At 39.4% G+C, this 72,089-nt stretch overlaps 3 protein-coding genes across 13 annotated transcripts; 1 reads left to right on the forward strand and 2 right to left on the reverse strand.

Moving 5' to 3' along the window:
* Positions 1-482: 482 nt before the first annotated feature.
* Positions 483-29,801, reverse strand: taf7.L (TATA-box binding protein associated factor 7 L homeolog). 6 transcript variants are annotated; one of them, XM_018228975.2, is made up of 15 exons: positions 29,661-29,801; positions 29,135-29,358; positions 28,225-28,267; positions 27,719-27,784; positions 27,152-27,225; positions 15,391-15,469; positions 14,526-14,659; positions 14,168-14,294; positions 13,998-14,056; positions 13,743-13,815; positions 13,485-13,589; positions 12,536-12,697; positions 12,302-12,414; positions 4,864-4,923; positions 490-1,092 (listed from the first exon to the last, which is right to left on the reverse strand). In XM_018228975.2, exons 4-15 carry the CDS (start codon positions 27,729-27,731, stop codon positions 1,048-1,050), a joined length of 1,044 nt encoding a protein of 347 aa, XP_018084464.1. In that variant the 5' UTR covers positions 27,732-27,784; positions 28,225-28,267; positions 29,135-29,358; positions 29,661-29,801; the 3' UTR covers positions 490-1,047. The 6 variants fall into 6 exon arrangements, with proteins under 6 accessions (NP_001086631.1, XP_018084464.1, XP_018084465.1 ...); XM_018228976.2 differs by lacking the exon at positions 28,225-28,267 and having other exon boundaries at positions 12,536-12,694; XM_018228973.2 differs by lacking the exon at positions 28,225-28,267.
* MGC108429.L (MGC108429 protein L homeolog) lies at positions 29,314-38,019 on the forward strand. Of its 6 annotated transcripts, none has more exon segments than NM_001089198.1 (8): positions 29,831-29,931; positions 31,090-31,427; positions 32,828-32,972; positions 33,538-33,594; positions 33,672-33,762; positions 35,326-35,486; positions 37,090-37,354; positions 37,605-38,019. In NM_001089198.1, coding segments are annotated over 6 exon segments (1,008 nt in total). In that variant the 5' UTR covers positions 29,831-29,931; positions 31,090-31,427; positions 32,828-32,833; the 3' UTR covers positions 37,900-38,019.
* A 1,959-nt stretch (positions 38,020-39,978) lies between these two features.
* timm8a.L (translocase of inner mitochondrial membrane 8A L homeolog) lies at positions 39,979-44,041 on the reverse strand. The gene is made up of 2 exons (XM_018229639.2): positions 43,817-44,041; positions 39,979-41,335 (listed from the first exon to the last, which is right to left on the reverse strand). Exons 1-2 carry the CDS (start codon positions 44,030-44,032, stop codon positions 41,174-41,176), a joined length of 378 nt encoding a protein of 125 aa, XP_018085128.1. The 5' UTR covers positions 44,033-44,041; the 3' UTR covers positions 39,979-41,173.
* Between the last annotated feature and the right edge of the window lie 28,048 nt (positions 44,042-72,089).

The following is a 72,089-nucleotide window of genomic DNA, read 5'->3' on the forward strand; positions in this document are numbered from 1 at the left end:
CACACACGGTCCGAAAATTGTAGGAATCCTCAATTCGTATGATCAGATCTTTGCGTCTATGGCCAGCTTTAGGGGTCGTCTGTAATGTAAGCTTATGCTACAAGGCGGATTATTAAATTCTGATGCTAGTTGTACTGGTTTCTGTGCTGCCATGTAGTAATTATATGAATTCCTAATCAGCCTTATAGTGTAACATTTATATTCTATGTGTACTGTATATTTTGTGGCAGTTCCTAAGCTCCGTGATAGCAGAACAGAGCATATGCAGTGAATCAACAGAAAAGAAGATGGGGAGCTACTGGGGCATCTTTGGAGACACAGATATTTACTGCTAAAAGGCTGTGGTTGCTTTGGGCTTCTACAGAAGTTATGACAACTACACAGTTTCCCTGCAAATTAAACCCATGAGACCTGCCCATCGTTTCATTAGCAAGTAGGCGGATGACAAAAGGGGTATCACCAGAAAGAAGCCAGTCACAAAATGAAGGGTAACAATCAAAAGATTTTATTTGGATGGAATAGTAGGTGGGGTGACACATTTAAAAGTGTTAAAAAATCATTTAGAGTTCATCTGTAGCTGTCAATATTCTTCTTAACACTAATGCTGTTAACAAGCCATTCATCAGTGTTTTGGGCTCACTCTGTTCTCTTAATTTGAGCATCTGAGTTCAGAATCTGAAATATTGTACTGGAAATGAACAGCAGGCAAGATTCTAAATAAGTTAAACTGTAAATGCTGGGGTCATAATGCTTGCCCCATGAACATTACAGTAAGAAATCATACATGTAACATTTTTATGCTTATCTGGCCTATTTCTGTAATGTACAGCAACCATTTAGTCACAGCACACACAATTGCAGCGTAACATCCTCATGCAGTTACCTTCGAATGGCCCGAAGTCAACAATCGTCCTGTGTATATATACTTTTCAGCACAAAAACTGATATTTTAGACAGACTTATTAAAAGGCAGAATCCCCCTCTATGCTGTACATCTAGAGCATGGTGGGCAAGTTACAAATTCCATGGAAACCACATGAAAACTTCTCACTTCTCTATCAGAGCCTCGAGCTGCTCCTGTAGTGATGTCAGCTGGTAAGGAAAGAAATAGATTATCCTGGGTGTACAGAAAAGTGACAGAAATAAAAACAGCCTCAAATCCCTTTGCAGTAGTCCCAAAATTCATAATCTTTTATCGGTGGTGTGATTTTGCATGTGCTTTATTACTGCACAGAGCCATACTGCAAAACCATAAACAATGGAAAAAAGGATTTTATACTCACGGAAAATAATTTTCTAGTAGGCCTAAACGGTCAGTGCAGACTTATGGGTTATGTCCAGGTTCACCTCTGGAGGCAAGACAGAAGAATTGGCCCCTTGGCCCTTCCCTCAGGATATATAGGCTGGCTCCACCTCAGTTTCCCAGTTCTGTTGCAAAGCTTGGTGAGGTGGTTAGGAGACAGCAAGTAGGAAGGAAGGTCAAGAGACAAAAGTATGGAACATAGTATATAGAAGAAAGAAAGAGTCCTTTCACCCATAATAAAATTACATACTAATGTTCCAGCACTGAAGAAAATTGAGTTGTAGTGGTTTCACGTGAAATCTGAAGAAGGGAATCGCCTCTTAAGCTACTACCATAAACCCAAGAAGTTGTAGATCGTCCTTTGCCGTTACTTGGGTTTTCCCCGAGGATGCACATTGTACAGAGAAATATTGTCTTGATCTTGTCCTCCGTTAGATGTACTGTCTGGAGTCTGGAGTTGACCAGTAACCCAAAAAAGCATATCTGCTGAGAAGGGTGCAGGGAGCTAATGTTGTTGTGGTGGCTCTGGTTGCTTGTTGCAGTGAAGTCGATTTGAGTAGGTGGTCGTCCAGGTACGGCATTGGTGCCAAGATCTTTGTGAACACTTGTGGTGCCGTGCAAAGTCTAAAGGGCACAGCCACTGAGTGCAAACCTTAGGAATGCCTGTGAGCTTGGATGTATAGGAATGTGGAGGTATGCATCCTGGAGGTGGCTGTCATGAAGCATTCAGGTTCCAGTAATGCTATTGCTGACCTGATTGACTCCATCTTTAACTAGTTGCAGATAAATTTGCTTAGCAATTTTAGGATTAACACTGGTCGAAACATACCTCTTTCTTTGATACAAGGAAAATGTTGGAGTAGAACCAACTTTTGATGTTCTGGGACCGGGGTAATTAGCCCCGCTTACCACAGAGATGATACTGCTTGTTGTAGGGCATTTTATCTGTGTGGAGGTACTGATGATGGAACAAAACATCTTGGTGGAAGTGTGAAGTGCATTCTGTAGCCGTGTCAAATTATTTTAAGAATCCAATTGTCCATAATGTGTGCGTCCCCGCAGGAAAAGGATTTTGATAGTCGACCTCCCACTTTGGGCTAATTGTGTTGAGGGTTGTCATGCTAAGTGGGTTTTGCAGTGGTTGCTGCCACTGTTGTCTATTGTGCATTGAACTCTGCGCTGTACTGGTGTTACAAAAAGTGGTTCAGTGAAAGGAACGGACATAGCAGTTCGGTGTGGACCATGTCAGTCCCTTTTTTCCTGGTGGAAGGATGGTACTCTTTCCTCCGGTGACATCAGAGATAATCTGTTTAAGATCTGGCCCTCCTGTGTAGCATAGTCCTAACAGTCTATTCTTTGATGCTGTGTTACCTGACCAGTTTCGTAGCTAGAGTGCTCGTCTGGCTACCACTGAATTGGCTGTAGCCTTTGCATTAGAGAGAGTTTGACTGGCAGCAGAGTCTGCTAGGAAAGAGAGAGCAGTATTTAATATATTGATATCTCCAGCCAGTTCTTGTGCTGAGGTTGGTGGGTTGTCACCCATTTCCTGTGCCCAGCATTTTGCTGTGTGGGCTAAGCTTACCACTGCCAGACGTAGAATTGCTGCCGTTTGTGTGTACATTCTTTTTAGTGATGACTAACTTTTTAACCGATAGGGTCCCTGAAAGCTGCTTCTTCTGTTGGCAGCATAGTTTATTTTTGAAAGCCTAGCAGTAACGGAGTCCACCCTAGGTGGCTTATCCCATACGTTACTCTATTCCTCAGGCACTAGATCATAAAATCGTTTGGTCAATATACACCAGCGATCTGGCTGTAGCCATTCTGTGCCAATAGTCTTAGTGACTGAGCTAAACATTGGAAATGACCTAGCCTTCTTTTGATGTACTCCTAGCACCTTGTCTACTTTAGACTACAACGGTCTCATCCATTAACTCTAATGTCTCCATCATCTTTTTGAGGAGTTTCCTATAGATGTCTGGTTTTGCAAATGTGGCTTGTTCATTGAGTCACTGGGGGTCATTTATCAACAATGGGAAAATTTTCCTATGGGCAGTAACCCATGGCAAATTACTGCATTCATTGTTCTGCTTGCAGCTGGCCTTAAAAAAGCTAATCACTGATTGGTTGCTATAGGTAACTGCCCATGGGCAAATTTGCCCAGTGTTGATAAATGAGCCCTACTGTGTGTTTCTGAGGCACTTTCAACTGAAACCTGAAGTTCTGAATCATGGACTGAATTAATCTCATTGTTAAATGATGGCTCTTCCTCAATCAAGTGGAGACTCCTGTGCCTTGTGCTTATGGCTGAGGGTTGGAGTTTGAAATGTGGTTTGTATCCACTAAGAAATCCCCTAGTTGAGGTGGTATTTGTGGCGGGAGCGTTGTGTCTATAGCATTACCTCGTGTAGGAGTAGAATAGAAGTTCCTCGCTGTCCCTTGGCTCTAGCAGCACAGAATTAGTGTCAGCTCTATTATCCTGAGGAGATAGTATTGGTGGTTCTATATTTTTTGCACTCAGAACAGTATGTGGATTCTGACTTTATTAATGAATGTTTACACTTCTTACATTTCTGCCCCTTCTCAGGTCTTTTTACGGATTTCTTTACAGATCTAGTTGCCGGAATGTCCTCCTGTAATTCTCTTAGAGAATCAGATCTCTCCATTATGATATATAATGACCAATGGCTGCACCCCAGTATGGCCTGTTGGCATGGAAATAAAGTTGCTCCTTACTGTAGCCGCTCTGTTAGAGTTGAGCGTTGAAAACCACACATTTTTCGCGCCCAGTCACACACCGACTAGAAAATAGCTCTCTCTATGTACCCGGTCCGTAGTGGAATGGAATTTACGTTGCAAAGTGACGTCATTACGCAATGCACAGACGCGCCAAACTATTTGCGCAAAAATGCGAACGGCAGGAACATGTAGCATCGCCCTTTTCCAAAATGTTGCAGCATACTTGCCCACTTTAAGCCTCTTAAGCCTGTCGTATTATGGCAGCACTGCATGCCTGTCTTGATATTGTGGCCTTTTGTGCGAGTATAGGTAGCACAGCATACCTCTTCCCTGTTAAGACAGCGTTTATACAAGTGTTGGGCTATAGGTAGTTCAGCATACCTGGCCCAAAATTCTTTAACCCCTTTTAAGTTCATCATGCTTGTCAGCTGAAACTGGGTTAATAAATTAGATTTTTGGATTTGCATTCAGGGTTAATGGCTGCCACTCCACTTACTACAATCTGCCAGCAAGGAGGGAGTGTTAATTTTTGTTGGGAGACAGCACTGTATGCCTCCATTTGTGTCATCCAGTATTTGATGAATCTTTAAAAAAAGATAAAAATGGAAGAAATAAAACAGAAGAGAGGTTTCTCTCCTTCACTGGCAAACAGAGGTGGAGCCAGCCTATATATCTAGAGTGAGGGGACAAGAGACCAATTCTTCTGTCCTGCCTCCAGAGGTGAACCAGAACATAACCCATACGTCTGCACTGACAGGAGGGCCGACTAGAGAAAAGTGTTTTAACTGTCATGGCATTCACAGAATGGGTCACAGAATACTCACCTGCTGCTTTTCTCTCTCCTCCTGCTGCCTAAACTCATCCAGTACAGCTTGCAAGCGAGTCTAAAATTTAAAAAAAAATTGTGAGATACTGCATAGCCAGCTCCTTAACTGAACAGCTTCAGTGTACCACACACACGTAAATGTGCTTTTCTTCAGTACATAGAGAGAGCATGCCTAAACCTACCCATCCATAATAACCAAGAAAAGGCATATAAGCAGTAACTTTACCCACCATGTTTTGAACAGAGAGAGAGTGTACCTAGACCTGTAGATTCTTAAATCCATGGACATTGTTTTGTTTCCATCTATATACCTCACAACCTTATATATATATATATATACACAATATATTTAGATATATTTTTTTAATTAAATTTTTTTATATGTTATTATATAGAGTAGTAAGAAAATAGAAGAAGGAGGGAGAAGATGGGGGATAGAGTAGGGGTTTTGGGAAAGACTAGCTAGTCTGAGAATGTTTGTGGTTTCCTGTTACCTGTCCGTTTTGGTCTTCTCTTGGGTTTGTTTCTTTCATTTGAGATTTGTGAAAATACTCTCATATAGCTGTATCCGGTGTATCTCTTCCAAGATTTCTTTTTTATTGGGTAGGATAGAGTTCTTCCAATTCCTTGCTAGTAGCGATCTGCTAGCAATTAGCACTTGAAAAATAATTTGCCTAAGATTTTTCTTGTTGTATGGTTAGCACTCCAAGCAATGCCAGTACTGGATTAAGCTGGATCTTTAGGTTTGTAAGGGATTCAATGATTAGTTGTGCTTGCGACCAAAAGTTCTGTGCTAGTGGACATGACCACCAAATATGAACTGGAGAACCATTTCTTCCTTGGCATTGTCCAGTGTCATATACCATCTGTAAAGCAGTTTTATTGCTAGTTATGGATGATTCAGGGAGTGGGAGTACCTTGGTGTTTGCTGGAACGGTTGGATCAGTAAGAAAAAGTGCTACATCGTCTGCAAATAATATTTTATGTTCCTGGTATCCCACCTCTAAACCTTTAATGAGCATGGATTGCTGTATCATCTGGGCTAATGGTTCTATGCTAAGGATGTAGATAAGGGATGACATCGGACAACCCTGTCTCGTCCCATTTGTTAGGTTGAATGGTTGAGATAAGAAGCCTTTACATTTACTTGGGCCGTTGGAATTGAGTAAAGGGCTAGTTTCGCAGATATAAAGGGGGGGGGGGTTAGCAAATTTTTCCAATGTCATTTTTAGATAGGACCAATTTACTCGGTCAAATGCCTTCTCTGTGTCAGATGCCAAAAGAGGCTTTCTGGCGTTGAAGTATATGGATAAGAGTAATACGTTTCCTGGTGTTATACAGTTGGCGGACCCTGTTTGGTCGTTATTTATTAGTATTGGTAGGAGAGGTTTTAGTCGTTTAGCTAATATAGTTGCGTAGATTTTTAGATCTCCATTAAGGAGAGATATGGAGCGGTAATTGGGGCATTTGGTTCGATCTTTTCCGGGTTTTGGAATTGTTGTTGTTATGTATGACAGTAACATTTCCTTCAGAAATACTCCAGTGACCGCTGCATAATTTAAAGCTTTGGTCAGATGTGGAATGAGCTGGGAGCTAAAAATGTTGTAATATTTGTTTGTGTACCGGTCTGGCCCGGGAGCTTTGTTGAGGGGTAAGGATCTGATTGTGGTTTGGACTTCTTCATCCATTATTGGGGCCTGAGATTTGGCATTTCTACTTTATCTAGAAAAGATTCTATTACCTCTGTATGCAAGCAGATGGGTCATCTTTCAAATTATACAGTTCACTATAAAATTAGGCAAATGTATTGTCTTGTGGATTTATTTTTGCTTCCCCAGTGTGTGTTTGAATCTTGTCTATACGTCGAGTTAAATTCACAACCAGAAAAAACGAACACTCACTCCTGGAGCCAGCCGATGAAGTAAAAAACTAAGTTTATTCCATACTGCTAAAAGTTATACATCCTAACGCGTTATAATAATATATAAACCAATTGTTCTGTCTCTCTCAATACCTATATTAGGCTACATGGTTCCGTAACACCGTAAACCTAGAAGGGTGACAAGTCACTGTAGTTGACCGTTTATAGAACTATAAGATCATTTAGGCTCCATCATTCATTTTAAGTTAGCTTTTAAATGGTGGGCACAACCTCTGCATTGCAGAAATAATCAATGGTTATGATCTAGAGTATTAATACTCCAACCCACAGTTAAGGGAAAAACATTTCATTAATTACAAATGGATTAAATTATAAATGTAATTTAATTTTAATTGATTAATTAATTTGGATTTAATATATTTACAATTGCATAAATACATTTTGTAGTTTAGCACTTGGTGCACATTCAGTTGTTTATGAATTATTTAAAGTTTCAAGTAATTTTCATTTATTTAACTATTATGTATAAACACTGTATGTTGAGATACATCTTTATAAGTACACACTGTTGGTATTTTGTAAAATTGTTGCGGGTTTTAAAATCGATACCTAAATAATATTATAACAGATTTGAACTTAAATTTAAAGCTTAATTGAATTTATATTTATATCGATTATTGTTTCTTCTTAAGCTCCTCAAATGCATTGCAGGTGATGTTCCACAACTGCTAAAAGGGTTTTTTATAGGAAACTTATGGTTAAACCCTACGTAGGGCTAACCCTAACGTCATATCCTTTTAACCTGTTTAAATACTTGTAACGGTTTTTTCACATTTGTACCTATGATTATGTATCGTTGGATAAGAAATGCGTTAGGATGTGTAACTTTTAGCAGTATGGAATAAACTTTGTTTTTTTACCTCATCGGCTGGCTCCAGGAGTGCATGTTTATTTTTTCTGGTTGTGAATTCACCTCAAGCTACGGGTTCGGGACACGGCACCCGAGCCATTCACCGAACTTGGTGAGCGCGATACAAAGCTGATTTTATCTACATTACATATTTTGCACGGATTGTGTCCGAAGGTTTCACCCAGGTCATTACCCCCATTAGGTGAGCTGCAGTTCTACTTTATTTTGCAGCTTAAATCGTAATGCTCGGGGATTTATGGTTCCGAGCGAATACTTAATGAGTTTTACGTAGTTTGGGGATTAGAGCGGGCTACACATATTCGTTATATTCGTTGAGTTAGCTTTTGTTGGACTAGTTGTTTTTTCAGTGCTGCTGTTGCCTTATTTCCTATGGCATAAGTAATACCTTTTAATTTACTCAATTGGTTTTGACATCTTTGTAGAATTAATAGATTTATTTCCTCTTTGAGTATGTTTTTGTATGGTGGGTGAAGGTGCGATATGGTTTCCTTCTCTAATGTATTAATTTGTAGTAGTAGCTGTTTCTGTTTTGATTTTGCTAGTTTTCCTTTATGGGTGGCTATACTAATGAAGTGGCCCCTTATGACTGCTTTGTGTGCACACCAGAGAGTAGTCTCCGATGTGTCTAGCGTGTCATTGACCGAGAAGAATTTCTCAATTTCTGAGGTAATCTGGTCTACAGTCGTAGGATTATGGAGAAGAGAATTGTTCAGTCACAAGGGGGACGCGTTGAAAATTGGTGTGTTTCTTGTAATGATCTGTCCAGGTAGTGGTTGTAATTGCACTATGATTGATGGAATGTAATGTCTGTGTGTATAAATTATACTGTGCAAGCAATTTAGTAAATTGTTTTGAGTTCTAAATTACCTTTTTACTACATGTTTGGATAGGGAAGAGGCTCATGGTGTTCCACCTGCTTCTGGGTCTAGGATGTTGTTAAAGTCACCCCCTATGATGACAACACCTTTTTTGGAGAGTTGTTCGTTAAACTAGTACTTGTCTGAGAAATTTATACACTCCGGATACTAACCAGGTTAAATTTATCATAAATTCATATGTATTGCTTCTGGTTAATTGCACATATTACAATCAGGCACATGCCTTTTGGATCAGCCAGATGTTGTACGCTTGTAACATTTAAGTTTTGTTTTGCAATTATTGCTACCCTTTTTTTTGTGGCAGCTGCTACCCTTTTATAATGCTTATTCTTTAGTTGCATTTGGTCCCAGAAATTACTTTCTTGTACCATACAAGGTCAGCATTATGGCATTTACATTCCACTAAAGCTAACAATCTTTTGCGTGGGGTATTCAGTCGCTTAGCATTTATTGACATACATTTTAGTACCATTTTACCCGTTTTGTTTGTGCTGCGTACATCTGGGTGGTCCCTGCGGAAGGCATCAAGATATAACCGTATAAAACATTCATTGCTAGTCTCATTTGGGTGGGTGGCGGTAGGGAGGGGGGAAGCAAGAAAAGTAGTAGAAAAAATAAATAAATACAAAAGAGAAATGCAACATATATACAGTAAAACCTTACATTCAGGTTTTTCCCGTTCCCCATGTTGGTGGGGGAGACAGGTGGGGTGCACGGGGGGGGGGTGTGGTGTGTGAAAACAGATTGCTTAGGTAACATTCATCCTGCTCCAGCACCAGAAGCAATGTAACTTTTTAAACCAGGCACAGTGCAGATCATTAAAATAGACAGTTCAGGTTGTTGTAGTATTCCATTCCTGGGTAATGTGCATTTTTTTGTAGTTTCTAGTGGGATATTCCATTCAGCTAAAGCTTTTTTGCCTTCTGTTACTGATGTAATAATTTTTGTGGAGCCTTCACTTTGGACTATTAGTTATGTTGGGTACCCCCACTTGTACAGTATGTTGCATGACCGCAATGCCTGGGTTATTGTTGCTAATTCACGACTTTTTGCCAACATCGATGCGATGCATATACTTGGACTTTCTCAAATGGCTGCGCGAGAGCTTTATTTTGTCTCATATGATCTTCCTTAATGTGGAAAAAGTGTATTCTGAGGATTACATCTCTTGGTGCATTGCTTGGAGCTGTTTTTGGGATTCTGTGGATTCTATCAATAATAAGTTGGTCAGCCGGAGTTTCCAGTAAGGCCATCAGTATAAGCTCTTGCACATACTGGGTTAACTGTGGTTGCAAGATTTCCTCCGGTATCTCCCTTAGTCTTATATTGTTTCCTCTAGAGCGATCCTCTAAGTAAGCAATTTTGTGTCGTAAGGCATCGATAAGTACCTCTTGGGAGTTTACCTTGTCCGACATTGTATTATGTTCAGAGACTACCTCCTCCATTTTGTTTCTAAGTGATCAGTATGATCTGCGATTGCATGTAGCTCCGACCTTAGATCTTTTAGAGAGTTCTTAGTGTCTGCTTAGTGTTATATCTTCTCTTAATTGTGAAAGAAGAAGTTTGATGTTAGCTTCTGTTATAGCTTTCCCCACTTTAGTGTACTTATCTGCCTGTCGTTCCACGTCTGTGTCACTGCGCGCTGGAGCGGATTCTCTGGATGGAGATCAGGGCGCCATCTTGGGTGCCGTCCAGGAGCTGTGCTTTCGGTTGGGATCCGTAGAAGGCTGTAAGTTGGAGCGGCTGCTGCTTCACTCTGCGCTGTGTCATACCCAGCGAGTCTTCATATAGTTTCTTTTTCATCTTAAGGGTCTCTGGTTCTCCTTTCTTTGGCTGGCACTGGAGCAGGGGCTACTGTTAGACGCATCTGGTCACATACACGCGTAGGCCACGCCCCCTGGATCTAATATTTTTAATTCAGAACATCCTTTATGAGGATGAGGGAGAGAGGGATCTCTATGGGTATTATTAAATAAAAGTATATTCCTAACCAGTTCTCTCTCTAGCTTGATTAAGCTAGAGAGAGAACTGGTTGGGAGTATACTTTTATTTATAATAATATAATATTATAATAAAATGTCATTAAACAAATTGGTAATGAAAGGGCAATTATTTTCTTTTAAGATCTTATAGAAAGTTGGGGGAAGACCATCTGGACCACTAGCTTTTTTCTTTTTCAGGTTGTTAATGGTGGAAGAAACTTCCTCTATAGAGACTGTTCTGCACAAAGTTGGGGTGTATTTATTGTTTTTAAAAAAAGCTATACTTTCCATGGGGGTTGACTTTGATGAAGAGTATAACAACTCATAAAAATCCTTAAAAATTTGAACCAGCTTAGATGGGTTATTAGTTAGGGAACCTTGTTTGTCCTTAACCTTAATCAATGAGGACTTCTTATTCTAACACCTAGTAAGATTCACAAATACATTATTAGCTTTATTGCTAAAATTAGACAGTTTGGCCTTAGAACATTGAGCAAGGATAGAGTCTCTTAAAGTTATCCAATTCTTTAAGGATTTAGATACTTCTTTATATTTCTGACTGTTTGCTGGAGAGGGAAGATGTTTTAGTTTTATGTAGCAATCTCTTTGTTGAGTGCTCATCTTGATTTTACAAATTAATACCATCTCTCTAGAAGCATCTTTGAAAACTAAGGTTGATCTGTTAACGTAATCTGGAAAGACCATGACACATAATCCCTGAAATCTTTAGAGGTGCAATTTTAGCAATCACAGCTGTGTGATCAATAGGACCAATATCAACAGAGATTGTTTTATCCACAATATTATTTGAAACCAAGGTATAATCAATTCTGGTCCCCACCATATGTTGGGGGGGGGGAGAAATGTGTAAGATCCTTTTCAGTTGGGTGTAATAGTCTTCAGATGTCAGTCAGACCAGAGGAGTTAAGTAACTCATTAATCCAATTGGATTTTTTCCCTGCGTTGGCCCTATTAGAATCTGATCTGTCCAAAGACCACAAATGAGTCTCATTGAAGTGGTCTCCTAAAATAATTTTGATTGAGGGATTGTAGAGATTCTATGTCTAAGGTCAACAAAAACAATTCTTTAGTGTGATTGGGAGCATAAACCAAAATAAAATGCCTCTTCTTTATAGTCTGATAAAATTTGGGCATTTAAATTCCGATGGAATAAAATTGCTACCCCACCTTTTTTATTTATAGCCAGGGAAAAAGCCACAACTCCAGCCCATTCTCTAAGCAGGGTATTGTTATCAGATTCATTAAGATGAGTTTCTTGCAATATGGCAACATCACATTTACCTTTTTTAAGCTGTTGTAATTTTTTTTCCTTTTTATATAATGATTACTACCATTAATATTCTAAGAGACTATGTTCAGCGACATTTGACTGTATATGGTATATCAGAATAAAGATGAGCAAACTTTCATAAACACAAATTAAAATATCATTGTAAAGAGCCAATGAGTGAGAGAACCTATTTCCTTCTATTTCGCATGTACCTGAACAGTGACTGTGCCCATATCTCCTGCACATGGAGCAAACCTTTATGCCCTGGTTCCCATATGGTGGGGAGAGTGATTTTCACAACATAATTCTTACATGAATAGAAACCCCCGAACCTGCTCTATCTGACATGCCTACAATATGTCACACAAACACATACATATTGCTAAACACAAAATTATCTTAGCCAAGCATTTATGAGATGTGTACTGAATCAAATGCAGCTTAAAAGGCAAGTACTGCAATCATGCATTACCTTCAATGCTAGATTTTCAACCTTCATTATAAGCTCTTCTTGTCGCTTTCTTCGTTCTTGTGTCTCCCTCAGTTTCTTCTGTAAATTTTCCAACTGTTTCTGCATCTCCAGAACTGATAAAGAAATTGGATATCAATAATAGAAGGGATTACCATTTCCCCATAAGTTCTGGATTCTTCCTCGGCTAAAATATTTCATTAACTATATAAAACTTGTGCTCAGGTGGACTCTTACCAATCTGGTTAGTGCCTCCTTTTTGACCATCCTGTCCTGCCCTCTGCTCCTCCTCAGTCTCCATGATATTAAGATCTTCTTCTTCCTGGCGTTCTCCCTCTTCTCCATCACTGCTACTACTAATATCATTAAATATCTGACGCAATTCTTCCCTCTCCACTGCTGGAAAGAGAGAGACATGTTGTGGAAGGGAAGGGACATGTGTAAACAAGTTAAGAGTTTTACATTTTTAATGGAATTAAATGGAACGAATAAAAATATTTTTTTTTTAGTTTGCTAAATACAAAGGAATAGGTTATACAATATCTTATTTAATGCATGTCTGCAGAAGAATGTGGAGCAAAACAGAAAAAGGCAAGAGAAAAAGAGCTATGGAATGTTAAAGGTGAAGGACCATGTCAAGGCTACGTTTAACACAAGAAAATCAAGGTGCATGCAGAAAGTGAGATAAAACCAGCACTGCATAGCAGTGTGAATTAGAGATGGAGTAAGGCAGGAGGAGCTTTGAGACACCACAGAAAGGAAAGAGTATCAGAGCTGTTACAGGGAGATAGATGGTAGAAAGAGACACAAACCAGTAATGGCGGAAAATAGAGGAAAATAAGAACTAAAAGGCACAACTGTAAAGCATCTGTACTGAATTATGCATAGAAAAGGGGAATACCTGTGTTTGATACAGATATTACAAACATGTAATTTCTTTCTTGGAAACTAAGACTGGGGGGGCGATAGATGGATGGAGATAATGCAGCCTGCAAACACTAAACAAGCTTGGAACATCATCTGTGTAATGCTGAAATGTGTACTTACATAGTCAGTATCATATGTATCATATCAAGGGCAGCTTGCACCCCACATACATTAAGTATCTACAGTTTCTCATTATTAGTTTGAACGAGACATAAAAGATCTACATTTATAAACTGAAAGAGAATGTTATTTTTGGTACCTGAAGAACCACGGCCCTGTTTGATTCCAGACATCCCTGGGGATCCATCCAACCCAGACAGATTCTCGACTTCTTTTGATTCATCTTCAGCAATCACTTCCCATCCTAATGGTGGCCAGTCAAGGAAAGAGAATATTTTCAATATTCAGGTACGTCTCCTCGCTAAAGTCTTTCAATCCAGCACAAAAATGTTTATTTCATCACAAAGCAGTCACCACGTTTCCTGCCGAGTGGCAACAAGCTTTTAGAAAAGGATACGCACACTAACTGCCTCAGCATCTGTGCTCAAAAGCCGTTTCACCTCCTTCTCCACGTCTGGGGATTCAATATACTAAAAAGGATAAACAAAGATCGGGGATAATTAAGAAATATCTAGCAAAATGGAAATGGTAGGAAAAGTAAAGACGAAAGTCTAAAGGGTAGAGAAGGGTGAAGAAACGGCACATTACAATCTGCAACTCAAAGAAAAGAGAGGGTTTCCCTCTATGCACCATGATAGAAATACAGAAGCACCTTCTTCTTTGCAGTTTTCCTGAAGCGTCTTTTTCGCACATTCTTCAGAGGTGGCGTGACTGAAATAACATGAGAGGAAAACATTGTTTGCGCGCTGCGTGCAGAGGGAGTGTGGGAGGAACAAACCCCCCTAAACTAAGGAAAAAAAAAAAAAAAACAGACAGACTTACTTCCATGGTTCCAAATAAATTTTTTCTCTCTGTCCCTGTCCTTCTTCTTGCTGGCTTTTGGGTCAGTAGTCCCAGTTGGCTCCTCAAGAGGTGGATAGAGGTCTCCATCAAGAGTACATACCAACATCTATAAATAAAAAAACAGAACACATTCAAGCAATTACATGAGTAATGAAAGAAATGTCCTGTGCATTATGGAATATATTAACAGGGAGATTTATTGTATCCATTTGTTTTTCTGCACAGTTTTCCCTTGTACATGTAGTTGTGAGCATGTAACCTCTTTTCACTACTCAGCCGGAAGAACGGCACCTACTTTATTACTTTGAGGTACAGGCAAAAACAAGGCAGCAAATACCTGACAGATGTCAGCAGTCTTGTAGAAAGTCTTTTTGTCGATAGTCTTTAAACACTCCACTGTGCAGGGAACATCAACTAGTTTTGCAGCTAGTGGGACACGGTCAACACGTACAATTCCATGACGTCCGTCAGCTGGAACAGATCAATGCTACAAAGTAAGTTACACTAAAAAGAGGAGTAAGTCCACTTAGTTGCACCTTTCCAAAAACACTTTTTTGATCTATAACCAAAAAATAATTAGCAGTCACTTCAAACTTTAACGTTATGCTACAGGGTAAAGACTCCTCCTGAGCACCCTTTACACAGTTATAATTATCAAGTTCAGATATGGTGCTCTTTCTTCTAATACAGTTCCTAACTTAACTACTGTAAAGAACATAACATACAAAATAGCTTGCTCAGCTAATTCTGTAATTAATGTGTGGCATGAACTACCAGATCCAATAAAGGTTTGATTGTAAATCAAAAAAATAAACACAGGTATGTTGTGATTCAATAATTGGTCTGATTATGGAGGAAGGCTAAACTATAGCCTTTCTAAACTCATAAGCTAAGTAAATCTTTACAGAATGCACTTCACAAGTGGAAATGTTTGTGCAATAGGCTCTTGGCTAATTTTTTTGGGCAGTGTTTCTGATGGGCAAGTTACTTGCATTTCTCCTACACCCACAGTACAGAATTTCTGCCAATGTAAAGTACCAGTACATTAAATGTAAATGCAGAGAAAACTCTTATATGCCACATACAGGTGATATTGGTCCTTTAAGCATTGTCCTGTAGGCTTTATCTACCCGATAATTTCTGCTATATGTGGATCACTGAATCTTTCACAACTTCATGAAGTACACGGTTATGATACTTACGATGTAACTCAATAGAAAGTCTGTCTTTTGTATTTATACTCCCAGACTGGACCACCCTCCTAACTGTTGAGGCATATTCCTAAGTGAATAAAAAATAAAATAAGGAAGATGAAGAAAAAAAAAAAAAACAGCTGACAATAAGTTTCCTTATTCCTTTTGTGTTCCTCTGTTTGGAAAAGTGTCTGTTTGAGAACTTGGTGGGATCTGATAAATGGGTTGTCAGGCTTTTTGCATGCTCAACACAAGAACATATCTTCTCAGCCCACAGACCTTTGCCAACTGCACACACACATCACTCAAGAGAGCACAAGTTTATCTACTAAAAATCCAATTTTTCTCATAATTTGAATAAAACAAAGAAGACCAAACTCCCATCCACAATTTTTCCTATTCATTAACAAAAGAACTCAAAAAAATTAGGTTTTGGGAAAAGCTTCGATAAAACCTCGAAAAAAAAAAATCGGATTTGACTCCCAAATCACTTGATTTTTTTGAGTTATTGCCTGAAAACCCCACATTTTTGGATTATCGTACAAAACACAAAACAAAAAACTACAATATTTTCAAATTTGAAAAGGGACATCTGCCACTGACTTCTACAGGACCTCGACAGGTTTGAAATGGAGAATTTTTGGATTCTGAATTTTTGCTGCTTTGGGGCTGAATAAATCTCTAAATATTTGAATTTGTGGCAATAAAAAAAACCTCAATCTTACAAACTCAACCTTTAATAAATAGCCCCCCTAATACTATTGAAGCCTACTGTCAAATTAAGTTTATGAAAAATAAATTGAATCACTAAAAAAATAGCAGAAAAATACCACACGCAACAGGCTCACTTAGAGTAACTGATTTTAAAAGACAAACAAAAGAAATTCCAACGTTACGATCACATCATAGGGATCTTCCTCAGGGACAAAAAAATGAACAAGAGTGTGGAAACCCTTAAGAACTTGTGCAAGAAAACCCTGTGCAAAACATGGCACCAAAAACAGGAATCCAATTAATTACCACAGAAACCAAAATAAAATAACTCGAAAGAAAAATTCAGTTTGGGAAAAGTCTCGATAAAATCATGAAAAATAAATATATATATTACACAAAAGCCATGAATAGCTTGTAAATTATATCCTTATAAATGGTGAGTTCTGATGTCATTCATCACATGACTCACAAACTTGTTTATTACAATAAATAAAGTACCCCCAGTTGCAAAATATGAGGATATTAGAAGTTACCTCGGAGTTCCATGACCTGTATAAAAACACTCGGCCTTGTGTTTTTATATGGTCTGGACCCACACTCCTTCATTTTGGTGAAATAAATCGATGTGTTTTATTCACAAATTCATCTCGGAGATCGATTTATTTCACCAAAATGAAGGAGTGCGGGTCCATTTACTAAGATGTATTATGAAGATTTGACCAACACACCACCCTCTACATTTTAAATCCGGAAAGAGTGCGCTCACTGTACTGACATTATATATATATATATATATATATAAAAATGGCAGGTACAGGCTGCACACCATGAAGTTAGTCAACTATCTGGGTGCTGCAGTAAAAAAATTCTTCAAACAGTCTATTCACATTACTAGCAAAAAATAAAATAAAAAGCTTAAATAAGCCTTGCACTTTTTCCATTATTTTTGCCTTTTTTTGTCTATATATAAATTCTGCGAGTGCAAGTAATGTGAATAGACTATATATATATATATAAATAATATATATATATAAATATATATATATAAATATATATATATATAAATATATATATATATATATATATATATAAATATATATATATATATATATATATATATATATATATATATATATATATATATATATATATATATATATATATATATGAAAATTGGCAGAAAGGACCAGCACTCCGTGTTCCAAAAGAATTCAACGGTTTATTCAAAAACTCACAGTGTCTCCAACGTTTCGACCCTCTTTGGGGTCTTTATCAAGGATAAAGACCCCAAAGAGGGTCGAAACGTTAGAGACACTGTGAGTTTTGAATAAACCGTTGAATTCTTTTGGAACACGGAGTGCTGGTCCTTTCTGCCAATTTTCATATATAACTACATTTGACCTAGCACCCGGCAAAAAAACGCATGTGAAGGAGTGCGGGTATTGTCTATATTTTACATGTTATAGATAGTGTGATTTCAACAACCTATCTTTTTATTTTGGCGACTATGGATGCCCATAGTATGTATACCTGCATACCCCATGAGGCGGGTATAGCAGCCACCAGGGATCTAATGACCATTTATATTAAATAAAAACTATTTCAAATTTGAAAATCAATTCTTCCTTCAACTCCTGGGGGGCCGCCATGGGCTCTAATGTAACCCCTTCCTATGCCAATACGTTTAAATAAGAGTATAAGGTACAGCACATTTTGGGCCATCCACTGTTTCGTAAATATGGAGGATATTATAGACGTTACATAGATGACCTATTCTTTCTGTGGTTTGGGTCAGAAAAGGAGTTACTAAGTTTTGTGGATGATCTGAACAAAGTCCCCTCACTTACTTTACACTATGATGAAAACTCTATTCAATTTCTGGATGTGTTGATACATAAGGATCCATCATTAAATAGATTGCAGACTAAGGTTTACCAGAAACCTACAGATAGGAATACCTTACTTCACCACAGTAGCAGCCATCCAAAACATCTCCTGGATTCGTTCCCCAGATCCCAAATGTTACCAGCAGTAAGGATTACAAGCAATAAACAGGAGAGGTGGATTGCCTTGGTTAAAATGGCTGCACGGTTTCTTAAAAATGGGGTTACCCGATGAAATTTATAAGTGAGGTTAAACATTGGGCTAGGTCCCTTAATTGTATTGAGGTATTAAAAGGTAATGTGAACCAGAAGGAGATGAGTAGCGGTAAGGAGGAAGTAGTGCATTTTACCACTACATACAATGCCCAATTGATTGTATTCCGGACCCCCCTAAAGGGGGAAATAACGATTGCAGGCTACTTTAACAAGAAGCTTTTTGGACATTTGAATTGGACTATGTATCCCCTAGGGGTCTAAATAGCGCTTTACAATTTAATTGTTTTTTGCCTTCACGTTAAATTATATGATATACTAATGGGAATACATAAATGATATGGTATACTAATGGGAATACATAATACATCATGTGTATACCCCGAAAGCCTGCTGCGTGTCTGAACATCAAATTGGATAATTATGTTCCTATGTTAAGGATATATTTTGTTTGAGTTAATAGTAATGGTGATTATATGACTGCTGTAATATAGAGGTCAACTGATAGGCAGCTCAGCTCAGACGGGGGCCCCCCAAATGATGAGCTAGAGAGCTAGGAGATAACTGATATGCTTTTTTGGATAAAATATGTTTTTAACTTTATATTTATTGCACCATGCACTTTTAAAGTATGTAATTCTTATACAGGATAATTTAAGAGCAACATTATGCTGTATCCTAATCACCTTAATGGCTAGCACTTTCTAATGTAATTTATAATGCACTAAATCACTTTAATATGGTGATTTCATTCCTTAATTGGTTGGTTATCATGGGCTATTTATACCTGATGAAATGTGGGGTGTGGTTGGCTGTTTTTAAGCTCAATAAAATATAACCTTAATTTTTGCACAAAAGTCCCGGTGTTGCTGGTCTTCTTGGAGATTGTATGAAAATTTACCTTGCACCTGGGCATATGATGGAAGCACGCCATCCTTCAGTGCTCTCTCTGTAAATATATATCTATATAGCTCTATAGCTGTATGTGTGAATGTGGGTATGTGTGTATGTGTGTATATATGTATATAATACACAAAAGCCATGAATATCCTGTAAATTATATCCTTATAAACGGTGAGTTCTGATGTCATCAGTTATAAACGGTGAGTTCTGATGTCATTTCTGTCACATGACTCACTGAAACTTGTGTATTATAATAAATAAAGTACCCCCTGTTGCAAAATATGAGGATATTAGAAGTTACCTTGGAGTTCCATGACCTGTATAAAAACACTCGGCCTTCGGCCTCGTGTTTTTATATGGTCATGAAACTCTTCGGTAACTTATAATATCCTTATATTTTACAAGAGGGGGTACTTTATTCACTATATATATATATATATATATATATATATATATATATATATATATATATATATATATATATATATATATATATATATATATATATATATATATATATATATATTTGTACAAAATGGAGTGGAGTGCAGACCCGTCCGTGACTTAGTCCAAAATAGGACAAATTATATATGAAACAAAAAAGTCCACACCACTTGCTTAATGGAACAAAAAAGATTTTTACCAAGCAAGAAATTGCAACGTTTCGAAGCTCCCGCTTCTTTATCAAGCATAAATGATTACAATGACATCACATCTTATAAAGGGTCATAGGCATAAGTTCCGGCCACATACACATGCAGAATAATTAAGCACAACCCCATGGTATCACATGGTATCACCTAGAATAAGTATAATTAAACATTACTGGCATAATTCTTATAAACATCAGGTTATGCATCAAGAAAATAGAAACAATTCAACAACATCATATATTAGTTTTCACTCAGACTAACGAAACAATGTAACTAATAGGATATGTAATATTGATCAGTCCCAAAGTTACCCCTTCTCATTCAATAATTGTATCATCCTCATATAAAGGCATATAGATCATATTCTCTATTGAGTCCCTTTGGATGTAGTGTTTGTAGTGTATGGATCCAAAACTTCTCCCTTTTCTGGAGTTGCTGGAGTCTGTTGCCCCCCCGACATGGGGGGGCAACAGACTCCAGCACAAGAAACCTCAAGGTTGCTACCGAATGTCGTGCTGCATGGAAGTGCGCCGGAACCGGTAATTTCAATACCTCCTTTCTAATAGTTGATTTGTGCTGGCTTATCCTGTCACGTATGGGTTGAATGGTCTCCCCTATGTAGGCCAACCCACAGGGACATTTCAGCATATAAACCACGTACTCAGTGTCACAAGTATAATGGTCTTGTATCTCGAATTTCCGCCCTGTGTGGGGATGTGTAAAGGCATTTGTGCGTATGACACTAGAACACTGATTACATCTACCACAAGGGTACATGCCATTTCTCAAAGGTGCTAAAGTCCTCTGTGGGTTGGTCCGAGTGGTACCTAAATCTGCCTTAACCAGTCTGTCCCCCTTTAAATTCCAAAATATCGGGATAGGCTTTTTGCAGTAATGGCCAGTGTTTGTAAATAATTTGATGTATCTTACGTGTACTCGGGTGATAAGTATGCACAAACGGTATACGTCTTTTTTGCGACACCTCTGGCACCTTTTCCTGTATAATGGAATCTCGGTGAAGCTCTCTAACCCTTGCTATTTCCTGGTTAAGCATTGCATTCGGGTACCCCCTCTGTGTAAATTTGGTTGTCATCTCAGTCAGGCGTTCAGTGAGATTTGCCTCCTCTGAAACTATTCGTTTGACGCGTAATAGTTGTGACCTGGGGAGAGAGGAAATGTTAGCCCTCGGATGCGAGCTATCAAACCGTAATAGGTTGTTCTTGTCAGTCGACTTGACATACAAATCAGTATGTAACTGTCTGCCTTTACGGTACACTGTAGTGTCTAGAAATGTGACCCTCTCCTCACTGTACGTATATGTGAATTTTATGGTTGGGATACATGTATCCAAGTATGATTTAAACTCCAACAGGGATCCAGCGTCACCCCTCCATACTACCAACAAGTCATCGATATAGCGCCACCATTTCAGGCAATGTCTCTCGAATAATTCATGTATGTAAACATATGTATCTTCAAAATGGTTCATGAAGATGTTGGCGTAGGTAGGAGCGACGTTGGATCCCATCGCGGTCCCTTGTAGCTGGAGATAAAACTTATCCTGGAACAAGAAATAATTCTTATGTAAGACAACAGATAGAAGCTCCATAAAGAAGTTAATTTGTATAATATCATACTCTGATTTCTCCAGCACAGAATGGACCGCCGCCATGCCCAACTCGTGGGGGATGGAGGTGTACAAGCTACTTACGTCTAAGGCTGCCAGTATTATCCTCTCTTCTTCTAGATCTAAGTTCTGTATTGATCTCAAAAAATGGGAAGTGTCCTTAACATATGACTGCCCCAAAGACACAAAGGGTGCCAGTACTTTATCCAAAAATATCGATAAAGGGGATAATATGGAGTTAACCCCGGCTACTATGGGCCGCCCTGGGGGAGATTGCAAGTTTTTATGCACTTTAGGCAAAGTGTAAAACACCGGAATACAGGGGAATTCCTGTGTAAGAAAATCCTTAAGACCCTCATTGATAATCCCTAGATCTTGGTAACGTGACAACATCTCGGATATCAAACCTGTTATCTCTACCGTCGGATCCCTTTCTAGACATACATAAGTATTACCATCACTTAATTGACCCAGGATTTCCTGTACATAATATTCCTTGTATAAAATTACTAGGGCTCCCCCCTTGTCAGCAGGTTTGTATATTACAGTATCATCCCCCATGAGCGAACACAAAGAGTCCCGTTCAGTTACTGACAAATTGTTATTAAACCGCATAGACCTTAGTCCCTTCGGGTCTTGTATTAAATGGTTAATGTCACGAGCTATGAAGCTGATAACAGTCTTAACTGGATGGTTAGAAGTAGGTGGAAGATATTTGCTCTTCTTATACAAATTGAAGCGTTGCATAGTAAGTGACTCTGTATGGGCTTGAGTCTCTCCACCCACCTTATCCTTAAACTGTACTTTAAGTCGCAGTAGTCTATAGAACCGCTGCTGGTCTATGTCCAGGGAGAATGTGTCTAATCTAGCAGAGGGACAGAATGATAAACCCTTCTGTAGAACACAAAGTTCCGATTGTGACAGTACCTTCTTAGAGATATTTATCACCAGCGATGTCACTTCCTCTGCGTTGTCCTGTTGGTGGTCCGTGCCGGTCGTGTCTTGCCTGCGGCGTTTACCTCTGGAATGGCCCCTGCGTGCTCCCCGCTGCTGGAGGGAGCGCTGTCCTCCCCTAAAAAAGAACGAGAGGAGCCGGACGAATCCGTTGTACACTGGGCAATGGATTCACCTGAACTGCTGCGGCCAATTTCCTGGCGTCTATCCTGGCGTGGTGCACGTACTACGTGTGCTTGCGTCCTCTGATTGCGGAAGAAAGATGGAGCAACGTAAGGACGTCCCGGTATCCACCGGTACACGAGTCCGTTCGTACTGATGTAATCAGTGTTCTAGTGTCATACGCACAAATGCCTTTACACATCCCCACACAGGGCGGAAATTCGAGATACAAGACCATTATACTTGTGACACTGAGTACGTGGTTTATATGCTGAAATGTCCCTGTGGGTTGGCCTACATAGGGGAGACCATTCAACCCATACGTGACAGGATAAGCCAGCACAAATCAACTATTTGAAAGGAGGTATTGAAATTACCGGTTCCGGCGCACTTCCATGCAGCACGACATTCGGTAGCAACCTTGAGGTTTCTTGTGCTGGAGTCTGTTGCCCCCCCACGTCGGGGGGGCAACAGACTCCAGCAACTCCAGAAAAGGGAGAAGTTTTGGATCCATACACTACAAACACTACATCCAAAGGGACTCAATAGAGAATATGATCTATATGCCTTTATATGAGGATGATACAATTATTGAATGAGAAGGGGTAACTTTGGGACTGATCAATATAACATATCCTATTAGTTACATTGTTTCGTTAGTCTGAGTGAAAACTAATATATGATGTTGTTGAATTGTTTCTATTTTCTTGATGCATAACCTGATGTTTATAAGAATTATGCCAGTAATGTTTAATTATACTTATTCTAGGTGATACCATGTGATACCATGGGGTTGTGCTTAATTATTCTGCATGTGTATGTGGCCGGAACTTATGCCTATGACCCTTTATAGGATGTGATGTCATTGTAATCATTTATGCTTGATAAAGAAGCGGGAGCTTCGAAACGTTGCAATTTCTTGCTTGGTAAAAATCTTTTTTGTTCCATTAAGCAAGTGGTCTGGACTTTTTGTTTATATATATATATATATATATATATATATATATATATATATATATATATATATATATATCTCCTAATTGATGTGCACAGGCCCTTTTTTGTATCTTATTTTTTACCTACGGCCAAGTTGATAAAAGGCAAGGAAAAAAGGCTCAAGGGGGCAATGAATGTATCTGTATATCAGATCGCAAATGATGAGGGTCATTAGAATAGATAGTGACCCTGCACAGCGAAAGGAGGATTTGATAATAATGGGGAAAAAGTTTTAAGAGAGGAGTTATCCCGCCAGACTGGTTGAAGAAACAACCAATGCAGTAATGTCCATGGAACAACCCCAAAAGAAGCCATAATTAAATATTGGGAAATAGTGGCCAAATGACCCCTAACAAGCCAAATTTTAGCTATTCAAGGAATACCAACCTCAAAGAAAACTTAAGCCCCTCTGACCCAGTGGCAAAATACACGCAACCCAGGGCACAACATTTTTTGACATCCCGTCCAGGTGTGTATAAGTGCACAGGCTGTGTAGTATGCAATCCTTTAAATACTAGGAAAGGAGTTTAGGCACCCAAGAACTGGCAGAAAATATGCTATCAAACACAGGTTAACATGCCCGTCCACAATGGTAATCTATGTCATCAAATGCCCATGTGGTTTGATTTATTGCGGAAAGACTATCAGGAAATTGAAGGAGAGAATTAACATGCATAGAGCCAGCATCAGGGCAGCACTAGACACGGAGAGAAAAATTGATGTAAACAAACAAGATATTGCACAGCAACCTGTGGCTAAACACTGGAAGGAGGCAAGTGACCCGTTAGCATTCAAGTGTATGTCAATTGCTCAAAATTATAAAGAAAAAAGTACCCCGTAGGTAACAACCTAATCAGTATCCAGCATACGTTAAATCTCTTAGGATTTAAATAAATTAATTAAATAAGTAAGTTAAGGTGAAAAACGTGCCCAATCAATTAATGAATTAATTGATCAACTACTTGATTTTAGAATAATTCATAAATACTATAAAGTGCCAATTAGTGCATTTCGCCTTGAGAAAGCTATTAAGCGAAACGCGTTGGCGAGTCGCTCAAATCCTGTATCTTAATTATTGAATCTTGGTGCTTTTACTGGGGTTGGATCTAATCCTTATTGCTACGGTTTTTTCTTTTATCTTAAACAATCTTCTTTCCATTCTAAGGGGCCGGTGATTTGTGGCTTATTAGGGTTAACTTAGTCTCTTTAAGATCAGGGCAAGTTAATATACCAAGGCCACAGTCTCGGTTACCCTGTCCTGCCTTCCTCTTTGTGGTGTCCCAGACTTAGAAAACAACAGGCAGTTAGTTTTGGGACAACTCCACCTTCTTATATTTCATTATATCCTCTCTCTTTTCTGCTGACCGTAGCATTGGTATTATTTCTACCCAATTGTGGTCATTTTTTAATCTAATGGGATCCTTTCAATTAATTTAATTTCCAGCACTCTTTATATAAATACTAGCACTTGATTAACTTAATATACCTTCTTATGTGTTTTTAATAATGTTCACTTAATTCAAGCATCTTTTCCCAGTTAATTGCACTCCTTTGATGAACTTTGTCATTTTTATCCTTTTAGCTTTTTTTGGTTGATTTCAACCATGAATTGTTATTTATTTTGAGAATGATAATTAATTAAACTACTTAATGGGTATTATGCACTAATTGGCACTTTATAGTATTTATGAATTATTCTAAAATCAAGTAGTTGATCAATTAATTCATTAATTGATTGGGCACGTTTTTCACCTTAACTTACTTATTTAATTAATTTATTTAAATCCTAAGAGATTTAACGTATGCTGGATACTGATTAGGTTGTTACCTACGGGGTACTTTTTTCTTTATAATTTTGAGCATTTTTTGACTTTCTGACGGTCGTCAGCCCTCGTGTGTAACCTTTGAGATCCTGTTTATTTTGGGAGTTAAGAGTTCCTTTTCTTTTTTAATTTTCCAGTGTATGTCAATTGACCATGAACCAAAACCACCAAGAGGTGGTGATATTGATAATTTGTTACTAAAACGTGAAGCTTTCTGGATATATGAACTTGACTGTGTCACACCTAAGGGACTAAATGGACAACTACAGCTAAACTGTTTTCTTACTTAAGGTTTTAACCAAATGAAAGCAAAGATCTCACTGTATCTCTTTCACTTTACAGGAAAAGCATGTACAAAGTATCAGAACTCTATATGATTATTCTCCAAGATCTGTAAGTAATGTTTTTAATCTTTCATTGTTTCAGTGAAGGAACAAAGTAACTTTTTTGTATATACATGAAAAGAAAGCTCACAGAGGCACAATGCTGACACCTAATGGTGGAGAAATGGAATGACACTAAACAAAAGAAACTTTTTTTAAAACACACATCTGTATATGGACTGATGACGTCATGTTGGCGCCAAAAATTCAAAGGTGGGGGTGGGTATTTAAACCTTAATGCAAAATGTACACACTATCCTTGAGAAAGGTCCCCAGGTGGGACCGAAACGTCGATAATAATAATATTGTTTTATAACAATAAAACCCTTTATACACTTCTGCAACGAGTGTGCTGATACCATGACTACTGTGTGTGTATATATATCCTGACGACAGCTCCAGGTGAGCCGAAACACGTTGATACACCATGCACCAATAAATAATGTTTTGATACACACTGGATGGCGTTCGCTGTGAGTGCTTTCATGGACTGTCAGAGAGAACCGAAACGCGTTGATGTGGGGTAGATTGTAATACTCCAATAAAAGCCTTTTTTCACAATACCCGTGAGTGCTCTTAACTATTCTATATATATACCTTGACGTGGTATGGTGGCTTATCAATTTTATGATCATAACTTTGTAACAAAATAACCCCTGTTTTGGGTACATATGCAATAGCATTTATTATACTTATATATATACTTTAAAGCCTTTAGAGTGCTCCCACAACCCCCCTGTTTTGATATTGTATATTTAGCCAGGAGCTGTGGCATAGCTCCAGTGGTTGTAGCACCCCATACCCCCCCCCCCATTAAACTAGTGGTGATCCTATGCTTTTAAAATTGGGCGTTTGTTTTCTGAATATCTCTCCTTTAAAAGCCTGATTGCTGGCTGGGGAGGATTTAGCCCTTAGTGAAAAAAACAGCGTTCAATGGACATTGATTACAGGTAATGCTAAAATGCACATAAAATATAAAACAAGTTAGGGACCGCCATTCGGGGTTTACCTTGACGTGGTATGGTGGCTTATCAATTTTATGATCATAACTTTGTAACAAAATAACCCTTGTTTTGGGTACATATGCAATAGCATTTATTATACTTATATATATATTTAAAGCCTTTAGAGTGCTCCCACAACCCCCCTGTTTTGATATTGTATATATATATATATATATATATATATATATATATATATATATATATATATATATATATATTTATTATTATTTACACAAACACATTTGATTACACTGTCTGAAAAATAACATCTTAGGTAAGCAATTCCATGGGGATGATTTCCCCATCCCCCAGAGGCTGTCAGAGTCATTCCCCCGTCCCTCACCTTGTTCTAAGTAAGCACCCTGAATGGGCTCGTCAAAAAGAGTAGTATAATCTTTTAGAAGGGGCAACGGAAGCAGTTTCACATAGGATTCTTTGTTCTGTGGCATACTCACCTGTGGGAGTCGCAAGATGAACTGGCTCTCTAGTTCATGTGGGGCATCATCTTTGCTTCTTGATGTCTTCTGTTCTATGGGAAGAAAATGTAAAACTCAGAAATCAGTTGGCCTTGGGAGAGAGAGAAAGGGAGAGTGAGTGAGCCTGGGGGCACTTTTCCAAGATCTCCAAGATGAGCTTTCCCATATGCAGTACAGTCACAAAGGAAATTTTATTACACTGCACATTTGAACGATCTTGGACAGCCACCGGGGCTTGCTGAAAACCCAGTGAGAGTGGCAGTGCCCCTGGCCCAGTTCATATATATTATTTATTGAAGAGGACAGGCCTGGGGAAAAAAATTTAAGTCATGGATTTAAATGTGGATTACTAACAAATAGGTGCCTTCCAGTCAATTTGCCTTTACTCTAACATCTGCAGCTTTAAGCACATAATATCTTTACTTTAGCACTTTAAGGCAGCTCGTCATATTACAGGATTGACTGTATACACCAGGTATTCATCAATATTTATACTATAGTGTAAAAAAAAACCAATAACAGTGACTTGAACATCATTTGTATTACTTGTGGAAGTCATGATGGATTCTCAGACAATCTGTCAGGTGAAGCTGGCAGAAGTGGCAATGAAATCTAAAGGGTGGAAAAAAAGGAGAAGATTACATATTGCACCTATACCATTAAGCAACAGTTAAATAAAAGTATTACAACGCGTACAGACGTGCAATTCAGCATTTAAGGTTGCACTTTCCTGGGCAAAAAAAAAGTGGTCCTCCTTTCTTTTTTACTTTCTATGACATTAAAGGGGTTGTTCAGCTTTGACTTAACTTTTAGTATAATGTAGACTCTGAAACAATTTGGAGTTGGTTTTCATTTTTCACAATTTGTGTTTTTTGAGTTATTTAGCTTTTTATTCAGCAGCGATCCATTTTGCAATTTTTCAATATGGTTGCTAGGGTCCAAATTATCCTAGCAACCATGCATTGCTTTGAATAAGAGACTGGAATATAAATATGGCAGGTTGAGAGTATAAAGGAGAGTAATAAGCAATAACAATAAATGTAAAGACTTACAGAGCATTTGTTTTTAGACAGGGTCAGTGACCCCCATTCAAAGCTGGAAAGAGTCAGGAGAAAAGGGCAAAATAAGTAAATAAATAAATAAATATTGAAGACCAATTGAAAACTTGCTTAGAATTGTCCATTCTATAACATACTAAAAGTTAACTAAAAGGTAAACCATCCCTTTAGTAAAATAAAAGCATTCCATCAGGCAGAGCTATCAAGGAAAGGCTGCATCAACTGTCACCAAATGTGAGTGTCCAATCCTGGTTATGACTATGTCCCTGGAAAGTTTTGGCCATGAAAATTACTTTTCTTTAATTGTTTTAGCATTTTTATATATGTAGACTTTAAATGGGATCTAAAGTCAATTTTTAAAATGCATATATAGGTGCCTATCACTATATAAAACAATTTTGTAAAGTATGTTTGTAAAAAAATTTGTACCCACTTTGAGCTCTCCCTTCTCTATCTTGTTTGCAATCTCCTTCAGAGTTCAGTGGCTGCTGGCCATCCTTCTAAGTAACTAGTGATTGATGGGCTGTCCCTCCCATGCTTAACAGGTAGATAAGACTCAAGGGTGGTTTAACCCTTGCATATATACATGCTTGTTGAGAAATGACTGCAACCTCAGAGCATCAGGGCATAAGATGGGCAAAGGAGATTGCAAACAAGAATGAGAAGAAAAAGCTGCAGAAAAAAAAATCGCATGTATCTAAACATAGGTACAACATTTTTAACAGATATACATTACAAAATTGTTTTATTTAGAGATGGGAACCTATACAAGGGCTTTAAACACATGACTTTAGGACCACGTTAATGTTTACAGAGCTTCTAAGATAAACAGAACTGTACATTTACACAATATTAAAAAAAAAGGTTCATACAGGCAAGACAAATATTACATGGCTATACATACCACCCAACAGCCCCGTTTCAGCTGCTTGTCTTGCTGTCCCGGGTTGTGGACTTAATGTCCCGCTTCACTGTGGCTCAGTTTCACTCTTCCTGGTTTTTGCCTCACTGTGTTTTCCGAAGTCTCGCGAGAAGAGACTATGCGCCTGACGTCACGAGCTGTCGGCTGAGGACCCAGGAAAGAGGCGTGACCGCAGCCGGATGGGTGAGATAAAAATTAGGAGATGGCTGCAAGTATAGGGGAGTGAGGAGGGGGAAGAGTTAGTCTGCCAGGTGAGGACTGGACACTGTAGGTGGCGGCGGGGTTTGCATATCATCAATCATGGGCGGATTTTCATTAAGGGGCCCAAACCTCCTTGTTACATTAAATGAATAAATTAAAAGAAATGCGTTTAAAAAATAAAAAGTGCTTTACTGAATTCAGGGACTTACTGTACAATATGCCTGTTCAAAAGAGGGTTTTGCTCCAGCACTTATTCTGAAGGTTGCCTGCCCGCCTCCCTCATAAATAATAAGCTTCTTTAACATACCCCCCAACTGTCCCGTTTGCAGCTGCCTGTCCTGCTGTCCCGGGTTGTGGATTTAATGTCCCGCTTCACTGTGGGTCTGCTTCACTCTTCCTGTTTATTTCCCCTCATTGTGTTTTCTGAAGTCTCGCGAGAAGAGACTAATGCTCCTGACGTCACGAGCTGTCGGCTGAGGACCCAGGAAAGCGGCGTGACCGCAGTCGGATGGGTGAAAAAGAAATTAGGAGATGGCTGCGAGTAGGAGAGTGAGAATGGGGAAGACTTAGTCTGCCAGGTGAGGACTGAAGACTGTAGATGGCGGCGGGGTTGGCATATAATCATTTATGGCCGGTTTTTCATGAAGGGGCATAAACCTCCCTGTTGCATTAAATGAATAAAGTAAATGAAATGTGTCCAAGTATATTGATTTACTTGAAACTCTGGGCCCGGGGTTATACCAGTGAGCACCACGGATCGATCCTCTTCCTTCTTCCTCTTTCTTCACACTGCTGCGCATGTGCATTAGAGTGAAAAGCAGAACTCTACCTAAAAAGTCACTATTTCATTCTACTGTGCATGAGTCTGCCCCAGGAAATGTGAAGAAAGATCTCTCTGTGGTGCTCGCTGGAATAACTCTGGGCCGGTGCAGTTTTCTGCTGATAGGAGCACTGGCACAGGGTTTCAGGTACGTCAATAACATTTGGCACCCCCCAAGTGGCAAACGACTTTTCTTCTCCTTTAAAGAGGTTGATCACCTTCCAAACACTTTTTTCAATTCAGTTGTTTTTAGATTGTTCCCCAGAAATGAAGACTTTTTTCACTTTCCACAATTAATTTTTTACTGTTTTTCCAGTTTTAAGTTGAATGTTGTGTCTCTGGTGTTTGAGTCTGGCGCCACAATAATTCAGGCGCAGACTCTGAACTGTTACAATTTTGCAACATTTAGTTGATACATTTCTCAGCAGCATCTCTGGAGTATTAGCACTTATTGTATCAAGTCTAATAGCTGCCTGTAATGAAACCCAGAGATTCTGCTCAGCAGGGACAAAGATAAGAAATGTATCAACTAAATGTATCAATTTAGAACAGTTTACAGGGTCGGCACCCCCCCCCCCCCAGGGCTGCTTCAGAAGGTGAAAAATGACACTTTACACTTCAATATTAGAAAAACTGTGACACATAGAAAATAGAAAGTCATTGGAAAAAGTCGTTATTTCTGGTGATCTATCTGAAAACAACTAGTTGTTTGAAGGTGAACCACCCCTTTAAAGGAACTGATGACTGCATTTCTGCAAGGTGGTGGGTAATTGTAGGAAATAAGATAAAAATAACCATATTGTGGTTGCTATGTGAATATTTAATTTTCCATTAAACATATATAATTAGTTATAATTACGTTTAAGTAGTTAATATCTTAACATCTTAATCCTGTTACTTCCAACATTTTTTGCAGCCATCCTGCCCTAGTGCACCTTAATATATAATCCATGCAGATTTTGGCACATACCAGGCACTGTCAGCCGATTTTGCAAGCGACAGAAGGGCAAGGATCAGCTCAGAAGGCCACAGTTACTACCTCACGTGAACTGCAAAGGGAACGCGTTTACAAAATGTCTGAGAGCCGAAGACGTTTGAGAGATCTGTGACATCACCTCACCTCTTCACCCGGCTTCGGAACGTAGCCTATGTTCTGTCTCTCTGCCTGCCAACCATGCCTGTGATTTATAGAAGCTATTATTTAGCCTCAGAATAAGTGGAGCAAAACCCTCTTTTGAACAGACATAGTGTACCGTAAGTCCTTCAACTCAGTAAAGGTCTTTTTTTTTTTTTTTTTTAATTTATTCATTTAATGTAACAGGGAGGTTTGGGCCCCTTAATGAAAATCCGCCCATGATTGATGATATGCAAACCCCGCCGCCACCTACAGTGTCCAGTCCTCACCTGGCAGACTAACTCTTCCCCCTCCTCACTCCCCTACTTGCAGCCATCTCCTAATTTTTCTCTCACCCATCCGGCTGCAGTCACGCCTCTTTCCTGGGTCCTCAGCCGACAGCTCGTGATGTCAGGAGCATAGTCTCTTCTCGCGAGACTTTGGGGAACACAGTGAGGAAAAAAACCAGGAAGAGTGAAAAAGAGCCACAGTGAAGCGGGACATTAAGTCCACATCCCGGAACAGCAGGACAGGCAGCTGAAAGCAGGACTGTCCCGTGAAAAGTGGGATAGTTGAGGGGGGTATGGAGTGAGAGCAGGTACTGCTGTGTCCTGGAAGCAGCTGTTCAGTTGGGAATTTCAGAAACTATTAGGTTGCTATGGTCCAAACTACACTAGCAACCAAGAAATAATTTGAATCAGAGACTTGAACATGAACAGGAGAGGGCCTGAATGGAAAGATAAATGATGAAAAGTAACAATCAAAATGTTGCCTTACAGAGCAATATTATTTGTGGTGCTGCCGTCAGTGAACTTAATTTAAAAGCTGTAAGATGCAGAGGAACAAGGTGAACTACCCAATTTATAGATAAAATGGCATACTGTCGTGGTAGAATGGGGGGAGCTGGAAGCTTTTCCAGATGGGACATGTTTTCAGATACTGTATTTATTTAAACTCCATGGATGGGAAACTGTTCCTTCTGCAAAATGCTTTAGTTATTTGTGGTGCTATATAGATAAATGCCTGCATACCCACAGAGGGACCCCGTGTATCATATGGAAGCCAACATGCTAAAAAGATCTTTATAAAAACATACGTTGGAAGTAAATTGACACCCCCAAAACAAAATTACTTAGAGCTCTCTGCTAAAGTACTTTTGCAATTTACATGTGTAATGTGAATTTTTCTGATAAGGCCCTCTCATATTCATATTCCCATCTCTTATTCAAACCATTGCATGGTTGCTGCTGGCCATTGCTGCAGAAAGACAATTTTTTCCTGATGTTAGACAGTTGCCCAAAAAGAACATCAGATTCAGTATATAAGCAGTTTAAAGGCTCCTAATATCTTGAAAACTAGAAAAAATAATATAAATTGCAGTGTGAAGTGCTGAGAAGATTTCTCTGAGCAATTTTACAGCTATTTGTTTCTTCCTCAGTGTGTGCCATAGTAGAACTGGCTTTATAGAAGCCAACTGGTAGAACATTGGCACCCATTAGGAACACTTAATGATTTGTATTAATCTTTGTGTGTTCTACAGGTTTTCATGGAGACTAAAGGAAACCGTTATGACTTCTACATTGGGCTGGTTCTAGCTCTTTCCTCCAGCCTTTTCATTGGGAGCAGCTTTATTCTAAAAAAGAAGGGTCTCCTCAAATTCTGCAGTCAAGGGCAGCTCAGGGCAGGTGAGAATTGGCAGCAGTACCCAGATATCCCTATGCTTTTGAACTATGCTTTAAATAAACTTTTAATATGTCACTAAAGAATGACCTAATGCTTAGCAAATTTTCAATTGGTTTTAATTTTTTGTTTATAATTTTTGAATTTGCCTTCCTCTTCTGCCAGCTTTCAAATGGGGGTCACTGACCCTAGCAGCCAAGAAACAAATTGCACTGTGAGCATACAATTTTATTGTTACTTTTAATTACTTATCTTTCTATTCAGGCCTCAATTTTTAATTTTTCAGTCTCTAGTTCTCACCACTGTCTCTGGTTGTTTGGGGTAAATTGTACCATATCAGTCAGGTAGCTGCTGAAATTTCAGAAAACTGCTGAGCAAAAAGCTGAATGATTCAAAAACTACAAAAATAAGGACCAATTGCAAATTGCATCAGAATATCATTGTCTACATCATATAGATTGTAATCTACAGAACGTAACCAGAGGCTTTGCTTAATAATTTCCTTTCCTGACAGTTTTGTAGGAAAGTGACAGAGATATAACTTTAAATAATTATGTCTCTACCTGACAGGGCAAGGGGGGCATGCTTACCTCAAGGAATGGCTGTGGTGGGCAGGTCTCTTGTCCAGTAAGTATCTTTTCACAACTTATTTAGCATACACCTAATTTTGGACTCACCTGACCTTCCCATCTGTTGTTTTGCAGTGGGACTGGGCGAAGCTGCTAACTTTGCTGCATATATATTTGCGCCTGCCACACTGGTGACTCCCCTGGGAGGATTGAGTGTCTTGGTGAGGTAAAGGAAATGAGAGACAACTGGAAGTCTCTTCCCCCCCTCCCTCTTTCTCCCACCTCTGAATCTGCAAATTCTTACCTGCTTATACCACAAATTTTTCTCCCCCACCTCTTAAGACAACATTGATATTACAGAATAGGGATGCACTGAATCCAGGATTCCGTTTGGGATTCAGCCAGGATTCGGATTCAAACCAATCCTTGTGCCTGGCTGAACCGAATCCTAATTTGCATATGCAAATTAGGTCTGGGAAATGAAGTCATGTACCTTTTTGTCAAAACAAGGAAATAAAAAGTGGTTTTCCCTTCCTGTCCTTAATATGCATATGCAAATTAGGATTCAGGTTCGGTATTTGGCTGATTCTTTCTTTCATGAAGGCCAAATCCCAAATAGTGAATTCTGTGCTTCCCCATTACAGAATCTCGTTGTGCTAAAATGTAGATTTATTTGATGGCAGAATATCCTCATAATAGCAATGGGAAAGTTTAACATGTGCATTGAATTTTCTGACCTCCAGCTTGAAGACAAAAGTCTGTATAGAACAAGGCAGCGCTGGCAACCTTGAGTGAGGGAGCTGTAATTAAAAACTACTACTAAAAGAAAGAAATAATGTTATGGGAAATTTTGAACATGGCAAAACATACCATTGTTACATACTTAGATTTACCCATAGAAAGCAGCAAATTGTGATAGCATAGCTTTTTGTGTGATGCATATCTGCATTAAACACAAGAAGGAAGCTGACACATTTCTTGCCTCTGTTGCAAATAATCTAACAATCTAATCTCTAGTGGCCAAAAACATAAACCACTTTCTGTTGCTGCCTTTAGTGAAATGCCTCCATATTGCACCTACTACTGAAATGAAAATAAGCAGAAAAGAATAAAGCACTATTCCCCTTATTATACTGTAAAATAAAGTGCAGAACACACTATTATGAAGGGCATAATAATGAAGGACAACTAAACTGGTAAAAGGTATGCAAAATCTTAGCTATGAGGAAAGACTGGCCAAATTGGGGTTGTTCATGCTGGAGAAGCGGAACTTAAGGGGTGATATGATAACTATGTATAAATATATAAGGGGATCATATAATAATATCTCTAATGCTTTATTTACCAGTTGGACTTTCCAGCTGAAACGAGGTCACCCATTCCGATTAGAAGAAAAGAGAGTCCACCTAAATATTTGGAAGTGTTTTTTTTACAGTGAGAGCTGTGAAGATGTGGAATTCTCTCCCTGAATCAGTTGTACAGGCTGATACATTAGCTTTAAGAAGGGGTTGGATGGTTTTTTAGCAAGTGAGGGAATACAGGGTTATGAAAGATAGCTTATAGTACAAGTTGATCCAGAGACTGGTCTGATTGCGATTTTGGAGTCCGGAAGGAATTTTTCCCCCTCTGATGCAAATTGGAGAGGCTTCAAATGGGGTTTTTGCCTTCCTCTGGATCAACTAGCAGTTAGGCATTTAAAATAGTTAAAATGTTAAACTTGATGGGCGTCTTTCAACCTAACTTACTATGTTGCTATGTATAACATTTTAATGGCAATATTTCTCCACAGTGCGGTCCTTTCATCTTATTTTCTGAATGAGTATTTAACCTCTCCCGCTAAGACTGGGTGTGCTCTCAGTATTTTGGGTTCCACTATTATGGTTCTCCATGCTCCTCAGGAGGAAGAGGTATCAACACTGAGTAACATGGAAGTAAAACTGAAACAGCCAGGTAAGAGGATCGAGCTGATAGCACAGGTATCTTGCTATCCTATAAGCTGTTTTGGAATCAACACTTATCATAATGTCCATATTATTTTGTACCAAAAAGATAGTAGGCACTCACCAGACCATGTATAAAGGAATAAATTAAACTTTTCCTTTATGTATGTCTATCTTGTGGGAGAGAGAGAATGTGATTTTGTACCAAGCATTTTCTAAACACCCAAAAAGCACCAAAAAGACGGTGAAGTTAGAGTTGCAAGGAAAGGCTGGGTGCCTTTTCAGAAAATTTGCAAAATGATTTGATCCGTTTTAAAATATATGTACTTAAATTTGTTAGGACACATATTGTGTAAAAACAAAACTGTGCCAGTGCATCAGCAGCTAGGTGGACCTGATGGCCTGTCTTTGCTTGTGTGAATGCAGGGCTGTAATTGGCTGTCTCACTCCCACTGTGCTTCTGGCAGGGTTTGTTAGAACACTCCCGCTCACCCTCATTTGAAACACAACAGGAAAGGATCTACTGGGAGCTCTGATAAAGGGGCAATTTTCAGGGGCACATTTACCCAGGGTTGAATATCGAGGGTTAAATAACCCTCGATATTCGACCGTCGAAGTAAAATCCTTCGAATATCGAAGTCGAAGGATTTTGCGCTATTCCTACGATGGAAAGATTGAAGGAATAATCGGTCGATCGAACGATTCAAAGGATTTTAATTTATCGATCGAAGGATATTCCTTCGATCAGGAAATTGTTAGGAAGCCTATGGGGACCTTCCCCATAGGCTAACATTGGCCTCGGTAGGTTTTAGGTGGCGAACTAGGGGGTCGAAGAAATTTTTAAAGAGACAGTACTTCGAATAGTCAAGCGATTTTTAGTTCAAATTGTTCGATTCGAAGGTCATAGTCGAAGGTCGAAGTAGCCATATTCAACCATTCGAAATTCAAACTTTTTTTCCTCTATTCCTTCACTCGAACTAAGTAAATGGGCCCCTTAAAGTTAATGAACATATCTGAAGCCTCTCCAATCTGCCTCAGAGGGGGAACAAATCCTTCCTGACAGGTAGCAATCAGACCAGTCCCTATAGATTGTTTACCTTTAAATTAATTTTCACAGTACAGGCAGTGATATTGAGACAATTTGCAATTGGTCTTCATTTTTAGTTGTTTTTTTTAATTAATTGTTCTGCAGCTTCAAGTTTAGAATTTCAACAGCGATCTGGTTGCTAGGGTCCAATTAACACTAGTCAATAGTCCCATATTTTAATCAAAGCCAATTGAAAAGTTGTTAAAATAGAACATTCTATAACTATTGCTAACCTGCTGTGGTTTATTGTGCTGTAAACATCAACTGAGTAAATGGCTTATGTTTCTAATGGGGAATGCTGTATCATGAAAAGGGTATGGGTGCCTGATAGAAATAAAGAGGCAGACTACATTCATGTTTGCTGCACACTATTCACCATTGTAGGTATAGGTCTACTGCCCGATGGTAAGAATTGTACAGGTAGGCAGCGCCTTCTCATATATGTCCGTTTCTAAGCTGAACCAGATCATAATACAATTTGCATCAGTATCTATGTGTCATTGCATCTCTCTGTATTTCATTGTAGAATTTCTGGCCTTTGTTTCCTGCGTGCTCCTGTTTTCTCTCTTGCTTGCCCTGCTGGCTGCCCCCCGCTGGGGTCACAGTTATGTGCTGGTATATGTACTCATCTGTTCCCTTGTGGGATCCCTTTCAGTGGCATGTGTAAAGGGGCTAGGTATAGCCATCCGTGGTCTATTCTCTGGACTGCCAGTGTATAAGGATCCACTTGGATGGGTGTTATTACTGTGCCTGTGCATCTGCATCAGTGTCCAAATCCACTATCTAAACAGGTGAGCAATGCTTCTGCCATTCACCTTACACACACAATAACTCTCTTGCTACATACAACCATTTATTTCATTATAGTATTCAGTTATACAGCAAGCAGAGTGACCGAACATAAGCAACAAGAGTCTGCCGGCACCCTGCAAGTTTTATCACTCTGCTTTTATTTACAGCACCAGAATGTAGAAGTGTGTATTTGTTGCTGCTCTTTGTATTGGTATTGTACATTTGTCATTTGCAGTGTGTTTCTTCCAGAGCCCTGGATGTATTTACAGCCTCTCTGGTGATGCCAATCTATTACGTGCTGTTCACATCCTCTGTTCTTGCCTGTTCTGCGATCCTGTTCCAAGAGTGGAGACACCTGAGTGCTAGCAGTGTGGTGGGGACAGTCAGCGGCTTTGTTACCATTGTATTGGGTGTATTCTTGCTGCATGCTTACCGCGATCTACCCCTGCCCCTTGCACTGCTACCTTTATACCTCAGGGATGGGGGGAAAAGAGACAAGTTGGAGTGGCAGGAGGTCTCGCCCATCCGTGATGAGATTGAATAAAGTACTATTGCTATTTCAAGGCATCTGTACTAAATACATACAGAAGTTTTTAGGTTTTGCTGCAGTGACTATAACCTTTCATTTCAGTTCTGGGGAAGAAATTTTCTCCTTATTGTTGCATTGCCACAATTGTGACAGACATAATTCCCTGCACCCTTCTTCATGCTGTTGTATAGCACTTCTAAAGAGATTTTTTTTAAGGTCAAATATTTTTATTTTCGTTTCCTTTTACAGGCTACTTTCTTATGCTATAAATATATTGTTACTGTCAAAAAAAAAAAAAAGGGCTTCTATAGTTGTTCATACTGGAACTACCTACAGACCTTACAGAGAGTGGCTGCTCTCCTGAGCGAAAAGGAGTACTGGCCATTCGCAGAATGTAAAACGCTAAGCTTCTACATTGCCACATTGGAATCACACTGGCTAGCATGTTCCTCATCATATTGCTAGCCAGTGTGATTCCAATGTGGAAATGTTGAAGCTAGGCTTTTGACATTCTGTGAATGGCCAGTACTCCTTTTCAGAAAAAGCTGCACTTGGCGAGCCTACTTCTGCTTTACACCCCCCCATTGATTTTACCTTTCTTTATCCTTTAATGCAGTCCTTGTGGACTAATCTATTAATGCAGTCTTTGGGACTAATGTGACCAACCATAGAATTCAAAGTAAATGTAAACATCTATGTTTCTAAGGAAATAGAAGAACTGTTTTGATGCCACTCTGGGCAGGGACAACACTCCTGCTTTTCTAAGCAGAGCAACTTCAGTGCTAAGAAGATACTGTACCTCATTTATTTCAGGTTTACATTTCCTTTAAGTTAATCTATGGATAATAGTCCTAATGCAATTTTACCAGAGAGATGTGTTCACATTCCACCTAAAGTGTGTTAAAAAAAGCAAACAAGCAACCAATGCCAGTCAGCAGCATGAGGGGGCAAATAAGGTCTTGAGCTGTATTAATTGGGGCATAGTTTCATGGCAGGAAGAAGGGGTCATTCTTAAACTGTATAAAGCAATGGTAAGCAGGCCCCATCTAGAATATGCCATACAGTTTTGGTCTCCAGTGCTCAAACAGGACATTATTGAATTAGAGGGGGTACAGTGAAGGGCAACTAAGCTGGTAAAAGGTATGGAAAATCTTAGCTATGACTGGCCAAATTGGGGTTGTTCACGCTGGAGAAGAGGTGCTTTAAGGAATGGTTCAGTACAAAAATAAAAAAATAGTATAATTTTTTCTAATATAAGTTTGTTAGACAAAAATGTAATGTATAAAGGCTGGAGTGACTGGATGTGAAACATAATAGCCAGAACACTACTTCTTGCTTTGCAGCTCTCTTGGTTTCGACTGATTGGTTATCAGATACTTGAGGGGCGCCACATGGGCCATAACGGTTTCCTTTTGAATCTGAGCTGCATGCCAAGGATCAATTTCAAACTCACTGAACAGTTATGTCCCATGTGGCCCCCCATTCAAGTTGCTTACTGACTTGGATTATTGCTATTATATTAGTCATCTGTACACTCCAGCCTTCATATATTACATTTTTGGAAACTTTATTAGAAACATTTTTCAATTTTGCACAGCCTATATATTTCGCCAATTTTTATACTGAACTGTTCCTTTAAGGGGGATATGATAACTATGTATAAATATCTCTTGAATGCTTTATTTAGCAGTAGGTCTTTCCAGCTGATGCCAGGTCACCCATTCCGATTAGAAGAAAGGAGGTTCCTTCTAAATATTCAGAAGGGGCTTTTTTATACAGTGAAAGCTGGGAAGATGTATAATTCTCTCCCTGAATCAGTTGTACAGGCTGATACATTAGATAGCTTTAAGTATAGTTTGGATGGCTTTTTAGCAAGTGAGGGAATACAGGGTTATGGAAGATAGCTCATAGTCCAAGTTGATCCAGGGACTAGTCCAATTGCCATTTTGGAGTCAGGAAGGAATTTTTAAGTTTCCCCCTCTGAGGCAAGAATAAAAGGGCAAGAATTAAAATCACAGCATATTTGCTAATTATATTTTAGAGTCAGGAAGGAATTTTTTACACTCTGAGGCAAATTGGAGAGGCTTCAAATTGGGTTTTCTGCATTCCTCTGGATCAACTAGCAGCTAGGCAGTTTAAAATAGAGCTAAAAGGTTGAACTTGATGGACGTGTGGTCTTTTTTTCAACCTAACTTACTATATTACCATGTAAACTTGCTCTCTAGCCCAGTTATCAACCACTGGTTTCGTTAACTCCTGCCGGTCCTATTCCAGTCTCTCAGCTGTAAAAGTGCTCCACAAATAAAAAACAGATCAGTGCCTAAGGCAACGGAGAAAACAAACAACAAGACACAGATATAGTGTAGTAGCTTTAAATATTCCAAATTGGACACCCTGTGTTGAAATGAGGAAACGGTGATGTGTTATTTTACTTTCCCTCTGAGGAAGCTGATTGGATTAGTGAAACACGTCAGCCAGAGGGGACAGTACTGTGAGCTGCAGGGGAAAGCCAAGAGGAAGAGAAACCACCGCTGTTTGCTGATTCGTGAAAGTGTGCCCAATATTGGATTCTATTTCACCCTATAAGATCAATATACTGTATAGGATATTTAAAAAAAAGAAATCTGGCCTCTAGTTTTTTTAATCCAAATTTCATCATAAATTAGAAAACAAGACTCATCTATGTAGATGAATAGGCCAATGTCAAAGTGCATAATTAAAGGGTAGCAGATGTCTATTCACTATGTCAAATTCTGCAACACATCTTTTCCCATAGTGAATTTTCTTTCCAGGAAGTCCTGCTGCATAAACCATATTCATAGAAAAATACATGCTTAGACATATACTGCTACTCATTTCTTGTAACAACAGATAAAGCCATCCAGCTCTTTTTCCATTAAACCTGCACTCCTTTATTTATTCTGTACTTTACCTAATTGTACATTTTACATGAAAATAATAAAATCTCTGTGCACATTTTCTACTTTGCATCCAGAATACTTGTGAATGGAATTTTATTCCATCCTCTTCTTTGTCTAAATGGCACGGTAAGAAAAGGCATCCACTCCAGCCCACCCCAGTCCATTATTTGGGACATGCCTCCATTGGTCTAGTAAGTGGACAAGTGTGGAGAGCTGCAGATAATCAGTTTGGCATTGCAATGAAGATCAATTCAGCCAGACTGAATTTAACCAGGACGGCTGATGGAAATATGTTCCCCTTAGTTGGACAGCCTACTGGAAAATGGCCTCACCCCATGTTGGTTTTTTTATAACAGGAGGTCCACCATTTAGTCTGACAAATTCTCAGAAAACGAAGCTCTGGATTTTTGTGTCTGTTCGAGCCTATTGAGGATGAACTGGCTGGTGTCTATGAATCTCTCCACGCAATTCACAAAGCAGCCCTCGCTTCTTGCATCCATCTTGGGCCCTGGCTTCTCCATACACTTCTCCTGTAGGCACAGGGAAAGTTAGATATCACTGAAATACCAATATGGCAGCAGCAACAACATGTATAAAAGATCATTAGGAATTCTAGCAGTGCAGGAACAATGCCTGCTTTATATTTCACCCCTTTTTACCTAAATGATGATCAGTCATTGTGCTAATTGTAAATATTTTTTTAAACCATATGAATGTGTATTTATAATTACTCTTGGTAAAAATAAATTTTACAGCTTAGCACCCGGTGGGAGGGTTTACAATATACATGGTTATTCCATACATCTCCATCCATGGCACAGTACTGGCATTTTCTTTGATGGCAAACAAATTGCCACCTGTGATTATTATTATGTATTCATAGAACGCCAACATATTGCGCAGCTCTGTTGTGATGGCAGCAAGTTTACAGAGCAGATGGGATGTCAATTAGGACTCACAGGGTTAATTGTTATGCCAAAAGGATAAATAAATAAACCTAAGAAATAAGTAAATGCATAGTTGACAAGAGAGCTATTCTAAGCACTTTTGCCATTTACATTCATTCATTTTTTTAATTCCAAAATAATAAGGCATACATGTACAGGTATGGGATCTGTTATTCGGAAAGCTCATTTCCCATAGACTCCTAATAAGCCAAATTTTTAAAAATGATGTCCTTTTTTTCTGTAATAATAAAACAATACCTTGTTCCTGATATAATTAATCCTTAGTGGAGGCAAAACCAGCCTCTTTGATTTATTTAAAATGTATGATTTTCTAATGAAGATCCAAATTTCTTAAAGATCCATTATCCAGAAAACTCCAGGTCCCAAGCATTCTGGATAACAGGTCCCATACTTGTACTGTTAACATTAATGAATTTGTTACAACAGCGCCACCTGCTGGTCAGTTTCTCAGCATGAAGTAATGGAGGAAGTTGTCAGGAGAAAGATAGTGGGCTGCTCTGATGTTCTTCTGGTTAGGAGAAACACTAGGGGGCAAATTCACTAAACGACGAAGCGCCTAACGCTCGCGTGAATTCGCCAGCGTAGCGCATTTTTGTTAATTCGCCGATTCACTAACGGATGCTGGCGTAAATTCGCACACTTACGCTTGGCGAATTTGCACAACGGACATAACTACGCAAATTCACTGACGCACAAATTATTCTGAACGCTACCTTTTACGCCAGACTTCCTTCGCCACCTCAGACCAGGCGAAGTGCAATAGAGTAGATCGGGATTGCTTCAAAAAAAGTTAAAAAAATTTCTAAGTCCCAAAAAACACTGGCGTTCATCTTTTTTTATGGGTGATAGGCTGAAAAAGATCAAAAAAATCTTTGGGGCTACCCTCCTTCCCCCCTACATTTCCTAACTCATGGCAACTTAACTATACAGTGGGCACATGTGTAGGGCAAAATAAAAATTTTAATTTGCTGTTTTGAATGTTTCCCAGGCTTGTGTAGTGCCTCCATTGAAACTTCAATTTGGCGCCGTATGCAAATTAAGCATCGATAGCGTAACTTTGCTTGGCGAATTAATAACGCTAGCGCAACCTTACGCTTCCCATCAGTGCAACTTCGGATTGTGTGTGAATTTGCGTAGCGCTGGCGAAAATACGCCTGGCGAAGCGGACGCTGGCACAACTACAAATCTTAGTGAATTTCCCACTAGAAGCTTCAAATAACTTCTCAATTTTTTCCTAACCGGAAGAAAATCAGAGCAGCCTTCTCTCTCTCTCCTGACAACTTTCCATGCAGGTGGCACTGTTGTAACAAAACACATTCATGTTAAAAGGATACGGTCATGGGAAAAAATGATTTTTAAAAATGCATCAGTTAATAGTGCTGCTCCAGCAGAATTCTGCACTGAAATTCGTTTCTCAAAAAAAGCAAACAGATTTTTTTTTATATTTCATTTTGAAATCTAACGCGGGGCTAGACATATTGTCAGTTTCCCGGCTGCCCCCAGTCATGTGATTTGTGCTCTGATAAAATTCAGTCACTCTTTACTGCTATACAGCAAGTTGTAGTGACATCACCCCCTGGACGCACCGCAATGACTCCATGCATCACCCTTCGGACTGCTAGGTCAACTCACGTTTTAGCATCTTGTAATGGGATTTTATTCCCTGTAGGAGGTGACATAGGTTTATAGCCAGCCTGCCAGTGATACAATGGTTGCTTAGCTAGTTAACACTTTAGCACAACGTCACAGCGATTTGGGGAATTAAATATACTTTTTGCTCTTTATATTTCACAAGGGGGGGGGGGTCCATACATAAAACAGCGGCCAATGGATTTCTGGAACAAACAAGCACCATTTTACTAGAAATCACACTACTCTCTCGTGCCCGCACACACCTTGGTGCATGCCTATGGAAAATAATCGGAGAAATTCGATTAGTACAACGATCTATAGATATTTGTCCGGTTCTAGAAAGAAAGATGAGGCAGCGGGCACAGCACGTGTATATAAAGTAATAAGCAGCGCTTCAGTATCGGTATATACCCAGCAGAGCTCGGTGAGCTGATGCACCAGTGTCTGGAACCGTTGTTTCTGTGTCTCGGCCTCGACGAACCTTTGCAGTTCTGGATCCGCTGCTGCCTCCATCGTGTACTGAATACACCGGCTTAACCGACCTTCAATTGACTCGGAAGTAGAAAGCTGACAGGAAGCGAGTTCAGTTCTCCTTTCGGCCAGCGATCGCCATCTTGTTACTCCCATATTAAACTGCTCAGCAGCCGGCCGTTATTTTATACACGGATGTCTGAGGCGAAAGTAGTTCAGCTATTAAATGTTTACTAACATTGGAGATAAATATCTGTAGAGATTTCTGGAGATGTTACCCATAGCAACCAATCAGATCTTTGCGTTTGTTTTCTAATTTATATGTTGCTGTTTAACCCTTTAAGTGCCAGCAGAATTTCACATTTTGGTTACGCGAAATGCCAGCCGTTTTTAAGCATTTTGTGCTCTCTCACTTTAGGGGCATTTTCTGAGGGGAAACCTATAGTTTACCTAGGAAAAATATACATTGTTTTTTTCGGTAGAAACTGAGCTTTCTAAATCTGCCTGAGTTTTCATGTATTTCCACCTGTGCAAAAAAATTTATAGTGCTAAATAACAAAAAAAAATGAAAAATTACCATTTTTCATTGTATATCAATTTATACCAGTAAAATATTTCATTTTACAGATGAAAATCCAACTGATTTGGAAAGCCTTATGTCTCTCGAACGTGCCAATACCAGATATGTATAGTTTTAGGGAGATTTAGGATTTCTGTACAGCAAAAACTCCCGGCAGTATATTACTGAATTTTGAAAGCACTAAGGCAGAAAACGGCATGCTTTAGATTCCAAGGCAAAAAATCCTGAAACCATAGGTTTACCCCAGAAAACCATACATTTTTGAAAAGTACACATTCTGCCGATTACAAAATGGGTAACTATGTCTCTCTACTCCCAACTACCAAACAGAAAAGCTTGTCTGAACATAGCGGTTTTTCAATATAAAATTCAAAATTTTGAAAAATCATTTCAAAGGTTTTATTTTGCTGCTCCGCATATCCCAAACTATATTACGTACCAAGAAAAAGCACCTGAAATATGATTGCCAGGGGTCCACTGAACAGTTTGATATCCATTATGCATAGGTTTACCAAAGTATCTGGCATTTAGAGACACAAATATGAAGTTAGCGCATCCAAATTGTTCAGGACTTTACTTCAGCTACTGAGAAATCAACACATTGACTGCATTTTTTGTGGGGTAAAAACACAGAAATATATGTTTACCCCCCAAACCCATATATTTTTGGAAAGAACACATTCTACAGAATCTAAAATGGGTACCCATGCCTTTCTGCTCCAAACTACTGAGTCGCAAGGCTTTCCCAAAATTGTCGGTTTTGGTGAAATATCTGAAAATTGCCTCAAAACTTCAACTTCCCAGCACCATATCACCCATGTATCATTACGTACTAAGAAAAAGCACCCTAAATATGATTGCCAGGGTTCCTCTGAACATTTTGGTGGCCATTGTTCATAAGTTTACCAAAGTATCTGGCATTTAGAGGCCCCAAAATGAAGTTAGCGCATACAAACAGTCCCGTGAGTAACTTCATCTAATGAGAAATCAACACATTGACTGCATTTTTGTGGGGTAAAAACACAGAAATATATGTTTACCCCCCAAAACCCATATATTTTTGGAAAGTACACATTCTACAGAATCTAAAATGGGTACCCATGCCTTTCTGCTCCAAACTACTGAGTCGCAAGGCCTTCCCACAATTGTCGGTTTTGGTGAAATATCTGAAAATTGCCTCAAAGCTTCAACTTCTCAGCACCATATCACCCATGTATCATTACGTACTAAGAAAAAGCACCCTAAATATGATTGCCAGGGTTCCTCTGAACATTTTGGTGGCCATTGTTCATAAGTTTACCAAAGTATCTGGCATTTAGAGGCCCCAAAATGAAGTTAGCGCATACAAACAGTCCCGTGGGTAACTTCAGCTAATGAAAAATCAACACATTGACTGCATTTTTGTGGGGTAAAAACACAGAAATATATGTTTACCCCCCAAAACCCATATATTTTTGGAAAGTTCACATTCTACAGAATCTAAAATGGGTACCCATGCCTTTCTGTTCCAAACTACTGAGTCGCAAGGCTTTCCCACAATTGTCGGTTTTGGTGAAATATCTGAAAATTGCCTCAAAGCTTCAACTTCTCAGCACCATATCACCCATGTATCGTTACGCACCAAGAAAAAACACCCTAAATATGATTGCCAGGGTTCCTCCAAACAGTTTGGTGGCCATTGTTCATAGGTTTACCAAAGTATCTGGCAGTTAGAGGCCTCAAAATGAAGTTAGCGCATACAAATAGTCCTGTGGGTAACTTCATCTAATGAAAAATCAACACATTGACTGCATTTTTGTGGGGTAAAAACACAGAAATATATGTTTACCCCCCAAACCCATATATTTTTGGAAAGTACACATTCTACCGAATCTAAAATGGGTACCCATGCCTTTCTGCTCCAAACTACTGAGTCGCAAGGCTTTCCCACAATTGTCGGTTTTGGTGAAATATCTGAAAATTTCCTCAAAGCTTCAACTTCTCAGCACCATATCACCCATGTATCGTTACGCACCAAAAAAAAACACCCTAAATATGATTGCCAGGGGTCCTCCAAACAGTTTGGTGCCCACTGTGCATAGGTTTACCAAAGTATATGGCAGTTAGAGGCCCCAAAATGAAGTTAGCGCATACAAATAGTCCTGTGGGTAACTTCAGCTAATGAAAAATCAACACATTGACTGCATTTTTGTGGGGTAAAAACACAGAAATATATGTTTACCCCCCAAACCCATATATTTTTGGAAAGTACACATTCTACCGAATCTAAAATGGGTACCCATGCCTTTCTGCTCCAAACTACTGAGTCGCAAGGCTTTCCCACAATTGTCGGTTTTGGTGAAATATCTGAAAATTGCCTCAAAGCTTCAACTTCTCAGCACCATATCACCCATGTATCGTTACGCACCAAAAAAAAAACACCCTAAATATGATTGCCAGGGGTCCTCCAAACAGTTTGGTGCCCACTGTGCATAGGTTTACCAAAGTATATGGCAGTTAGAGGCCCCAAAATGAAGTTAGCGCATACAAATAGTCCTGTGGGTAACTTCAGCTAATGAAAAATCAACACATTGACTGCATTTTTGTGGGGTAAAAACACAGAAATATATGTTTACCCCCCAAACCCATATATTTTTGGAAAGTACACATTCTACCGAATCTAAAATGGGTACCCATGCCTTTCTGCTCCAAACTACTGAGTCGCAAGGCTTTCCCACAATTGTCGGTTTTGGTGAAATATCTGAAAATTGCCTCAAAGCTTCAACTTCTCAGCACCATATCACCCATGTATCGTTACGCACCAAAAAAAAACACCCTAAATATGATTGCCAGGGGTCCTCCAAACAGTTTGGTGCCCACTGTGCATAGGTTTACCAAAGTATATGGCAGTTAGAGGCCCCAAAATGAAGTTAGCGCATACAAATAGTCCTGTGGGTAACTTCAGCTAATGAAAAATCAACACATTGACTGCATTTTTGTGGGGTAAAAACACAGAAATATATGTTTACCCCCCAAACCCATATATTTTTGGAAAGTACACATTCTACCGAATCTAAAATGGGTACCCATGCCTTTCTGCTCCAAACTACTGAGTCGCAAGGCTTTCCCACAATTGTCGGTTTTGGTGAAATATCTGAAAATTGCCTCAAAGCTTCAACTTCTCAGCACCATATCACCCACGTATCGTTACGCACCAAAAAAAAACACCCTAAATATGATTGCCAGGGGTCTTCCAAACAGTTTGGTGCCCACTGTGCATAGGTTTACCAAAGTATATGGCAGTTAGAGGCCCCAAAATGAAGTTAGCGCATACAAATAGTCCTGTGGGTAACTTCAGCTAATGAAAAATCAACACATTGACTGCATTTTTGTGGGGTAAAAACACAGAAATATATGTTTACCCCCCAAACCCATATATTTTTGGAAAGTACACATTATACAGAATCTAAAATGGGTACCCATGCCTTTCTGCCCCAAACTACTGAGTCGCAAGGCTTTGCCAAATTTGGCGGTTTTGGTAAAATATTTTGAAAATTGCCTCAAAGCTTCAACTTTCCAGCATCGTATTGTCCATGTATCATTACCAGCATAAAGCATCCTAAATATAAACATAGGGGTCTACTAAACAGTTTGATGCCCAATGTGCATAGATATACCAAACTATGTGGGGCACAGAGACCCCCAAATGACAATATGTATAGACATTTTCACGGCTGACGCGCTGGCTGCTGCAATATAACCACCCGGTGTGTGTATTATGCGACATTAGACCACCTAACAGTACAGAGACCCCAGAAAACCATATATTTTCAGAAAGTACACATTCTGACGAATCCAATATGGGTAAATATGTGTTCCTACTGCAAACTGTCAAACTGCAAAGCAATGCTGAACGTAACGGTTTTTATCAAATTTCTGAAAATCGTCACAAAGCTTGAATTTTACCCCATTATATGCCCCACATTTCGTAACTTATCAGCATAAAACATCCTGAATATGAACGCCAGGGGTCTACTGAACACTTTGATGCCCAATATGCATAGATATACCAAACTATGTGGCGCACAGAGACCCCCAAATGACAATAGTGTATATACATTTTCACGGCTGACGCACGCTGGCTGCTGCAATATAAGCACCCGGTGTGTGTAATATGCGACATTAGACCCCCCTAACAGTACAGAGACCCCAGAAAACCATATATTTTCAGAAAGTACACATTCTGACGAATCCAAAATGGGTAAATATGTGTTCCTACTGCAAACTGTCAAACTGCAAAGCAATGCTGAACGTAACAGTTTTTATCAAATTTCTGAAAATCGTCACAAAGCTTGAAATTTATCCCATTATATGCCCCACATTTCGTAACTTATCAGCATAAAACATCCTAAATATGAGCGCCAGGGGTCTACTGAACACTTTGATGCCCAAAATGCATAGATATACCAAACTATGTGGCGCACAGAGACCCACAAATGACAATATGTATAGACATTTTCACGGCTGACACGCTGGCTGCAGCAATATAACCACCCGGTGTGTGTGTATTATGCGACATTAGACCACCTAACAGTACAGAGACCCCAGAAAACCATATATTTTCAGAAAGTACACATTCTGACGAATCCAATATGGGTAAATAAGTGTTTCTACTGCAAACTGCCAAACTGCAAAGCAATGCTGAACATAACGGTTTTTATCAAATTTCTGAAAATCGTCACAAAGCTTGAATTTTACCCCATTATATGCCCCACATTTCGTAACTTATCAGCATAAAACATCCTGAATATGAACGCCAGGGGTCTACTGAACACTTTGATGCCCAATATGCATAGATATACCAAACTATGTGGCGCACAGAGACCCCCAAATGACAATAGTGTATACATTTTCACGGCTGACGCGCGCTGGCTGCTGCAATATAAGCACCCGGTGTGTCTAATATGCGACATTAGACCCCCCTAACAGTACAGAGACCCCAGAAAACCATATATTTTCGGAAAGTACACATTCTGACGAATCCAATATGGGTAAATATGTGTTCCTACTGCATACTGTCAAACTGCAAAGCAATGCTGAACGTAACGGTTTTTATCAAATTTCTGAAAATCGTCACAAAGCTTGAATTTTACCCCATTATATGCCCCACATTTCGTAACTTATCAGCATAAAACATCCTGAATATGAACGCCAGGGGTCTACTAAACACTTTGATGCCCAATATGCATAGATATACCAAACTATGTGGCGCACAGAGACCCCCAAATGACAATAGTGTATACATTTTCACGGCTGATGCGCGCTGGCTGCTGCAATACAAGCACCTGGTGTGTGTAATATGCGACATTAGACCCCCCTAACAGTACAGAGACCCCAGAAAACCATATATTTTCAGAAAGTACACATTTTGACGAATCCAATATGGGTAAATATGTGTTCCTACTGCAAACTGTCAAACTGCAAAGCAATGCTGAACGTAACGGTTTTTATCAAATTTCTGAACATCGTCACAAAGCTTGAATTTTACCCCATTATATGCCCCACATTTCGTAACTTATCAGCATAAAACATCCTAAATATGAGCGCATGGGGTCTACTGAACACTTTGATGCCCAATATGCATAGATATACCAAACTATGTGGCGCACAGAGACCCCCAAATGACAATATGTATAGACATTTTCACGGCTGACGCGCTGGCTGCTGCAATATAACCACCCAGTGTGTGTATTATGCGACATTAGACCACCTAACAGCACAGAGACCCCAGAAAACCATATATTTTCAGAAAGTACACATTTTGACGAATCCAATATGGGTAAATAAGTGTTTCTACTGCAAACTGCCAAACTGCAAAGCAATGCTGAACATAACGGTTTTTATCAAATTTCTGAAAATCGTCACAAAGCTTGAATTCTACCCCATTATATGCCCCACATTTCGTAGCTTATCAGCATAAAACATCCTAAATATGAGCGCCAGGGGTCTACTGAACACTTTGATGCCCAATATGCATAGATATACCAAACTATGTTGCGCACAGAGACCCCCAAATGACAATATGTATAGACATTTTCACAGCTGACGCGCTGGCTGCTGCAATATAAGCACCTGGTGTGTGTATTATGCGACATTAGACCCCCCTAACAGTACAGAGACCCCAGAAAACCATATATTTTCAGAAAGTACACATTCTGACGAATCCAAAATGGGTAAATAAGTGTTTCTACAGCAAACTGCCAAACTGCAAAGCAATGCTGAACATAACGGTTTTTATCAAATTTCTGAAAATCGTCACAAAGCTTGAATTTTACCCCATTATGTGCCCCACATTTCGTAACGTATCAGCATAAAACATCCTAAATATGAATGACAGGGGTCTACTGAACACTTTGATGCCCAATATGCATAGATATACCAAACTATGTGGCGCACAGAGACCCCCAAATGGATATATAGTAGATAAAATTTACATAGGCAAAACAAAATAACACAGAACAGTGTGAAATGCAAATAAATCACCAAAAACTAATAAAACCACAAAAATCAATGCTTTTTTTTTTCACACTAGTGTAATCGGCCACCAGAATTACCGTTTGAATATTTTAGCTGGGCCAAATCGATTATACGGGCAGAAACAAGTGAACAACACAAATGCAGAGCTGAAAATGCAATAAAATGGCTAAAAATTCAATAAAATGGCTAAAAATGCACCAAAATACCCAAAATTGCAATATAACCACCAAAATAACATACAAAAGCTATTGCACAGTACGGTTAGCGAATACGCTATTCGGAACGGCAATAAAACATTTTTTTTAGCCCAAAAAGAGACGATGCGATAAGAAAAAAAAAAAAAAAGCCACAAAGCCATATATGTACATATGCGTGTGCACAACGGGTAAATTGCATGTTATTTGCGCATGTGCGCGTGTGCAAGTGTACATGGGTGCTGTGAGTGTGTGTGACCCCCCCAATCCCCAAAAATCTATGTGTGAGTGTGTGTAAGTGTGAATGTAAGTGTATATTACTGTAATAAGTGTGTGTTGGTGTGTTTGTGTGTTTTTGTGTGTGTAAATGTTACACTTACCTGGGGTAGATGCTGCAGATCGATCAGAAAGGGTCCCACGCAGCAGATCTCCAGCTCCAACGATCATCAGCCATGTGGGGGCGGAGCTGGGCGGAAGTGCGGCGCAGGCAGCAGCAGGACGCATAGGAAACGCGTCCCTGCTGCTGCTTTGGGGCCCCTGGGCGATCGCGCCCCAGGGGCCACACGATCCCCTGCTCTGCTCGTTGTCTAGGGGCAGGGGATCGTGAAGGAGCGGAGCGAGCGGCTCTAACAGCCGCTCCTCCGCTCGCAAACCCGGAAGTGCTGCAGAACGTAGAATCTACGATCTGTGGCACTTTGGTCCTTTGATCCACAGAACGTAGATTCTACGTTCTGTGGCACTTAAAGGGTTAAATCCAATTGCTGATTGGTAGCCATGGACAACGTCTCCAGAAATCTCTACAGATATTTACCTCCAAAGTTAGTAAACATTCCCAACAGACTTTTCAGTAAAAATGGCTTCAGGGTGATATATATACTTGTGAATGGGGAAACCTTTTTGTGCATGCGCCCCTACCTGTCAGTGCAGGATGTATGGGGTTAAGTTCTCCTCGGAAGGCAGGACAAACAATAACTTAATTCTTTAGGCTCCTCCTCTTCCTGTGTCTCCTCTAGGCTCAGTTTTTTGTTTGTCCTGCTTGGAGGTGGGCATCCAAACATTCCTCCTCTAATTTTTTATTTTAAATTTTTATTTCATTTTCTTAACATATTGGTGTGCTCTAGTTTTAGATGAGCCCTCTCGAGTGTGTGCTCCCTTAACTATATGAGCCCCAATCGAGTCTGACTCAGCTTGCTGAGCCACACAATATAAAGGATCCCCGGAAGACAAGTGCGGATACTTTTGTAAGCACAGCGGGTTGCCCCCCCTTTACTAATAGTGTGAGCCCCACTACTTGGTCTGTTGCTCCACAACGGGTTTAATACCCCCTCTCAGTGTGAGCCCCTGGCATGTGTGTGCTCTGCTATACTAGCACTCCGCAGTATCCAAATAGGCGGATATCCTCCTAATGCTCACGGCTGCGTAAAGGAGACATTTTGTGTAAAAAATAAAAATGTAACAGTGCATTATACTCACTTAGATATAGAAGAATTGTACTTAAAAAAGTATTGTTTTAGGCTGATTTATTGAATATTTCTGCAAAAACCCTAATAATCCCTCCCATCTCTTCCACTTCCTGCTCCCTGAATTCCCAGGCTATGCAGGGGAGCTGGCAGCTTTCAGAACCAATCAGCAGCTAGCAGGACCTGATAGGGAACTGAAGCCTGTCTGTGCTTGTGTGCAGGGCTGTGATTGGCTGTCCCCTCTTACTGTGCTTCTGGCAGGGACCATTAGGACACACCCACCCCTTATTTGAAACACAGACAGGGAACAGAGAACATCTATAGGGAGCTCCATTAAAGGGGATATTTTTAAAGACAATATTAATTTTTAGCACCATGTAAAAGCAACACCATATATTACTTAGAATTGCGTACAAAATTAGGGTTTTTTCATTTATCCTATATCCTTTAAGGTTCTCAGGGATACTGCGGTAAGAGGCGATTCCAGGTAAGACGAGACTTCCGATAGTGCCACGAGTCATATTCTCCCACGCGGCTCCCATCTCTGGCGCACAACAGTGATGTCACTATAAGTGTGGATGGGTAAAGGCACGCTCGGAGTGACACGGCTGGTATTCTTTGCGTGTCTTCTGATTTAGTCTCCTGGAAAGTGCACAGTTGGGGAGAAAAGTACTATTATAATACTTTGGGATCGTTTATTATTTCTAGGTGTTTACAATATGGCACAGCCTAGCGAATTGGCAGATCTTATTGAAGATTTTTCAGAGCTACCTGCAGTGACTTCTAAAAAGTCTAAAGCAACTAAGAAGAGAGTGAAAAAAACAGAACATGCTCCATCTCCTTTTCCTCCTAGATTACCTAAAATGACCAAATTACATCAGCTATCTGATTCAGACGCTGACATTATTCAACCCAGAACTTCTCTTACTACAGCATTAGTGCATGCTATACAAGACACAGCAGATAATGGAGGGGTCTGTTCACCACAATTTTCACCAGGCCCTGCTAGCCCTGCAACAGATTCCCCTCCATTACATCAACCAGATATAAAAATGTCGGGCCCTTCCGCTCCTTCTGACACTGCAATCTAATCAACAGTATATAAAATTCTGGGTTGGTTACAGTCTCACATCAATACTTCTGTTCAACAAGCTATTGCTGTACATCTGCAGTTTATCACTAAATCCAAAGCCATAGACGCGACGACTCTTCTTGCTGAACAACCAATTTTAGGGAAGTCCGACCAATCCTTCGAAATTATCGTGCAGTTTGTGGGATTTCGATTGTACATGTTACGATTTTTCGGCCGACATCTGTCAGGAAATTAATCGGCCAGGTCAAAAAATCTTTGTCGGCCCCAATGCAATCTATCTATGTTTGCAGGGCCAAGCAGGCAGCTCCCTTTTGTTTTCCTGGCAAATTGGTCTTTTTAGTTGATGGTAAATTTGTACGATCATACGATCTTTCCGAGAAAATCGTGGTCTCACGATGAAGATCTGATCTTTTAAAAATCTCAACATCTATGGTCAGCTTCAAGGTGGCCATACACAGGCAGATAAAGCTGCCGATATCGGTCGTTTGGACCAATTTGACAGCTTATCTGCCCGTGGATGGGGGCTTCCGACGGGTCTTCTTGATCGATATCTGGCCACGGAGCCCCTTGGCGTACCATACGGCCGAATGTACGAATTAGCCCCGATATAGCCATGCCGTTAGACTGAAACACTTTTCAACAGTTTGGTAGGAATCTATACCAGATTCCTGGGTACTCAGAACTAAATGCCAAGGTCACAAATTTTTTTTCAACAAGTTCCCTCCAAATCACAGATTTGTCCCTTCCAAAATTCCCTCAGACCCAACCAAGGCTACAGCCATGTCAAATATTCGTCAAGATCTACTAAACAAAGGGGTGGTTAGTCCAGTTCCACACTCCAGGAGCGTGCACATTGGGTCGGGACCAACAACTCATATATAAAAGATGTGCATGCAGCAAGAGACAGACAAGACAACAAATTGCATATTTGTGTGTGTTGCTGGCTGGCTTGGAGCTGTGTGCTAAGACAGAGCACTTGCTAGCGGTTGCAGGTCCTCTGGTCAGGCCCACCGCATAGTACCACGCAAGTGCTCTGCCTTTACTCACAGCTCCAAGCCAGCCAGCCCAACAGCAATAGGGAGTCCATCATTCATCCACACCCAGCTCTGAGATTCACCCGGTCCAAAATCCACTAAATGCCAATGCTGGCAAGTGGCACTTTGCTCTGTAAAATTTTCACAAAATATACCCACCAATGCTGGATTTGATTAATTTTCTTCATCACATTGATATTCCTCATCACATGTGAATTTTTTGTTGTACTGTGGTAGTTTTATAATGAATGCAGCCTTCCTGCTGTTCTATTTAGAGCTGTGATTCAACCTGCCCAGATCATAAATGGAAGAACACAAAGGTCATGCAAGGAGTTTATATTCTTCTTGTGACTGCATGGGTCTTCTCCTACACTCCATAAACATACAGGCTGGGTTATTGGGAGCTTAGGCTCCTAGAATTGATTATCACAATCATTTTTCTTTGCAGCACTCCATTTATTAATTTCTGTAGTGTGCATTCCAATTCCAGACCACTTCCAGGCCAAACATACCGTTCAGGTTATATACAGTGAAAAAAACGCACCACCATAGCATATGCCTTTAACTAATTTCTCTTGCAGACATTCTGGCACAAGCTTTTGGGGACCAACTCCTTCCTGAATTAGGTATCATGAAGTCTTATGATAAGTAGTTGGGGGCAGCAAACACAACCAGATTCCCTAGGAGCTATTTGATGGTGACAAATTCGGTTTTGCATATGACTGCCCAATTTTGAATCCCTCCCTGATATGTCTAAACAAAGGAGTATGTACTAAGGAAGATAAACAGTTAGGGGATGATAAAGTCAGAATTGTTGGAATAAACAGCTTCAAGGCAGTATTTTTAAACTGCATGTGTTTTTATTAGCAGTGCAACACACTACGTTTCGGGTAAAACCCTTTTTCAAGTGTAAAATGGTTTTACCCGAAACATGTAGTGTGTTGCACTGCTAATAAAAACACATGCAGTTTAAAAATACTGCCTTGAAGCTGTTTATTCCAACAATTCTGACTTTATCATATACCTTTGGGAGTGTGGCACAGGCTCCTAGGAATTTACAGCGATACCACGTTTGAATCTATACGCTGGGACCAGTAATTTGTACGTCTTTGAAACAGTTAGGGGATTATTGACTCATATAAAGTAGAAGCAAGTTTCCCAAAGAAGTCTGTTCCTATGCTTTTTATAGAGCTGTTGTCTGCAAACACAGAGGAAATGGGCAGGTTGTTTTATTAGTGTTTAGGGTTTTAGATAGATATAAACGGTTGAACTTTATGGGCATGTCTATTTTCAACCTAACTTACTATGTAACTATACATGTACCTAAGCTCAGCAGACTCAGCATAAAGAAGGTGGGGAGCTGCTGCGACATATTTGAATTTTCAGATCTTAACTGCTAATGGGCTGTGGTTGCCTTGCGCTGGTACAGAAGCCCGAAACATAATGCTCAAAATTTTTATCCAAATTCTTTGTTCAGCTTTACTTTTCATTTAAAGAGCAATGTGAGACAGTTGAAGAATAATCGGGGATATCGGACTGTGCTTTACAAAGCAGACTCTACCGCAATTCCAAGTAATAATTGCCTTCCGTTCTACCTAATTTCCTGGTGTGGCCCTGTCCTGAGTGGGTCCTTTGCACTTTTTGAAGCAGTAAAGCTTAGCAGTGTATTAACTATTTCCTACCTTTTCCAGGTTCAAGAGATGGCCATACACCGCCTAAGAGCAGATCTGGGCATTCTGGGCAAAATCAGGCTGACGATTACCACATCAATGTGCCTTTCTATAATTTTGGGCCAGATATCAATCTGGTCAGTCCCGTTGGGGGGGGGGGCATTCATCACAGGCAGATAAGCTGCCAATTCAGTTTGATGGGGCTGATTCTGATGTATGGCCAACTTTAGTTTAGGAGTCTGCGATGGGTTCAGGGAAAATACAGACACTGAAAAGACCATAAAGCTCTTAAACTTTCCTCCCGGCTTATGCTCTGTGAGCAAACCTGATCTGTGAAACATCATTTATTTGTGCCCCTTTATTAGTCGCTCATGGGCATGGATTGCAACAGACCTACAAGATAGTTTTAGCTCAAAGTAGTCGCTGGGGCCAGTTGAAAAGTTACTGGGAATAGAACATTCTTTAACATGCTAAAAGTTAACAAAACGGGTGAAATATACCCCCCTTTTTTACAATATTGGCTCATGTACACATGGTACATAAACAGTATCTGAATTTTCAGATATAAATGTATTTACCTAAAACAGATTGGAAGAAAACCATAACTAAACCAAGCTATTTTCTAAGATCCATGGCCTTTCCACAAATCCAGGCCTGCACAGACAGAATAGCATGGTTTTCTTCATTCTTCTTATTTAAAACCAATAAATCAAGCAAAGTAGAATATGAGTAGCCAATCACAGCTTTGCCTTAACACAAGGAAAAATAGGTGGCAGTTCCCTGCCAGGTTCTCCTCCTACTGGGCAATCTCTGAGAGGTGACGGCTATCCTGCACAGCCTGGACAAGTGCCAGCAGGAAGGGGTGCAGCTGAGTGCTGGTAGCAGGGAGTTTGGGCAAAATTATGTTAAAGTGCCACAGAACACAACAGCAAAAGCACATTCTCTGTATTTGTCCTTTTAAATTAAAGATAAAATAAAAATGTCTGATTTTTTTTTTACCCCCAGTTGCCAAAACACGGACGAACACGACAACTGTTATAAGTTGGATTTGTGATGGTCACAGCTTTATTGTATATCTGTAATGAGGATCACTGGGAAATCATAGGTCACAGTAATTAGCAGTTAGATGGACCTGACAGGGAATTGCAGCATATCTTTCCCTATGTGAAGGCCGCAGAGCTGTGATTGGCGTCCCACATCCAAAAGAGCTATAATTGGCCACCCCAGATCATACTGTGCTTTTGTGCTGGAACAATTAGGAGGTGCCTACTGCAAAACTGTTAGAGACCCTGAGCAGAGAGTTTCTATGGGGAGTGCCAATGAAAGTGTCATTTTTAAAGTTAACAACCCTTTGTAGCTCACATTAAAAAACAGACACCATATCTTATTCATCATTGCCGACATAGAGAGGGTGACAAAAGGCTACACATCCCCTTCAGTGTTCTGCCATGTAAGGGGAAGTCCCCTATGCACAGAAATTGATCTGTGTCAAAGCCCAGAACTCCTCGTGACTTTTAATATTTTTATTGTTTGCAGTATAGTAACATAGTAACATAGTACTAGTAAGTAAGGTTGAAAAAAGACACACGTCCATCAAGTTCAACCTCTTTTTTTTTTTTTTATAATTATTTCTGCCTAACTGCCAATTGATCCAGAGGAAGGCAAAAAACCCATCTTAAGCCTCACCAATTTGACTCAGAGGGGGGAAAAAATCCTTCCTGACTCCAAAATGGCAATTGGACTTGTCCCTGGATCAACTTGTACTATGAGCTATTTCCCATAACCCTGTATTCCCTCACTTGCTAAAAAGCCATCCAACCCCTTATTAAAGCTATCTAATGTATCAGCCTGTACAACTGATTCAGGAAGAGAATTCCACATCTTCACAGCTCTCACTGTAAAAAACCCCTTCCGAATATTTAGGCCGAACCTCTTTTCTTCTAATCGGAATGGGTGACCTGGTGTCAGCTGGAAAGACCTACTGGTAAATAAAGCATTAGAGATATTATTATATGATCCCCTTATATATTTATGCATAGTTATCACATCATCCCTTAAGCGCCTCTTCTCCAGTGTGAACATCTCCAAGATGGGGCCTTACAAGTGCTCTATACAGTGGAAGAATGACCCCCCCTCCTCCCGTGACTCTATGCAGCTTTTAATACAGCTCAAGACCTTATTTGCCCTTGATGCTGCTGATTGGCATTGCTTGCTACAGCCAAGTTTATCGTCTACAAGGACTTCAAGGTCCTTTTCCATAATGGATTTGCCTAGTGCAGTACCATTAAGGGTATAAGTGGCTTGGATATTTTTACATCCCAGGTGCATGACTTTACATTTATCAGCATTGAATCTCATTTGCCACTTAGCTGCCCAGATTGCCAGTTTGTCAAGATTGTGTTGCAAGGATGCCACATCCTGGATGGAATTAATTGGGCTGGATAGTTTTGTGTCATCTGCAAACACTGATACATTACTTACAACACCCTCCCCTAAGTCATTAATGAACAAGTTAAATAAAAGTGGACCTAATACCGAGCCCTGAGGGACCCCACTAAGAACCTTACTCCAAGTAGAGAATATACATTAACAACCACCCTCTGTACCCGATCCTGTAGCCAGTTTCCTATCCATGTGCAAATGACTTTATTAAGCCCAACAGACCTTAGTTTAGAAAGCAGTCATTTGTGGGGCACAGTATCAAACGCTTTGGCAAAATCCAAATAGATCACATCTACTGCCCCCCCACTGTCCAGCATCTTACTTACCTCATCATAAAAAGCAATCAAATTTGTCTGACATGATCTATCCTTCATAAAGCCATGCTGATTGCTGCTCATAATGCCATTCGCTAGGACAAAATTTTGAATGTGATCCCTTAACAAGCCTTCAAATAATTTGCCCACCACAGACATCAAGTTTACTGGCTTATAATTGCCAGTCTGAGATCGTAATCCCTTTTTAAATATTGGAATAACTTTAGCTTTTCTCCAATCCATAGGCACCATACCAGATGAAAGTGAATCTGAGAAAATCAGAAATAGGGGCTGGTCTAAAACTGAACTAAGCTCTCTTAGAACCCGGGGGTGTATGCCATCAGGCCCTGGAGCCTTGTTTACCTTAATTTTTTATTAAAGCTTTATGAATCATATCCTGAGTCAGACACTGACTAGATTGAGCTGAGCCATTAGTGCAGCTATAAAGTGAGCCTGGGAACTCAGACTCCTCTATTGTGTACAATGAAGAAAAGAACTGATTTAACACATTTGCCTTTTCTGTATCTGTTACAACCATACTGGTACTATTATTTAATGGAGCAACACTCTCAACCTGAATCTTTTTACTATTAATATATTTAAAAAACATTTTTAGGGTTAGTTTTCACCTCCATCGCAATTAAGTATGGGGGGAAACACACCTTTATTATTATAATACATGTCCCTCAGATTATCAAAAGTCTGATTCCTTTCTATTTACTAGTCTTAGTTAAAGACTTATTTGATCCACTTAAGAAAACCTTATTGTCTTGGTCAAAACTCAAAAATGAATACAAGCTTAATGAATCTGCTAGATATTATTACTTAGCTTGTCAATGCAGTCTTTCTCTACTGCATAATAAAAACAATTTGGTTTTAGCTGATCACAAGCTAGCAGATGATTTGGCAGAATTTTTGGAACTCCCCCGTTTGATCTCAATTAACTCTTTATCTAAAAAATGTTGGATTATTTATGGTACAGACTCACATCCGTTAACAAAATCATCCATTAAATGGACTGAGTTTTACAATATCAAGTGTCTCCCTTTGGAGGGAAGTTGCTAAATTTTTGAATTCTAAACTGAAGATAAAAATTAAACTATCTCTGTGTTTTGCTTTACTGCATGTAGATATTAATATGCCTTCTGCAATTCCTAAGTTAAATATTATCTCCCATGAGAGTAAATTATTGTAAATATTTCTAGCTGCTTCTAGGAAAACTTTATTTAATTTCTGGTTACAAAAGGAACCCCCCTCATTATCGGACATCATATCTTATATGAATAAGCTTAGTTGGCAAGAAGCCTTAATAACTCAGACTAGTAAAGTATTTCCAAAGATTCATTAGGCTGGTTTGGTCTCCTTATTTTGAGATCTGTAACTCCAATTCTTGTGATCAAATACTGCGCTTTCTTCAATAGTAAGATGACCTATCTGACATTCCAGATGATAAATGGGCTTTTTATTTTTTTTTATTACACGTTCAACCACTGGCTTAGTTAATTTTAGTTAGTTTTTGTTGTTTTTCATGAATGATATAGTTTTGATAATATCATGCCATTGTCTCATATGCAACATATTTTATTCATCTGCATAACATTTGTTGTCATTCTGACTTCATTTGTTTAATCTGAAAATCAAATAAAATATTTTAAACTTATTATAATACATATGAGATGCTCAGAATTCTCTGACCTGTATTATTCGCCCCGCAAGACTTTTTTTTACTTTATTTGACGACAGGATAATCGCTAATTGCTTACTGTAGTTATTTCTAAGGTGCAAAATGTGCCAGTTTTAACAATGAGCTCATGTGAAATCCCTGTAATCTAGTCTCTTGCATATTAACACAGGCCATTGCATAGTATAAAATGGGAGGTTTGAAAATCCTGTTGGATAAATGTGTTGATATGGCCCTTGTCCAATAGACCTCCAAAGGCCCCACTGCTTAATCTGATTGTCAGCACTGGGGCCAACTATTGGATCAGCCTGATCTGGCCCTGTGCATTGGAAGCCAAATTGTGCCAAGATTTCACCAAACTAGTAGACTGGCAGTGAATGGCCTTTAGATGTAATTAATAATAAAATGTAAAACCTTGCAAGCACCAAGCATGGAGTAGCGTTAATTTCCCAGTTGCAGTGTTTAGCTCAAGAACAAAACAAAAACCCAAGCTTTTTAGTAATTAAAATGTATTAATTCTGAAAACCTGATATAATTATAAGCTCGGACTATACCGACACCACCAAAGGTCTATTACACACTAAGGTAGCAATGGCCATAGACTACATGTAAGATGGAGGGTGAGGCAGTAACAGGACTGACAATTATCCTCAGATCATTACCATGGAGCAGATTCCTAGAGACCAAAAATTCCGAGCACTCAGCACTTCTTATACCCTATACTTATATCCTACTGAACAAAAGATTATGCAAATAGTACCAGCAGGAATCCAGCACAGATACCGATTCACACTAACTGAATCTGGAGACCACCAGCAACATCCGATGAATATAACTCCTGTTTCACCTATTGACTTGGCTTAAAAGACTTGGCGCTTGATTCCTCCTGGAATGCAGGATCCAGAGGTCGCCCCGCAGCTTCTCCGCCTCCTGGTAATTTGCCTCCAGCCATATGGCCTGCAGCTTCCTGTAGAGCCCGCCAACATCGCCTTCCTACTGCTGTTCCTGGAGGATGAAAAGAGCTGGAGAAGGAGATTGGGGTAGAGGACACGCTGTCAGTAGAATAGCCAGGGAGGAGAAGTCGAGCGCCGCAGGATGTATGGTCGCCCTGTCGCCTTTTCTGAAGAAGAGGGGAAGCGGAGTTTCTGTAAGTTATTTCTTAATAAAGGCTTTGCTATTTTAAATTTTAATTTGTCTTGGTGGGGGTTTTTTTCGTTGTATTCTAACTAAATTTTTTTGTAAAAAGTTTTGATGTTACTGGTCCTTTAACGATCAACAGCAGTTCTATGTGACTAATTCCTTTGCTTCCCCCTGAGAAATAGATTGCGAACATGAACAAGAACAGACTCTGCGAGCAACCAGATAGATGTCACAGCACTGACTGACTCATACGGAACGCATTTTAGGACGTCATCAGAACACCCGCTCCTGCATGCGCTCCGTCCTCAGCCCTCTCTGCTCAGACCTCGGCTCATAAGCCAGTCTGATAGCTGAGGAGGGAGGGCTGAGGACGGAGGGCTTTTGTAATGAGGCCTGAGAAAGGGAGGTCTGAGGACCGAGGAGGGAGGTCTGAGGAATCAGCCACGAGGGGGGAGATCACAACATCAAATGTTTGCAGCATAGAGGTGTGACTGCAGAATCTTCGGATAAGTGAGTATAATAACCGACGAGTCTGCATTCTTCTTCTTTACGAGAGTGCATGCAGGAGCGTGTGCTCTCCTCATGATGTACTAAAATGCATTCCGTAGACTCACCTATTGACCTGCCTTAGCGATCTGCAGCAGTTCTACGTGATTAATTCCTTTGCTTCCCCCAGAGAATTGGATTGCGAATTCACCAGACAGACAGGCCTAGCCGGTAAAACACCTGCCAAGGCTGGGGCCGTTATTATAAACTTACCGGCAATGTAGCTGCCGGTAAATTCGTAATACCCTTAAAAAGACCCTCTCGGCCTGCCCCCAATCCCCTGTAAAACTTAGCTTTTGTCCTCTGTCTTCACAGGTCCGTGCCGCAGCCCGCCCCTTTTTATGTCATAGCCCCGGCACTTTTCGATGTCACACAGCTCCGCACCGTGGCCCAGCCTCTTTTTACATCATAGCCCCGCCCCTTTTGACGTCACACATGCCCCTTTTTCTTCCCCCCCCCACCAACTGGTAACTAAATTACAAAAAGGTGGCAACCCTAACTGTAACATAGTAACATAGTAAGTTAGGTTGAAAAAAGACACACATCCATCAAGTTCAACCTTTTACATTTTTTTTAACCTGCCTAACTGCTAGTTGTAGTGTTTAAGGAATGGATATATAGTCTTAATGCTCCTACCTATTACCTTATATGAGACCGCAGAAGACTCTTCTAGAATACTACTGTAATTACAGTTAAAAGTTGATTTTACTAAGGTCCTATACCCCCCTACCCAGACTATCCTGAAAATGCTAGGCCCTTAACATACAAGGTATAGAGAGTGGGAGCTCGCAAACTTATATTAAGGACTTGCCAACCTTCTCCCCCGACCCATCTAGTGCTCCACATTTATCTACTCAGGGGACACTTTAGGCTTTCCTAGAGCAGAATGGCACTAAAACCCCAGCTTCCCTCAATAGAGGGGAGCCCCCTACCTTACCCCCACAACCTACACCACACTTCCTACCTGCTCTTGCCTCTCTCCCCTTCATCTACTCATTACTATATTCTCTGCCATGTTGACAAACCAGTAACTATCTTTGCTCTCTCACATAACCTAAAAATTGCTTAAAATGTCTGCAACATCGAAGAAAAAAAGGTAGATTCCTTCCAAATAGTCAGTATTAATGTAAATGGACTGAACTCACATCAGAAAAGAATACTTCTCTCTTGAGAACTGTAAAAAAGGAAAGCTAGCATAGTGTTCATACAGGAGACACACTTCAAAGAAGGAAGAAGGACACTACTCAGATCTGCACAGCAGCAGACCCCAATCTTATAAAGCCAGAGGTGTAGCAATAAAATTTTAAAGAAAACGTACTCACACATATGAGTGCAGCGTTTAATAGTATTTCAACAGGATCATCCTTTGTCAAATCTTCCCTAGAGGCACATATTACTCTACTCTTGACCCTATAGACCCTGGAAATTACCGACCTATCTCATTGATTAACACAGATGTACAATCCTCATTACCCACTTTAATTCACCCTGAACAAGTGGGGTTCATACCAGGGAGAGAAGGCAGGGATAATACAAATAAGCTAATAAACTTACTATACTGGGCCAAAAAACACAAAATTGAAACCATGTTACTATCCACCGATGCTGATAAAGCATTAGATAGGGTAAATTGGACATACATGTTCACCCTCCTCTTACAAATTGGTATGGGCCCCAAAATGCTGAAGTGGATATTATCACTATACAATAAACCCACAGCATGCCTAAAGGTTAATGGAACATTATCGAACTCTTTTGACATTAAGAATGGTACGCAACAGAGATGCCCTTTATCCCCCACCTTATTTGTTCTAGCCCTAGAACCATTATTATCCCACATTAGGTCAAATGCTAACATCAAAGGCATTCTCGTAAAGACAACCCAACATAAAATAGCAGCTAATGCAGATAACCTGCTATTTTTATGACTGACCCTAACATATATATTCTCAATCAGGAAATACATGAATTTGGCATACTCAGCAATTTCAAGATTAATTTCTCCAAATCCATTGCTCTAAACGTTTCTATACCAGAAGACACTATACAGTTTATATCTCCCAACTTTCCGTATAATTGGGCCTCACATACACTTACATACCTAGGTCTCCAAATTACCAAGAACCTCTAATTGGACTGAAATCAACATGACACAGACTATTTCCAAAATTAAAAAGGACCTAAAGGCATGGAAAGATAAACTGATCACATGGTTCGGTAGAATGAATGTTATTAAAATGTTATTAAAATATTTTGCCAAGGATCTTAAACATCTTTCAGGCCAATAGGAGAACCCTTGCAAAATGAGCTACAAAATATAATACAAACCTTTATACGACAGGGGAAAAAGCCAAGAATAGGTTATAAATCCTTAATTAAAAACAAAATTAAAAACAAATGGGAGGTGACCAATTGTCACACTTACTAACAAGCTGCAGTCTTACTTAGAATAATAGACTGTTACACTATGCAAACATAAAACTGTGGATAGACCATGGATAGACCATTTGTACAGGAGACTAAAATTCCCGGACCACCCCTTACTCTTTAACACCCTGACAATATGGGACAAATGTCACATAAAATACTCACTTACTTTGTATTTGTCACCTTTAATCCCTTTAATCAACAACCTTGGCATCCCTCCAGGACTTAAAGTCAACAACTTCAAAGACTGGCCAATAGAGTGAATCTACAACTATGCCATTTTATGGGAAATAAATTATTAATAACTAAAGAAACCCTAAATAAATTTAAAACCATTTAAACCAAAAGACCACCTAAAATTTGGCCAAATTGCTCACTTCTTTCATAGCCTGGTGGACACACAAACATTGGGACATGACCTCACCTCTATCAAGACTCAGTGTACATCCCAAGACCCACCAAAGCATGGTATCTCTACTCTATACAAATTTCTCCAATTACCAACCAAATGGGCATCTGTGAAATATATTATTACCTGGTCTAGAGAACTAAATATCCAGTGGGAAGAGAAACAGATTGGAAACATGCTCTCCAAACTACTCAAAAGCTCGAAGTGCAGTCGATTCCAAGAACTAAATTATAAGATACTAACAAGGTGGTACTGCACACCTAAGTTACAAAGCATTTATAAAAACTCAAACGGCAAATGTTGGCATTGCAACAAAGAAAAAGGCTCCACATTTTTTGGACATGCGATCTCCTGAAACCTTTTTGGAATGAGATTTGTTCACTCTCTAGCTAAATTCTAGGGACTGATATACCTGCGGATCCTGGGTATGTCTTGTTATTCCATAATCCACAACCTTCATCAATAGTTTAGAGCCACAACTATTGAACACAGCCAAACTCTTAATTCCATTGCACAAAGATCCCTAAGATCAAAAATTTTTCTGAAATCCACAAGTTTGAAGAACTTACTGCCTTCAACCTAGAACAGTTTACCAATACTCTACTACATAGACAAGGTGGCTACTATTAAAATATAATGACTCCTATAAAGCAAAACAGTAAAGAAATATAAGTAATACTAGTCTCCCACGGCATCTATCTTCTATGTCTGGCTCTACCTATCTTTCTCATTCTCAATAAAACGTTTAAAAAAAAAGTGGAACTTGAAAATGATGGAACTGCATGATAATGGGCTATTTTCCTGGGTGCCAAAACAATGGGTGTAGCATAACTACCGGGGCTTCAGGGGGGGCCTGTCAGAACTGCTTATTATTTACATCCTGCACCCAGGCCTGGCTGCCTCTATTTACACCACTGCCTTTATATAAAGAATGAACCTCCATTGGGCATATATTCAATATACTGTTTTTTATCCCTGTTTGAGATAACTGACCCCCTGAAACTGTACAGACAGGGAATACACAGACTGATATTATGATGATTACCCATGTTATTATATCTTCATTCTTTTTTTACTCAAGTCTCAGTCTCCCTAACCATAAATGATGACACAGACAATGACTTTATTTTACATCTGTGAAGATCACAGCTTTATTATCAATGTTGTTAAAGTAAATGGGATGCTCACCGTAGGGTTACCAGATCACTGGGAAATCAGAGGGCACATATAGAAAAAATATAATTGCACTTTCTTTTTTTTTTTTAAATCTCTCTTTATTGGTTTTCTTTTCATGAAAAAAAGGTAAAAAGGGTACAAAAGGAAAGAAGGGGAGTAAAAACAGAGATTTACAGTCAATACATCCTTTACAACCCAGAATAATACATTTCTGTAAAACAATTCATCACGTCCAGACACCTTTACCTGCTTGGTTAGGATACCCATTTAGACTGACCCCTTATATCTTGTCCTAACTTGTCATCCAACTAGTTCCCACTTTCCCAACCATGGTCCCCATGTTTGGAGATATTGTGGTGTATTATTATGCCGTAGACTCGTGATCTCCTCTAGTTTTCTGGTTTCTTCTACTAGATTCATCCATTCCATTTCTAAAGGAGGTGTCTGTTCCTTCCATTTTTTTGGTATCATAGCTATTGCTGCATGTAAGAGATGTAGTGTCAATCTGTCTGCTAGCATTCTATCCTGGTTGTCTATATGAAACAACAATAGCCTAATATTTGAATAGTGAATCTCTGAGCCTGTTATTTCATTTATCCTATCCACCACCTTTTTCCAAAATGGGATAATTTTCTGACATGTGAACCATATATGTTTATAAGTGCCTTCCTCCGACTTACATCTCCAGCATTCCCCTGACATGGCTGGGAAGATCCTATGAAGTTTTTCCGGAGTGTAATACCACCTGGTAATCACTTTGTACAACATTTCTCTTACTCGGGAGGCTCTGGAAGTTTTATGTATCTTTTTCATTATTATCCTCCTAACCTGTGGGGACAGCTCTATCTCCATTTCTTTTTCCCACGCATCAAAGTATTTATTATAGGAAGGTTCCTTATTTGAAAGTAAGAGCTTGTAAACTAGAGATATAGAGCTAGTCTTTGATTTATTTAGTTCCAATATTTTTTCCCATGCCGACATTTCTATCTCATCCTGCTTTATATTTTGTGTGTTAAAAAAGTTGTGTAGTTGATAATAACACCACAAATCTCTTGGGTGGGAACCCCATATTTCTTGGATGTCCCTTAAAGGGGACCTGTCACCCTAAGAAATAATTTCAAATTCTTTTCTATCATGTTAGTTGAGCGAAATAAACTTTACTTACACTGTATTTATTATTTAAATTTTGTTTCCTTCTGTTTTGGAATTATACAATCACAGCCAGCAGGCGGCTGCCATTTTGTGGACACGGTTATGAAGGGAAATTGTGTATCACCCCAAAATCTTGTGTATGAACCAGAATGAGGGATGTAATGTCCATGTGCAGTGCCCTAAACAATTATAGAGCCTGAGGAGGGAAGGGGGAATGGGAGGAGAGCAGTGACATGTAGGAAGTGCTGAATGGAAAGTGAAAGTAATTGACTGTCCCGCCTCTATGCCACGGGCATAGAGGCGGGGCAGGTAATATTTGATTGACAGTTTAGATATTTAAACACCTTTATAACAGGTATGGATGTTTTAATGAAAAAAATTTTTTGGGGTTCCATATTTAATTTGGAAAGGACTTCCATTATGCAGTTTTTTATGTGTAGGTGACAGGTCCACTTTAATGCAATCAATCTGCCCTTCTCTAAAAAATCCACCATTCTTGATTCTCTCCCATGAAACTGGCCCCATCTCTTGAACACTTTAGGTTCTAAACTTGGGGGAAAGTCCGGGTTCAACACAAGGGGTTGTAGCCTCGGAAAAGTGGACATCAAATTGTACTCTTTTCTGTGTTTGTACCACAATGATAATGTAACCGATATTACAGGGTGAGACACCAGGTCCTTAGGTATAGTAGTTGAACGTGACCATAGCAAATTACTTAATGGAATATTGGACAAATCCTGTTCTATTTCTATCCATTGTTTACCCTCGCTTTTCCTATACCAATGCTGGGTCCTTACCAAGTGAATTGACACATAGTATAGATAGGTGTCCGGTATTGCCAAACCCCCTCTATCTTTAGATACAGTGAGTCCATCATACTTACACCTCAGAGTTTTCCCTTCCCATATGAACTTATTATATAATGCTTTTACCTTATCAAAAAATTATTTAGGTACCTTGATTGGAATCGTTTGCAAAAAATACAATATTTGTGGCATTATAAACATTTTGATAGCCTGTATCCTCCCAAACCAGGTTAGACCCAGTGTTTTCCATGAACCCAATTGATCGTTCACTTTTTTAAGTAGTGGATTAAAGTTAACCTGGTACAGAGCTGCTGGATCATTAGTGATTTGCACCCCCAGATATTTAATCTTCTCCTGTGACCAGCGAAAAGGAAAATTTAATTCTATTGCTGTTTTAGTTTCCTTATTGAGATTTATATTTAGTGCTTCCGATTTACTCGTATTCACTTTAAAGTTGGAAACTTTACCGAATCTAGACAGCAAGAGCATTAGATTAGGAAGCGTTACTCTCGGTTTAGTGATAAACATTAGCAGGTCGTCCGCAAAAGCTGCCATTTTATATTCCTTATTTTGAATTTTTAGGCCCGCTATATCTTTGTTTTCTCTAATATGCGAGAGTAAGGTTTCCATCACCATCACGAATAGAATAGGGGATAAGGGGCACCCCTGCCTCGTTCCATTCCTAATGCGGATCTGAGGGGATAGAATTCAATTGACTCTAACTCTAGCTGATGGCGCCTCATATAAGGCAAAAATTCTATTCATTATTATTTCCCCTAACCCAAACCCTTTTAATGTATGCCGTAGGAATTCCCATGAGACCCTATCGAAAGCCTTTTCGGCATCGATACTAAGGATCATTGCTGGTATTTGTTTCTTTTTGGCATGATGAATTAGAGACAGAATTTTATAAGTGTTGTCCTTCCCCTCTCTACCTGGTACAAATCCTGCTTGATCTGAGTTTATAATTTGACCAAGGATTTTTTTCAGCCTATTGGCCAGTATTTTCGCAAAGATTTTAATATCTACGTTTATAAGTGAGATCGGTCTATAGCTGGCGCAACATTGCGGATCTTTTCCTTGTTTGGGGAACACTATAATGTGAGCTTCTTTTTCTTGGTCCGGAAACTTGCTCCCTCTGTCCATTAAATTGAAGTATCGCAGCATATAGGGAGTTAGTTCATCTACAAAGGTTTTATAGTAAAGAGAGTTATACCCATCCGGGCCCGGGCTCTTGTTTATTGGTATACTTTGTATAGTGTCTACTACCTCTTTATGGGAGATGGGATCCTCCAAGGACTGTCTCTGAGCCAAAGATATTACTGGTAATCTTGCCTCCTGTATAAATTTATCTATCTCACTTTTAATTTGGGCCGGACTATCCGGTTTATCTAACCCATATAATGTTTGGTAGAATCGCTGGAAGCATTGTGCTATTTGTGGGGAAGTATAACAAGTCTGCTGTTGCTTGTCCTTTATTGCTGTTATAAAGGTATTAGGTTGTAGCTTTTTTACTATACTAGCGAAATACTTGGTACTTTTATCCCCTAGCTCGTATGTCTTTTGTTTATATCTTAAATATGCTTTATAGGAATATCGATCTAGTATAGATTTCAGTTGTATCCTTTTCGTCTCTAACTTACTGAGTGTATCCTCTGCAATCGTTTGTTTATGTGTCTGTTCTAATGCTGCAATTTCTTTTAGCAATTCCTGAATTTTCTTTTCTCTCTCTCTCTTTATTTTGGAGCATAGTGCAATTAAGTGCCCTCGTAGTACACATTTATGGGTTTCCCAAAGCATAGCTGGGTTAGTGTCCGGTGAATCATTTTCTAAGAAAATTTCCCGTAGCATACTCCTAATCTGCTCCTTATTCTCTTCATTCAGGAGAAGTGTATTGTTAAGTTTCAAGTTAAATTCTTATTTAATAAAACTTGGTAACTGGAAACTTACCAGTACCGGGGCATGATCTGACAAAGTGTTCTGCATTATTTTTGCATCCTGGCAGTAGTGTAGATGCTTTTGAGATGTAAAAATGTAATCGATTCTAGAATAACATGCATAGGTTTTGGAGTAATGTGAATAGTCAATGTTATGGATATTAAAACATCTCCACACATCCACCAATTGTAGTTCAGAAAGGCATTTCTTCACTGTTTTCAAGCCTTTATAAGAAATATTACCTCTCTTATTTGATGTATCTATTATTGGATTAAGGGGCAAATTTAAGTCCCCTCCCATGTATATGATGCCCTCAGCAAATTTGGCCAGTACCTGTGTAAATTCACATATGAATTTGACCTGGTCCTGATTAGGGGCATATACGTTGGCAATAGTTATTATGCTTTCTGCCACTTTCCCCTTCAATAACAAATATCTCCCTTCCATATCCCTCAGCTGGTTGATGACTGTAAAAGATATGTCCTTATGTATCATTATCATGACCCCCTTAGATTTTTTATCCTTATTATTACTTGTCACCACTAAGGGGTACTGTTTTATTTTCAGTTGAGGTAATTTTCCTTCTTGAAAATGTGTCTCTTGAAGTAATACAATCTTGGCCTTCAGTCTATTACATTCGCCGAATATTTGAGCTCTTTTAATTGGGTTATTGATGCCATTTACATTATAGCTAATTATTTTTAATTCCATTAAATTCATACTATAAATTGGTCTGGTGTCATTTCTAATCCTGCTAAGCTAATGTGTTCCTTTGTTTCAAATCTCTGTTTTCTTTTTAGTGGGCTGGGGTAGGAAAAAGGGAAGGAAAAGATAAAAAGAGGTACCCTAGGGACCCCTTGAACCTGTTCGGCCGCACCAGACATCTGTAGGGCCACAGCCCTTCTCTGGTTGCAATTTATTTTGGCCATTATTTTATAGGGGGGGAAGTTTCTGTCAAGAGCGGGCTAGATAGTAAAGATAGTAAAGGGCCCAGTTGTACCGCTCCTGCCTAACCCGGAGAGTCCTTATTGTTTTACTATGCATACACAACAACGCAAGCAAAAAACAAGGAAAACTAAATAAATAGACCACAAAAAAAAAAAAAAAAGAACAAAAAGAACGAACACGGGCGGGGGTGGGGAGAGACTCCCTGTGACATGTCTCTTCCGTGGAATTTGATCCCCTATCAAGCTTTGTATCTTAAGCCCCTATTATTCCGCTATTCAGGATACAATTCGTTATATGGCTTTCGAATAATCAAGGAAAAGATAATAAAAACTCCTTAGCCAATCCTTGCTTATTTTTGCTCTCGATAGTATTTACGAGCCTACCTTTGTAACTGCACTATACCTCCTGTACCTTGCTATCTTGCTCATCTCCCTATCTCACCTAATCCCAAGGGAAAGATAGAGAGAACAAGAGAGAAGGAGAGTGCAAAAATAAAAATAAATAAATAAATAAATACCACCTCCTGTGACTCTTATTAGCTTTATTACCACTGTGATGCTATTTACCCCTTTTAACCCTTATATTTCTATATAGGTTGGACCAACCTATAGCCTTATTAGCCACTTCAAGGGGGCACTGTCTCTCCCTACACCAAAACCTTTTCTCCAACCTTGTTACTATTTCCTT

The sequence above is a fragment of the Xenopus laevis genome, chromosome 8L (assembly GCF_017654675.1).
Source record: "Xenopus laevis strain J_2021 chromosome 8L, Xenopus_laevis_v10.1, whole genome shotgun sequence".
Taxonomy (NCBI): domain Eukaryota; kingdom Metazoa; phylum Chordata; class Amphibia; order Anura; family Pipidae; genus Xenopus; species Xenopus laevis.

Bases quoted from the DNA above. Each gene is read 5' to 3' on its own strand.
- timm8a.L (XM_018229639.2), bottom strand. From the start codon at position 44,032: ATGGGAGTAACAAGATGGCGATCGCTGGCCGAAAGGAGAACTGAACTC. The intron at 41,336-43,816 runs GTATATACCGAT...CTGTGCCTACAG, and splicing joins AGCTCACCGAGCTCTGCTGG to GAGAAGTGTATGGAGAAGCC.
- MGC108429.L (XM_018228740.2), top strand. The intron at 33,763-35,325 runs GTAAAGGAAATG...ATTTCTCCACAG, and splicing joins GGATTGAGTGTCTTGGTGAG to TGCGGTCCTTTCATCTTATT. The intron at 37,355-37,604 runs GTGAGCAATGCT...TGTTTCTTCCAG, and splicing joins CAAATCCACTATCTAAACAG to AGCCCTGGATGTATTTACAG.
- taf7.L (NM_001093162.1), bottom strand. The intron at 12,698-13,484 runs GTACCAAAAATA...CTCTCTTTCCAG, and splicing joins ACAGGGCCGTGGTTCTTCAG to CAGTGGAGAGGGAAGAATTG. The intron at 12,415-12,535 runs GTAAGAGTCCAC...TTTCTTTATCAG, and splicing joins AGGAGGCACTAACCAGATTG to TTCTGGAGATGCAGAAACAG.